The sequence below is a fragment of the Clupea harengus genome, chromosome 20 (assembly GCF_900700415.2).
Source record: "Clupea harengus chromosome 20, Ch_v2.0.2, whole genome shotgun sequence".
Lineage (NCBI taxonomy): Eukaryota > Metazoa > Chordata > Actinopteri > Clupeiformes > Clupeidae > Clupea > Clupea harengus.
The window spans coordinates 20,148,366-20,214,533 of record NC_045171.1 but is presented as its reverse complement, the minus strand read 5'-3'; the positions used below and the strand labels follow the sequence as shown (position 1 = coordinate 20,214,533).

General features: G+C 43.1%; 4 protein-coding genes and 1 pseudogene across 11 annotated transcripts in view; 3 read left to right on the top strand and 2 right to left on the bottom strand.

Moving 5' to 3' along the window:
• The window catches only part of LOC122128571 (rab11 family-interacting protein 5), a 57,547-nt gene extending 51,458 nt beyond the window's left edge, over positions 1-6,089 (top strand). The window contains exons 5-8 of one of the 2 annotated variants that reach the window (XM_042702808.1): positions 1-714; positions 2,346-2,490; positions 2,874-3,113; positions 3,823-6,089. In XM_042702808.1, the coding sequence (XP_042558742.1) occupies positions 1-714; positions 2,346-2,490; positions 2,874-3,113; positions 3,823-3,849 (1,126 nt within the window). In that variant the 3' untranslated portion in view covers positions 3,850-6,089. The remainder of the gene's footprint in view (positions 715-2,345; positions 2,491-2,873; positions 3,114-3,822) is intronic. The other variant, XM_042702809.1, reaches the window with a different exon arrangement.
• Positions 6,090-12,137: 6,048 nt separating this feature from the next.
• LOC105905838 lies at positions 12,138-20,382 on the top strand (annotated as a pseudogene).
• A 3,334-nt stretch (positions 20,383-23,716) lies between these two features.
• mxd3 (MAX dimerization protein 3) lies at positions 23,717-30,741 on the top strand. Its single transcript, XM_012833923.3, has 6 exons — positions 23,717-26,233; positions 26,932-27,034; positions 27,250-27,279; positions 27,362-27,476; positions 28,101-28,287; positions 28,867-30,741. The coding sequence occupies exons 1-6, from the start codon at positions 26,164-26,166 to the stop codon at positions 28,974-28,976; spliced, it is 615 nt and encodes a 204-aa protein (XP_012689377.1). The 5' UTR covers positions 23,717-26,163; the 3' UTR covers positions 28,977-30,741.
• A 2,669-nt stretch (positions 30,742-33,410) lies between these two features.
• On the bottom strand, positions 33,411-37,782 carry prelid1a (PRELI domain containing 1a). 3 transcript variants are annotated; one of them, XM_031558116.2, is made up of 7 exons: positions 37,711-37,782; positions 36,746-36,783; positions 36,518-36,640; positions 36,148-36,373; positions 35,678-35,791; positions 35,234-35,312; positions 33,415-33,863 (listed from the first exon to the last, which is right to left on the bottom strand). In XM_031558116.2, the coding sequence occupies exons 3-7, from the start codon at positions 36,607-36,609 to the stop codon at positions 33,742-33,744; spliced, it is 633 nt and encodes a 210-aa protein (XP_031413976.1). In that variant the 5' UTR covers positions 36,610-36,640; positions 36,746-36,783; positions 37,711-37,782; the 3' UTR covers positions 33,415-33,741. The 3 variants fall into 3 exon arrangements, with proteins under 3 accessions (XP_031413977.1, XP_031413976.1, XP_012689376.1); XM_012833922.3 differs by lacking the exon at positions 37,711-37,782 and adding an exon at positions 37,430-37,606; XM_031558117.2 differs by lacking the exons at positions 36,746-36,783; positions 37,711-37,782 and having other exon boundaries at positions 33,411-33,863; positions 36,500-36,638.
• A 928-nt stretch (positions 37,783-38,710) lies between these two features.
• On the bottom strand, positions 38,711-60,431 carry ogt.1 (O-linked N-acetylglucosamine (GlcNAc) transferase, tandem duplicate 1). 5 transcript variants are annotated; one of them, XM_031558111.1, is made up of 22 exons: positions 60,094-60,431; positions 58,695-58,875; positions 56,721-56,976; positions 56,260-56,328; positions 51,904-52,020; positions 51,506-51,585; positions 51,134-51,329; positions 50,759-50,899; positions 50,191-50,291; positions 49,723-49,876; positions 49,438-49,539; positions 48,930-49,109; positions 48,128-48,286; positions 47,790-47,879; positions 46,712-46,837; positions 46,343-46,513; positions 45,723-45,839; positions 45,203-45,367; positions 41,571-41,723; positions 40,925-41,177; positions 40,489-40,612; positions 38,711-40,279 (listed from the first exon to the last, which is right to left on the bottom strand). In XM_031558111.1, exons 1-22 carry the CDS (start codon positions 60,128-60,130, stop codon positions 40,099-40,101), a joined length of 3,153 nt encoding a protein of 1,050 aa, XP_031413971.1. In that variant the 5' UTR covers positions 60,131-60,431; the 3' UTR covers positions 38,711-40,098. The 5 variants fall into 5 exon arrangements, with proteins under 5 accessions (XP_031413971.1, XP_031413972.1, XP_031413973.1 ...); XM_031558112.1 differs by having other exon boundaries at positions 56,733-56,976; XM_031558113.1 differs by having other exon boundaries at positions 58,695-58,845.
• Positions 60,432-66,168: the final 5,737 nt, after the last annotated feature.

The window sequence follows — 66,168 nt, the reverse complement described above, 5'->3', positions numbered from 1 at the left end:
GAATTGTATTAACAGTTGTACTCCACTGGGTTTGATACATAGGGACAATGATTCATTCACAGATGCGCTATGCAACAAAGATGGCTGTGTGTCTAGTGAACTCTCTCTTCGAGCACTGCCACTGACACAGGCCTGTCAAAGACCAAGTCAATCCTCAGACCAACAAAGCACACTATTTGACCAGTCAGTGGTAGATAACACCAGGTCAGATGCAGACCCCACAGGTGAAGTGGGTGATACCCTCGGTGGAGGCAGCCAAACTGATGAAGAACCACAGCCTGGAGAATCAGAGAATAGTGAGGGTAGTCCTGCTCTCCAGTCAGACCAGGAGATGAGTTTTGCTGACTTGCATGCCAGGGTGGCCCCGAGATCCTCAAACTCCATCCGGCCCACAGGGTCCCTCCTGCATGAGTCGCCTTCTTCTTCGTCCTCTCCCACACAAGTCACTGACACTAGCGCCAAACCTGACCCCAGCTCACCCCCCGACCCCAACACCTCCCCTCAAAATGCCATACCCAAAGCAGGAGGCACACACAATCTGGTCTCCACCACCTCCTCCTCCTCCTGCTCCTGCTCCTCCTCCTCCACCTTCACATCCGCTGCCATTTCTTCCTGTTCCTCCTGCCCTGTCCAATCCATGGTTGACGCACGGCACACTGTCACACCTGGGGAGACACAGCCAGCTAGCGGTTTCCTGCCCCATCAGGAGAGCAGGTGAGACCACACAGTTTCTCAGAGTGTATTCACTCTTCATCGCTAAAAAAAAAAAAATTACAAAAAAGAGAAAACAAAAGAAAAGAACAGAGAAGAAACACACCCACTTCAATGACAGCGATACCTCTTTTTTTGTGGGGGTGTGTGATTTGTGATTTGAAATTTGTGTGGCAGTAAATGGAACCTTCTGGTTGAAGGTTGACCAAAGTGTGGCCCACTTTCCATCCAACTCTCACAGAAAATGTGTGTTTGTTCTGTTTGATCTCACATATCAGACATGTTTTGTTTGACATGTTTTGGTTCTGCCTGTATCTTGTCCATCCCTGCCTGGGTTTCTTACGGAGCATGGCCTTTACTCATTCTTTTGCAAATTTTTTGTTCTTTCGGTTATCATGTTATTTTGGTTTCACTTTATTGTTCTCTCATGTCCAGTTTGGCAGGCCTAACACATACTTTATTGTCAGGAAAGGTATGAGAGGTGTTTAAAAAAAGCAAGACTGGTTGTATATCTCTATTTATAAGAGGTACGTACACAACAAAGTGTGAACATTCTGATATATCACGATCTGACAGATCTCTACCCCAAAGTCCCTTGAAACTCACTCTTGGATGCTCATGACAAGTGGAGTAGTGTTTTAGTGTGTCTCTGTCTCTTGCCAGTTGTCAAAAAAGAAATTCCTTCAAGAGATTTGTGACTAACCCATGGTTGTCAAACCATGAAAAGGAATCATTTGCGAGTATCCTGGTGTGTCTGATTCCCAGACTTCCCAGTAATGTTTCGGTTTTCGCTGTTCCTGAACCGTTTGAGTTGACAAGAATGAAAAATCCACAACCTTTCCATTAAAGGTTTGGTCGCCCAGTGAGGGATGTCTGGACATTGGACCCATCAGTGAATTAGGCATAGACATGGGATACACACATATGTACGGGTCAGGGGAGGGTAGAACCAGTAAAAAACTCTTTGAACGCACCTCATACATTCTTAGATCAGGACAGGAGGAACTGTAGTCTAAGAGGTCATTGTTCCCTGGTGTCTGTATTTTTAGTTCAGTTTCACATTTCACAAGTATTAATCAAGTACAAAATCCACTCAGTATGGGCTTAAGTTAGTATTACAGTGCAAATCATGGACCATTTCACTTACTAACAGACATCATGAGTGTGGAAGGGCCAAATCACCATGGAATCTAAAGGGCTAAAACACAATTTCAATGGCTAAGCGATCTTAATCATAGGTCCAGAGTAGTGATACTTAATAGTAGAAACAGTCAAGTGATGCGGAAGTCCAGTCTTTCAGTGTTTGCTAAATTACTCTTCAATACGTGTGTTTGCACCGCCTGGCTTTGGTAACAGAAAACTAACCTGCTTAGGTCTCAGGAACCAGGAATCAGCTAAGTGTTGTACATTGCGTACAGTGCAAATAATCTTCATCCAGCTCAATACTTCTCCCAATATAACATTTTGGAAAAATAATGAAATGTATTTCCACTAACCATGTAAACGAATTAAATAGCAACAATGATAACTTCACTCAATAGGAAGTTAACTAACTGTTAGAGCCAGTAGCAGAGTGCATGAAGGTGTCTAATTGCTGTGCCCTATGCTGTTCCATGACCATCCATGTTCTCCAGCCCCCACCTGGTCAAGCCCCTGAACACATCAGCTCCACCCGGGGAGAGGAAGTCAGAGGGACGCTCTGTGCTGGAGAAGCTCAAGTCCACCATCCACCCGGGCCGCTCCACCCAGCCCAGTGCAGCAGAGGTCGCTGAGAGAGAGGTAGAGGGGTACCACTCCTTTATTATTCAGACTGTCAACAGAGCAAGCAACAGCTAAAGGAGATGTCTGAACTTTAAAACAGCCTTTGTTTGAAATTTGAAGATATTTGATCCCCTGAAGGCGATTCATTAATAGAAAATGTCTTTGGAGGTAGAAAAACTGTGCTTTGAAGATAGAAAGCAGTAATACTTGTCAGATAAATATTAAAGCAGGATCCATCTGAAGATTCTTGAATTTGAGAATTGAAGTTGAGATGAAAAAAAAATAAGTAATAGATAATAAAATACAGGGGATAGGGAATGCGTATGTATGCGAGTGTATGCAGCATTTTCAGCGTGGACACGTCACTGTGTCATCTGCCTGTTTGTCTCTGTCCTGTCCAGGCCCGGATGACGGAGGCACGAGCCCAGTACCAGAACATGACCAACATGGAGCTGATCTCGCTGCTGCTGCAGCAGGAGGTGGAGGTGGAGCGGCAGCGGGCGGAGGCAGAGCTGCAGGGCGCCCTGCTGGAGAAGCGCGACACGGAGCTCAAGAAGATGAAGGTGCAGGTGCGCGACCTGGAGGACTACATTGACAAGCTGCTGGTGCGCATCATGGAGCAGACGCCCACACTGCTGCAGGTACGCTCCAGATAAAAGTGAGGAAGGTGTGTGTGTGTGTGTGTGTGTGTGTGTGTGTGTGTGTGTGTGTGTGTGTGTGTGGTGTGTGTGTGTGGTGTGTGTGTGTGTGTGTGTGTGTGTGTGTGTGTGTGTGTGTGTGTGTGTGTGTAGGAGTGTTAGATATGAAACGTCTCCCCACCACAAGCACTGGGAACCTCACAAAGCCATTCAAGTCTCATCCAGATCAGTACTGCCCTCTCCAGATGACACGGCAAAGCTACACTAGATTAGTTTGCATGCTTCTGTGCAGATTTCATAGAACTACGGTGAATATACAGACCATATACAGTATACAGATATTGTAAAGATCAAAAGCCAAGTAGTGCTTTTTTCAGGGGGTGGTTGGTCAGCACACACTTGATTGGCAAGTGAAGCTGCTTTTGTAAGACTGATCCATATTTAAGTACCAAGGTGTAGAAATTGATGAATACTTTAAATAAAAAGTATGTTCTCAACCCATAGGATATGTTATTAAAATGACTATATATTTAACATGTTCAGAATTTGCCAACAATTGCAAAACTAGCACTGCCTTTATAAAAAGAATTCTGTTGATTATTGTACTTGACATTACAAGAAACCTGAAATGGTACTACAATTTTTATCTGGAAAAAAAATGCAAAAGATATTAAATGTCTAACACAAGCTCTGTATTTTTCTTGCCTTTTAGAAAACAACAGTAAAGCCAAATTCTTAGAAAACGTCAATGGCACCAGAATAAACCCCCTCTGAAAACACTAATCTGATGTACTAGCCCTCTCCATATCAAATTAGGGGTAATAAACATGCCCTGTTGTCGGGCCTGACAACATAAACAGCCTGAACAACAACAGGTGACCCTTTCTTACAAATTTAGTCTGAATCGAATTCTGCTGGAGTAGCTTCGAAATAGAACTTCCCATTGTATTCTGTGTTAAAAGACTCAGGTTGGAAATGATGGTGTTCTTGGAACTGAAAAGGAAAGACTTTGCCGGTGTGTTTCATAACTGGTTTGTATTATAGTTAGTCTTCAGCTTTGAACTCATGGAATATAGTCTTTTAGTGTACCAAAGTGTTAGTAGTCTGTGCAGCTAGGAGCATTCCTTAACAGAAGAGCATTTAATGAACATCATGAGTATCTACAGTTTTGGCAATCGATTGTCTTCCCATGACAACCCAGAAATACCCAGTGCACGCTCATTGCTTTAAAACATGTGCAAAAAAATAGGGGAATGCCTTGAAAACCATATATGCATATACTGTAAACCATATATTGCAACATACTTGGCTGTATTTGTTGTTCTCACAGCTTTTGTTGTTGCTTCAGAAATAACCCTTTCTATGCATTTCCTATAGTAACACTTGGAAATACTATGGATTCTGTAATATATGCATAATAAAAAACAGAGATAAATGCACTTATGTCCTCCACAAGCTTCACATGCAATAAGAGAAGACGCTGCTAGTGGTAATGTATGTCACCTTAATGTACAGCATCTGTATCTTTCAGTATATGCCCCAATGTAATACAGCTACATGCGTCATAGTGTTACATACATGTGTTACTCATGCCTTCATAATGGCATCAATAATGTCATTTTGGTTGGATAAAAGTCTGGACATTTTGCTGACAGATTAATTTAAGTGGTGTTTTTTCTCAGATTGGGTTGGATGCTAATGTTGCTGTAACAACCACTACTTTCTAGTTACACATTTCAGATAAAGGAATGTAATACAAAACACAAATACTGATCATTTTACTTGTCAGGGGAATCTTCTTTTCACAGTTTAAATGTCAAAAAATGTTTGAACAAGCACGAATGTTTGAGCAGTTTATGGTGTTGAAGGAAGTTGTACTAATGTTACGTTTTCACAGCACTTAAAATGTCTGTCCAACATCTATAATGTGATGGCAACTTCAGTGCCCATCAGTAGCCTGTTTGTCTTATTCAAAATAAGAGCAAACTTTACACAGCACTGTGATCTCCCTGTCAACTTGCTACTTGAGCAGATTACCCATTTTGTTACATGGCTTTGTAGATTAAGGAAGTAATTAATTTGTGTATTTTTTATTGTTACTTTATTTATTTGTTTATGCTGTGTTACAAAGGAAATTTAAAAATAAAGGCATATTGTTTGAGTTTCGGGGACTTGAATTTGTCTGTTAAATGATTTCAAATGGAGCTATTGTTTCTCATTTGTCATGATGTGTTTTAAAGTTGTCCACAAGATGGCAGTATACACCATACATGTCTCATGCTCAGGAACTATTCCGTTGGTGCAAATTGTAATCTGGAGGACACTGATTTTACCTGTTTAATTCTGTTTAGTTGTAAGGGCGTAGACAGACTGTAGACCTTGTGCTCAAAATACGATTCCCCTGGATTCGGTGAGAGAATTGTTCCAGAAATGCTGACCTCATCATTATAAAGATTATTTTGAGTAGGCCTAAATACATTTTCAGACCATTGTAATACTGTTGCAATTGCATATTGAGGCTTTTTGTGTACATCAGCTATTTCATCTACACTGAAAAATAAGTATGCTACCTGAGAGGTAGGTTTTTAAAAATTTAGAAAGACCTGGAAAGTAACATTAGCCTACAGTTACCATTATGAGACAGTAACTGAATTACAATCTGTAAATTTGGTTTAAAGGTATATTTTAAATATTGCCAGCCATGCTAAACAATATGCCATACTGAACAACTCTTTATTTGTGTTGACAGCTGAAACACATTAGCCTACATAGTTTTTTTTACAGAGTTGAAACTGGTATTAGGTAGGCTAAATGACTAGCTGACTATTCTGACCCATCTCCCGTTTTGTCATTTCTCCCGGTAATGTCCCGTATTTTACAAGGTCCAAACGTATTTTATTAATAATCAAATCAAAATGTTTGTCCAATGTTCTAAAGTTGCCCGATCATGTATGAAACGCAATCATTTCTCACACAATAAATACACTATACCAGGGGTCTTCAACCTTTTTCAGCCCAAGGACCCCTTGGCTGAGAGAGACACTGAGCAGGGACCCCCACCCCTGCCGCCCCAAATTTAGGCCTGATATTTATATATTTTATCTGGAACGAAGTGTCAGTCACACACACACACACACACACACACACACACACACAAACACACTCCCCTACACATGTTTGAACATAATTATACATAATTTGTAACACACAACTTGTTTCAATTTATTCTGTTTATTATTGACATTTTTTCTCTGTATTCAGATAGGGACAAAGAATTGAGTAGCTTGAGAAGCTTAAGTATGTATGAAATATCTCATACTTAGTGAGAGGCCTGACGTTTGACAATTCATCACTCATGTCTTTGGCAACAAGATTCTCCGTATGAAGCATTCAGTGCGTCACACATGGCTCTTGCACCGTCTGTGCACATCGCGACACATTTTGGCCAGGGTATATCATGTTCAAGGAAAAAATTGTCGATCACTTTGAAAATCTCTGAACTTTTTTGTACGTCCATGCAGCTACTTACAGAATATAAATTCCTCCTGCATCTCATTTTGGTCGACAACCACACAAACGCTAAAAGCTGAGGGTCGTTTGACACGTCTGTGGATTCATCTAATTGTAGTGCCAAATAATCTGCTTTCGGGAGTTTCGCGACTAGTTGTGCCCTCACATCAGCTGCCAATTCATCAATAGGGCGGGCAAAGGGATGCTTTTCCTTCCAAAACATTGTTTTTCACATATTACTAGCTGCTGGCAGTATTAAACTTTCCGCAATTATGTATGGCGTTTTGGTCTGAGCGACACGTAATGTAACTTGATAAGAGGGTTTTAAAGCTAGCTCGCCAACTTTGGCTGATTGTCTGCTGGCCCTCAAATATTTTAAACGGGCCTGGAAATATTAAATGTTTGTTTCTTTCAAGTGAGCATGTGTTGTCTCTTAAGTCTAAGTGTCGTTGCAGCTTTGATGGCTTCATACTTTCGTTTGATAGCACGGAAGAGCAAACCACGCACACTGGTAGTTCGTCACCATCGGTCTCTTTGTAGGTGAAGCCAAACTTCAGATAATTATTTGAATATTTACGCGTTTTCTCCAGTTTGCGCTTCTGGGTATTAAGGCATGTTGGCATCCTCTGAAGGTAGGTCATCTGAACCGCCACCAGTGCTGTATGACGTGGAGCTTTTGTTCAGAGAAATTACAAAACGATCTATCATTTTAAAATGTTATGGTTATGGCAGCCAGGTAACGTGTTTTGGCACCAGATAGCTAAATGTAGCTAAAAGTGCATATACTACACCAGTATATTGCCATAGTGATGAAATGATCGCGTGAAGATTCATGGGTAGCCTATGTATTATTTTATAAACGAATAGAAAGCAATTGTTACGATCTGTTTATGTAGCCTATTGGACGTTTTTCATTTTTGGAAGAGGGAAAAATGCAGATGATGGAATAATTTGGCGGACCCCCTGCAGTACCTCCGCGGACCCCCTGGGGGTCGCGGACCCCCGGTTGAAGACCTCTGCACTATACCATTTTCAACCCATTTGTCAATCTGGCAACCTATCCTATTGCGCAGTTGATCTTTCTGCGCATGCAATTGACGCGCGAAGTTGAAACTGCAAGGGAAAGGGAAAATGGCAGAAAGCGATGCCGGTGTACCACCGAAAAATGTGAAATATGTTTGTAAATTTAAGTCTTGTTGGACAGAGGAGTTTCCATGCGTATCACACAGTCATTTGATAATAGTCATGCTTTTTGCAAAGCTTGTCGTATTGATTTCAACATAGGGCACGGCGGTAAGACAGCTAGCTAGGCTGATGAAGGCATTACTTTGCTTTCCACATAGCAATGCCTCCTCAGAAAGGACTTTTATTATGGTTCAAACAATAGCTACAGAGAATAGAACAAGTTTGAACAACAGCACTTTGTGCTATCTCTTGTCTTGCGAAATAAATATACTAAGCCTCCTTCAAAGTACCCCATCTAAGAAAACACTTAGGGCAGCCAAGTCAGCCACCTACCTTTACAATACTACAAAACAGTAGTTTTAAATTATAATGCATATCCTGAGACCTGTGCAAGGCTTACATCTTTTCTGTGATGTTCATATGAATGATTTTGTTGTAATAAAAAAATGTCATGAATAAATAATAAGTTATTGCAATAGTTAGTTGCTATAATAAGAAATAAGTGATTGTGAATACATAATAATAATTGTATATATTAGTTTTGGTTAACAGATACAGTTATTGTGTATTTATTTATATACTGAAGACTACATAAAACATAATACAAATGTTGTCTATAAATACTTATATAAGCAACATCCCTCAAAACCAACATTTGCCCGCCTCTGCCATCCATGCCCCCTCAAAACTCCCCACCCGCCGCCACCAAAATCTCCCGGATTTTGCTACTCAAATGTTGGCAGGTATGGTATGGAGCAATCCAGTCAGCAATAGGCAATACCCAGCAATGTATCCTGTTTAAAGGCCCATTTTACAGTGATACTATTAAACTGAACATGCCTGGGACACAACACCCAGCAATGTATCCTGTTTACAAACTGAACATGCCTGGGATGAGTATCTTAATTAACTTTTATCTTTCGATGGTATAGTTATTTGAGTTTTTCAGGTATCAGCATATTTAATCAGCCAATCTACAGTATACCCCTTGAAGAGGCATATTTGTTTGAAGAGGCATCAAAGCTGCTGGATCAGGCAGGCACTATCCAAACATTAGAAAAACCTCCCACTCCTTCCCTGCTCTGCTAAGTGTCCTTATCAACCTCACCCTGTCCCTGAATGACCTTTTCTGCGCTTCTGAATGGTCAAAAGTCAAGGTTTGCTGAAAATCTTCAGAAAGTAGTCCCCATGTTATACAATGACTTTGGCTTACAGATGCCTCTGGAGATACAGACATGGGGTTGTTCACAGGGCTGTGTGAGAGCGGCATGTTACACTGGCACAGCAAACACCACAGGCCATCAGTTTGTCAAAAACAGCAGTTTGCCTCATACAAGGAGTTCAAGCAAACATCACCATTAAAATGGGTTAGACAAATGGTCCCTATTATGCTGGGATGTGGTGTCGGAAGCAAGTGGAAATTAGAGTCTGCGGTCAGCAAATTAAGGGGGTTCATGATAACACCCCAGAAAGTGTTGTGTTTTGAAATTTGGAAAACACTAATGTCAATCCCAATTGGTGAAAGGCCAAGTACAGTTTCCAGACCATAATGAACACAGCAACCCCATGGCCACGCAACACCATGCTGCATAAATGTACAATAAGTATTTAACCTTTGCTTCTAATTCAGGTGATTATGAGGCAAGTGATTCCCATATAGCCTACTGTAGGTCAACAGAACTTTGTGTGTGTGGTGTATGTGAGTATTAGCCTTGCAGCCTGTTAGGTGTGGGGCATCTGCAGTCCCACAGTCAGCAGTGCTTTTGTCAGACATTTTCTCTAACTCACTTTGGCAATAGAATACAGGCCTACAGTACACAGTACTGATGACTTCTAAGTTCACTTACAACTAGAAGTACTTTGGGTTATTCGAGGATCTTTTCAACAATTAAATTATATTGGAGCGTACTGGGGAAGTACAGCTGATAAATTGCCTGTGGATATCTTGCCATGGTAACACCTAATATACAGAAACTAGTCCAGACTATTTCCTTTCAATACACCTCACACTTTGACACAAACTAAATATTCATAATTAAGTGTGTTATCCAGGTCACACCAACACATCCTATGCTTCTTTCTCCCTCTGTCTGCTTCTTTAATGTAGGCTCTTAAGTTAGTTTCAGGGTATAAATTGTATCAACCATGGGTTTAGGTGAGGAAAATAAAAGGACACTTCTGATCGTATGATGGGTATATAATTTTGAATTAAAATATTTCTGTAAAGCTTGTGCAGGATATTGAATTGTGTGTGTTTAAATGCATTTATTTACATTGGCAATGGCCAGGCCTAACTTTTTTTGTGGAGTCAAGGTTTGTGTTAGTGTCCTTGTATGGTCCTAGAAATTCTACTGTGAGTATAATCTGTGAGTGTAAATCAATGAATACCATTAGAACGACATGTCATATTTCAAATACAACTAAATATTCTGAAATACTAGTTGGGTCACACAGAATATTTACAATATTTATAAACTTTATCAAATGTGTGCAGCCTTGCCAACTAGGCTGCTACTCAACATAATGTGATTAGGGGTGGCTACTGAGTAAGTGTCAAGAGCTAGTCGTTTACACGTCAAAGGAATTTACCATCACATGAGGAGAAGTCAAGTTGTCCTCATTCAGATACAAACTTTGGCCATCGATGTCCTAATGTCGTCGCCAGGGCGTTGCCGAAACCTCTTTGTCTGTGGCTATGCTTGAGGATGCGTGACCTGTTGTTGTGTTAAATTAGCCTATCAGTAGTCTCACACATTTGATGCGATCTCTGCAGTATTAAGATCAATGCAGAAGACTTTTGGCGAAAGAGCAAAATACAAACATAATGTGTAGGCTGGATAGGCTACATAGATGGTAAATATGAGTGAATATATATATTTAGACTGTTTAAAAGCCACAACGTATCCATTAAGTATGCGTAGGTCTAGCATACTGGCTATTGGACCTAGTAGCAGTGTAATATTATTAGGCCACAAGCTACAGACTCTCGTAACATCCCCTGAAAATGGGCATTTCTGTTTATACGGCTAAGTAATGGATAACGATATAATAAATGGGCATATTCATGACGTCTGGCATAGGCTATAAGGTGAGCAGGTGCCCCGCTTTGAGTTATAGACCTACTGCACAGAAATTTGACCCCCATGTCACGCATGCCACATATTGAGATGATTTTCATTCATTTGGTTTTTAATTGTCAGAAATAAGAGCACGTGGATGCGTTCTTTTTCCCGCTCTGCACATGCTGTTGCGGAATAGTTTTCTAGGCTACTCTATTTAATAGCGCTACTTCAAAAGCAGCAACCTGGCTTATACAAATGCAACATAGCCAAGCTTTTCTAAAACCCTGGCTTTCATCCAACGGCTGAGAAGAGAATCGACCAGAGGACAAAGTAGGCTAAAGGTGTTAGCCTACGAGCTGAAAGGCAGAATACAACTGTTTCTTATGCAGTTAGAGAGTGTATGGTCTGTTTGCATCGGGTCACATTAGTTCATGATCCTTAAGTAGGCTACAGTTTCAGGGTAAATGTTAGCCAGATGTAACTGGTCACACCCTGTAGGCCTAGCAGGTCAGTACTACCTACCATAATGTATAATCTACAGTACTGTTTTACAGAATGACATAATAAACTGCACATCTCTGCTTGTATGGGCAGTGTTTTGCCCATTTGGTTTTGAAATCTAATGATGACAGCACTTATATTGTGTGACACTGACTTGTTACAGACCCCGTACCCCTCCTTTCTATGCCCCCAATGCCCCATTAAAAATTGTTTTTACTTTTTGTAAAGATTGTGTAAGATGGTGACTTTAGGCACTCTCCTGCTCCACATTAACCATTTTCCAAAGTAACAGACGTGCCTGTCAACACTGTGGTTATATTTTAGGTGCAAGTTATGATGATCTTTGTCATAGCATTGTGGTTGAACTGCTTTATCTGTTAAGGTCCACTCATTCCTAGTGAAGGCGCTTTCCGATTGAAAGTTTAGAGGCATTTAAGATGTAAAACCAGACATAATCAAATTTGACACTAGAAATGATCTACATTAAAAGGGAAGTTGTTTTTGTTGTAAACCATAAAATGCTTATAAACCAATCATAATTAAATAATCCTACATGGACAGGGGAAATGCATTTATGTATTTGTCAGTGTCGAAGAAATATCAAAATATAATGCCTTTCAGAGTTATATTATGTAAATATTGCTGTCTGTTCACCGTTTCAGACAGAACTACCTATTGCGCCATTAATCGGTAGGTGGAGCTATCGGGCCTTGGCCCGAGCAGATTGAGGGGCGTTACTTTTTCACGTATTTAAACGCGCTTGACGTCAGAGTTACGACAACTTAACTGAAGGTGGGGTACCTTAAGCTCCAACTGTTGAGCAGCAAGAAGCTTGTGTCGGCGGCAAAGAAGAAATATTTTACCTTGAACTATGGATCAACTCTGCAAACTTTTTGTCGGTGGCCTGAACGTGGAGACTAACAAAGATGGGCTCCAAGCTCATTTTGAACAGTACGGAACTCTTACCGACTGCGTTGTGGTAATGAACGAACAACTACAGCGGTCTCGTTGTTTCGGGTTTGTAACATACTCAACCGCCGAGGAGGCAGATGCAGCAATGGCCGCTAGGCCACATGTTGTTGATGGCCGAAACGTGGAGTTGAAAAGAGCTGTGGCACGGGACGATGCAGGTAAACCCGAGGCGCTTGCCAAAGTGAAGAAAGTCTTTGTTGGTGGGCTGAAGGAAGACATCGAGGACGAAGACCTCAATGAATATTTTGGAAAATTTGGGGTTGTTGAGAAGGTCGAAATCATCACCGATAAAGACACCGGCAAGAAGCGAGGCTTCGGCTTTGTTCACTTTGACGATAACGATTCCGCCGATAAAGCGGTGGTCCTCAAGTTCCATACTATCAAGGGACACAAAGTTGAAGTAAAAAAGGCCCTCACAAGGCATGAGATGCAAGCTGCAAGCAGAGGAGGAAGGGGAGGAAGAGGAATGCCAAGAGGCATGAGAGGAAACCAAAATGGCTACGGAGGTGGCCGAGGTGGTTACAACAGCTACGGCGGAGGTTATGGCTACGGAAGCAATGATGGCGGCTATGGCGGAGGCTATGCAAGTGGAGGGTACGCTGGAGGTTACGGCGGCGGCTATGGCGGTGGCTATGGAGATCAGAGTGCAAGCTACGGTGGCGGTAATGGCTACAGTGACTTTGGCAGTGGTTATAGCCAGCAGCCCTCAGGCTACGGGCCCATGAAGGCAGCAGGCGGCTACGCCGCCCCCCGGGGCAGTGCTCCATATCCCCGAGGTGGTGGAGGTGGCTATCCCAGAGGCGCGTACGGTGCCCCGTACTAAGGGCAGTAAATGAGACTGAACTTTGTCCCCACAATACCCTCAATATCACGACATTGGACAAAATGGTTCAATCATCTGGCCTCTGCTTAACATCACGGGGCGGACACTGTGAAACCTTTCCTAAAAGACCTCAAATCTAAACAGGTAGGAAGACTACTTCCCAGAAACCTGACTTGTTCGACCAGCTTTTGTTGTAGAACATGTTCAAAATCAATTGATCATTTTTGTTAAGGTCGTGTAGGTAGAACCTAGTTTGCCTGTTTTATTTTATAATACGTTTTTGTTTCGTGCAAGGCTTGTTTTAATTGTTCACCAGCATTTATTATATTTTTTTTCTCCTTTTAGAGTTGTGTGTCATGTGCTACCTTGATTTGCTACAAGTAACTTTACCCCTGCTCAGTAATGTATCACAAAGGATAGAATTGCGCTTGTGTCTAGCAGTTTTGGGTTTTGGACGCACATGTTCGATTCATGTGCGTTACAGAGCTGAAAGCAGTGTGGCTTTTACGGTAGCCTACAGCTGTATCCGCTGAACAACACACAAGTTATTTATCTGCACTCTGGTATTTTGGCTACAACTTAGTATATCGTTTCCAGCATACATATGTACATTGTATATTATGTCTTCACATCAAAAAGAATGTTGAACAATGGTATGCAAATGTATGTTTCTTTTTTTTAATAAACAGTTTGACCGTATACTTAGTTTACTCTCTTAATACTGTTATGTATTTAACTAAAATAACTTGTATTAAATTTCAGTCTATTTAGATTTAGGTGCCTCTGTGCTATTCTACATACAGTACTACTTATCCTAGTGGGAGACGTCTGCCGGTACTGTACGGGGGCGTGTGACCATAAAGACGAGCTGATGAAGTTGCTGACCAGTAGCTCGGGATCTTATCCTTGTTGGGGACAAGGGGGTTCATAATTACTTCTGATTCCCATATTTAGGTTTTCTTTCAGTAATCCCAGTACTTCAAAATAGCTGTAGCAGTTTGTTTGTACAGGGACCCTGTTCAATACCTGGGGTCGATTATAGGACTGAAATTTCACATTAGGATATCGCCCTCCAAAATAGGTATGTAATCAACATGTCTTCACTAAGTGTTGGTCAAGTTTAACTTTTAACTAGTATATTTAGTGTATGAAATACAGCTGTCCGTTTTTATTTTCTTAGTTTGGACTGACACCACCTGGCTAACCTGTGGAACGGTCTGAACTGAAACACACTCCTTAGACCATAAATGAACCATTTGCAAGGATTCATCTCATGTTTGCCGCTATAAAATTCTTATTTTGTTTTTTTCTCTTTACTTGCAGGTAGCTGGTGATGCCTGACTCAGACCACATCAACTGTGGCTGTGGAGTTTGGCGATGCATCAAGACTGTTGGGAGATTTTAAAGCCCCATGGGTCAGTAATGTGACGGTGGCCATTCAGTGTTGTGTGATCCTATACATTCCTGCAGCTGAATTGGTTGTGCTTGGTGCTAAGAACACCATGGTTTGGCTCAAATGGTTACACATGCTGAGTAGATGTACCCTCTACAGGTACTGCAAGTTACTAGGGCTAAAAGCAAAAGTTACTTTGGATAAAACAAACAATTCATAAATGGAAACCTAGTCTTTGTGTATCACTCCTTACTTGTATGTCAGAATCACCGTCTAATCTTTATCATTTATCTTAAGGTCTGACTTGAATCCGCCTGTATGAGCATCAGTGACGCAGCAATGCAAAAGGCATTATTTGGTTGTTTCAACTATGTACACAGACAAATAAATTATTTTATATTAAACCAGATGTGTTGTTAAATATGAGCTGGGCTGTCTAACCTAGAGCAAAGCTCTTGTCTATAAGGGATGCCCTACCAATCCTCACTGACAGTCAGCATTGGTATTTAAGTGTGCATCTGTGTGCAGCTTCCCAAATCAAGCCAGACTTTCACCTAAAACATGGTTTGGTATTAAAGATTCAGTGGTTTTATGGTCAGAAAAGGGTACGTAGACCCTTAAAATGAGTTCTATTGGTGGGTTTCCTGTTAGTCTGTTCTAGGGCCTGGTATCTGGATCTTCACAATGTAAACATATATAAAACTACAAACAAAGGCACATGATACACAGACTCATTATGTATAAAGTATTATGTCCTGAAACTTTTACAAGGGCATTCAATAGAGGTTTTGATAATGATAATTGCAACAATACCTCCCTTTGCCTTAATCCGTGCCTCCAGACATGCTGAGTTATGTTGCCAAGTGCACACAGTAGTTTTTGTAAAGACCCATTTGAGTGCATTTTGAAAGTGATTTTGTCATATTGGGTAATGTATGTTGTCTGGAGTGCACAGGACCCTACTAAGGTGCATAATGTATATCAAGTACCATATAACAAGGCAGAAGGTCAAGCTGCTTAACACTTAGTATGGAGGATCGTTAATAACACATGTGTCCTATATAGTTCCCAAAGAACACTTCCTGACGGCATCTGTGGCCATAAAAGGAATAGATTTGTATATCCTTGAGGCCTAAACAATAAACTGTCACAAGTCTTTTATTGTCAGATGCACAGAATGACACAGGGTCAGACTGGGCACTGAAATTCTTAGGACAAGGCAACGCACAACAACCTACCATAGCATAACATAACAAACATAATATAACATAACATGACATACACTCTGTACAAGTACTCTGAACATAATTTACAACATTTCCAAATGCATTACACATACAACAGGAAAATAGATTTCCAATGTTAATGTTCCGACAGCTTTCTCGTGCTTAAAAAAACTGAATTGTTTGTAATGTTCATTAACAAAATAATTACATTTTAAATTGTGAAAGTGTAATTTTATTTCAATGTTATTTGTAACTGCGCGACAGACATACGTGAAAGGAAGGGGCGGGCGTGTGACTCCTTTTTAACCAATCAGTACAGGCGGCGCATGTGTTGACGTAACGACAGAGGCGCTTCGAATTGTTTAAACCGTACGTTACCGGTGGTAGTTCAGTCGATCCTTTCGGAGAGTTGTAGAAATATGTCTGCTCAACTATGTAAGTTGTTTGTCGGTGGACTGAATGTTCAGACCACAGATGCAAATTTGCGGCAGCATTTTGAGCAGTATGGAACGATCACCGACTGCGTTGTGGTTCAGAATCAGTCGTTACAGCGGTCTCGTTGTTTCGGCTTTGTAACATACTCGACCACGGAGGAGGCAGATGCAGCGATGGCCGCTCGGCCACATGTTGTAGACGGTAACAACGTGGATTTGAAAAGAGCCGTCGCTCGGGAGGACGCCGGTAGGCCAGAAGCGTTAGCAAAGGTGAAGAAAATATTCGTTGGTGGACTTAAAGATGATATTGAGGAGGAACATCTGAACGAATATTTTTCACAGTACGGCACAGTCGAGAAAGCCGAAGTCATCACCGATAAGGAGACCGGCAAGAAGCGTGGTTTCGGCTTTGTCTATTTTGAAGATAACGACTCCGCCGACAAAGTAGTTGTGCTTAAGTTTCATACGGTCAATGGACACAAGGTAGAGGTGAAGAAGGCTCTTACTAAAGAAGAGATGCAGGCAGCAGGTCGTCGCGGTGGACGGGGCAGAGGAGGCCGAGGAATGAGTCGGCCTCAAAATGGCTACGGCAGCGGCGGAAGAGGAGGCTATTACGGAGGCTATGGCAATGATGGCGGCTATGGAGGCGGATACGGTGGCGGTTACGGAACCCAAGGCGGCTATGGCGGAGGGTACGATCAGATGGGGGGCGGCTATGGCAATGGGAACGGTTATAGTGACTTTGGTGAGGACTATGCTCAACAGCCATCTGGTTATGGTCCAGTGAAAAGCGGTAATTATGCCGCTGGTAGGGGTGGGGGACCATATGCTCGTGGAGGAGGAGGTGGATACGGAAGGGGGGGTTACGGTGGTTATTGAATCATGCACCGTTGAGGGATGCACATATTTTGGGACTTCAGAACGCAAAATGTTGCAAAAGGTTGGAGGAAGTCTCCCCCAATCCAAACCACAGGCCGAAACCCCTTCCTAATGTTCTAGACTGCTATGCCGTTTACAATGGACATTAGCTATGGACTTTAAAACTTTTTTTTCAGCACGTTAATTATTCCATTTTTGATGATTGTAGTGAATGGTTTTAGTTTAAGAGGGCGAACTGGGAACGATGCCCTGTCTGTTGGCTCTGTGTTTATTACCCACGAGTCATGAAACTCAGGGGAATTGGCTAACTTTATGTAAAAAGCAGCTTGTTCTCTGTTCCGAGTATTTTATTGTTTTTATTATGTGATGTAAAATTGTGATGTCAGGCTCTGTGGGTTTAGTTTTTTATACACGTTTATTTTATCTGATCCAGTTTTATTCTCTATTAAGTCCTGTGCTGTTCTGTTGACTCAGTTTTGTGAAATGTTGCTTAACCTTGAAATTCGGTTAACTCACAACCCTGTCAAATTGTATTAAACTTTTTCATGATTTGAAAACTTGTTTGGTTTTTATATTCAGAACCGAATTGGTTAATTGTTGGTTTGGTAATTGCCAAATGGTGGTATCTAGTTATGGTTCGGAGATCAATAGTGTGTTGCATTGTTCATCACGTCTCATCTGAATTTGTATGCAAAGGGCGCCGTTTCAGGTTTAGTGCTGGTGGCTACAAGCACAAACCGAAAGTATTTTCACGAATTTCAAAGCCAGAATGTGTATGCTAAAATAACGTTATATCTAAATCGGCGCCACATGATTTAGAAATAAATGAAACGCCGAAAACTTATCACACTACCACAAACAACCTTCTAGTCTGCTTGCAAAGCAGGAACAACGCAATTCTTATTGTCTACAATGCAAAAAGGCCGGTCAGTAAATTACATCAAACACGGACACACTCAACGTTAACTGCAGCATAGGGAATTGTTTACAGCATTGTAATCTTATTCAAGGCTTGTAACAATGTGCATTTGTTTTGAATTGGTCAGACTCGTTGCTGAAAATGTGTTTGGCTGATTTATTCGCTTTAATCGTGAAATCCTTAATTTGGTATACGCGGGTATGAATGAACCTGGCTTTACAAGGAAAGCTTTGGCGGATATCCCTGTCACTGTAGCACCTCCCACTCCTCCGCCATTTTTTAATTTCCTTTGGAATATAGTCCGCCATTTTGAGTGTTGCGACTACTTGGTAGCTAGCCTTGCTTATTGTCGCAGTTCAATCCGTTTTCAGAAAACGCAATAGCTATGGAAAATCAACTCTGCAAGCTGTTCGTCGGTGGACTGAATGTTCAGACCACCAACGAGGGTCTCCGTAAGCATTTCGAGCAATACGGCGAGCTGACAGATTGTGTTGTGGTGCAGAACCAAGCGTTGAAGCGATCTCGCTGCTTCGGCTTTGTGACCTACTCAACACCAGAGGAGGCGGATGCTGCCATGGCTGCTAGGCCACACGTTCTAGATGGTAACAACGTCGAATTGAAAAGGGCCGTGGCGCGAGAAGATGCGGGCAGGCCAGAGGCTCTTGCGAAAGTCAAGAAAATTTTCGTGGGGGGTCTCAAAGATGACATTGAAGACGAACATCTTCTTGAATGCTTCTCCCAGTTTGGTGCCATCGAAAAAGCAGAGGTAATCACCGACAAAGATACAGGGAAAAAACGAGGGTTTGGCTTCGTCTACTTTGAAGATAATGATTCTGCTGACAAAGCAGTTGTGCTGAAGTTCCACACCATCAACGGCCATAAAGTGGAAGTGAAGAAAGCTCTCACCAACAAGAATCCAAGCTGCTGGCAGCCGCGGTGGTCGAGGTAGAGGCGGCGTGGAATGGGAAGATCCCAAAACGGCTACGGCGGTGGAAGAGGTGGGGGCTACGGGAATTACGGTGGTGGCTACGGAGGCAGCGATGGCGGCTACGGTGGTGGCTATGGAGGTGGATACGGTGGCGGTTACGGGGGTGGCTATGGAGACCAAATGGGAGGCTATGGCGGAGGCAACGGCTACAATGACTTTGGAAGTGGCTATGGCCAGCAGTCGTCTGGCTATGGTCCAATGAAAGGTAATTACTCGGGCAGAAGCAGCGCTCCTTACTCCCGTGGCGGTGGTGGTTACGGCAGGGGGGGTTATGGAGGCTCATATTAGGAATCCTGGTGAGTCGCACAACAGAGCAGCTCCATCCCCTAGCCAAAAAGTAAATTGCCGCTTAAATATCCCATCCGTTAAATAGCTCCCAGCCGTATTGTCGGCAGGGACATGACTGGATCACTGAACCCATTTTCTGGTACAGTCAACAAACCTCAGCTATCACAGGCTGGTTTAATCAGGTCAGGTGTTCCTTACCAGAAAGCCCAACCATACATCGTCTCATAGTGCAACATCCAATCTTTAAGAGACATGGTCATTTCTCCTCAGTCGCTAATAATCTAGGCCTGGTTTACCAACGCGTAATAGGACTACTCCTTTGGATTCTTTTTCATTTTCCTTGGTGGGGGACCTACAATGTTGCAGTTTGCTTTATTATGTCGTTTATAGTAATTCAGTTAAGATCTTTCCTGTTGCTTGTTGGTGAAGGCCTGTTATTTTTTCCTTTTTGAAGATATGTACTGTAAGTTCTTCTATTTTATTTTTAAAATATGTTATTTAAGTTGACGTGTTGATCTTCAGACCCCATGTATGAATAAATGGCCAAGTAAGTCCAATTACAGTGAAACTTGATTTAGTCCTTAGTTCTGCATCAAATCAGGTTGTTGGCATCTTGGATCTTATTTGGAGTTCGTACACCTATTGCACATTGCTATTTCAAGTATTCGATAGCATTGATGGCCACCGTTATGTTTTGGTCACAATGTGTTAAAACAAAATACCTAAACGCAGCAATTATAAGGACTAGGTCACGTTACTTTTAAATATTCTAGGTTCACTGCCGTTGTTACTGACAGAATATGTGAATATCCGTTGTAGTAATTGAGCTGTGACTCCCATTAGTGTGATTGTAAGCAGATTTAAGTAGATTTAACGTTACTCTAGACATGGAACATTTTTCTTAGTTGTTGCGGTGATCGTGTTCTTTAAGACAGAGGAAGTATCTGAAATATTTCCAGGTGTTCTATTTTACAGACTTTATTTTAAAAGGATCTCACTAATCACAAAGGAAGCTGACTTTATGCATCTGTTTCATTGTATTACTGATACAACAGATTAAACCTATTAAAAACATGTTTATTTCAGATACCAGCTAACTGTATGTATTTCCATTAATAAATATTTTTACTCTGTAGAGATCATGACAAATAAGATGAACATCATTGAGTACTTTGGCTTAAAACAGGATTTAAATGTAAGTTTGACAGATGAATGGCCCATAAGGTCAGAAAAAAAATAGTGTGCCTGAGAGCTCACTTCCTGTGATTAAAGGCGTACATTAATGCAAAGATGAATATGGGTGGACCGCCTTGTATTAAATATGAATTATGCTGTCAAAGAGCTTGTAGAACTAGTACATTTAACACTTATTTTGTTCAGTCATTCCTCTCCGAAGCGGTCACGGAGCCATCCACGACTCAACCATCTATTGAAAAGATTATGCTGTCTTCCTTTAAATACATCTTCAGTACTTTTAGTGGTCAAATAGGCTGGCCGTATACCTTAGGCTGTCCTCTACGACATGGGAATCTCCAGAGGTACTGCAGAGCTGTAGAAATCCAGCTGAAAATCCATAGGGATATTCACCTCAGGTTTGTAGCATTGCTTTATACACCAGACTTTATATATAACATTGTGTGTCTGTAACTGGCACAGATCCATTTGGAACGGGCTACCCCCCTACCTAGTGTTGGATGGGCTGTCTGCAGTTAATGGAGTAATATGTGCATGCAACTTTGCTTTTTAATGTTGCTGTTACAGACAGATGGCACATTCACATCTTAAGTTACAGGTGGACGTTTTTTTCCCTCTATGTAAGTTTGATTTGGAAGTTGGACTGCCGTCTTTGCTTGAGTGAATGTCTGTGAAGTCTTCCCCTTATAGCGATGTGGTAACTGGCCTTTCAGTTCTCTTGTTTTTAATAATTCCTATTTAGACAACTTTCAGTTTAAGGTCTAACCGGCTCGAGAGGCTTAGAGATCCAGTGTACATGATGCTTTAGATCCAGATTTTAATTGCCTTCAAAATGCAAGGGGAACTGCAATTTAATAAAGCAAGGTTTGTGGATTCAGTTATTTTCTCACTCTTAACCACCCCCACCCTGCTTTTCCCCCTCATCTACACAGTGGTTTGATTTTTCTTTGTTCAGTTATTGTTTTGCTTTTTCTTAAATCCATTCGTGGTTCTAAGAAGGAACTCTTCTCATTTAATATGCAAACATCCCAGTGAGACCTTGAAAAGCCAATGCGAATTCATAGTAGTAGCATTTGAGTATGTGTTGACACTGGTAGTGCGGAGCTTGGAAGTTGTACACATGTAGAGAGGTTCATCATACATCTGCTCTCCCCTCGACTTACAAAATCGATGTATATACCCATCTAACCCACAGGTCTAGGATATCACTACATCTCCCAATTGCATTGTGCCTGAAAAGAAGGGTTTTTTAGAAGCCTTTTGATTTTCTTTATTTTTGTTTGGAAGTTGAGTGAGGCTGACTGGAAATGTTTGAGGTTTCCAGTTGGTTGGAGAGAAGTTGGTTTGGTTGGGTGACATTTAAGCACACCATTGTCTCTCTCTTCTCTCCTCTTCAGAGTGGCCTAAACAGCCGGACTTTAACAAGTTCTTGCTTTTAAGTCCTGTGGGATGAGATAAGCCTGCAATGACCTGGAACCACCCTGGCTCTCAAAAACAGAAGTAGTAAAGCAGAACCTCTGCAGAACCTTGATGCACAGGTTAGTATATCTAAATGTCCTGCGTGTAATGAGTCGTGTAACTTGTATGTAGCACCCTTTTAAAACTGAGTCTGAACAAGACACTGTCATTTTTTGCTGTAGGCTATATAACAATATGTTACAATGCAATCTTGCTTTGGGGAAGAAAACTATTTAAAGAGAGAAAAAAAAAAAAAAACGTTTTTGTGTGCAACATCGGTTATGTAAAGCTATGTCTCCAAAGTTGTGTGCTCCAGGGTTATTATTGTACACCAAAAACTAAGACAAAAACTAGTGGTTTTGAGACATTTTCGTGTGCTGAAATAAAATAATTGCCCCGAGAAAATCTAACAAAAACTATACAAAACTAATAATATTCGAATACCAATAATACAAATCCTAAAAAGACAAAATAAGAACAAACACAACGTCATGCAAAAATTGGCAAACGTCGTATCAATTGAAGGCGGTGGGTGTCGCACTCCCAAAATGTTGTGTACGGTATGTAGCTTTAGCCGACAAGGATGGCAGTATGGTGTGTCGGGACCTATACTGGCAATTAATTGGAAGTAGTAGTAGTTATGATCAAGTGAAGAAGGCAGATATGACAGTAAGAAAATTGTGAGTCCTGTATAGGTCTATTTGAATGTAATGGTGGAAAGTGGTACAAGTCAGGTAACAACACCTGTGGTGTTGAAATCAAAGGGAAAAATCCCCCAATCTTTAAAGTCACCTTCAAAGTTGCCACCAACGGGAATCGCGATTATCCTTGGGAATGTATGTAGTGAGACAGACAGAGAGTGAGTGACAACGTAAAGTTTTTAACGACCTTAATTTCACATGTGAGCTCTTTAGGGTTTTTTAGTTAACTATACTAGCAGGATTGGACTTGAAAACCCATTTTTATATTGTTTGCCTGATGTAGAATGGTTGAAATATTTAGTTGTGTTCTTGCCTTTTATCTGTGTTAAAGTGCAGTCCGCGATTCTAATCCCAGACACTTTTTGTCAAATTCAGCATATTGCTCCTCACGGTCCTCTAGCAATCGAACCAATCACACTGTGCTTCAGGAGCATGGAAGGGTAGGGTGGAATTTTCATTGGCTGTTGAGCTCAAATATCAACACCCTTTCGTGAAACAGAATTGGGGACTGCATCTTTAACAGGCTTTCAGTCTGAAACAAATGTTGCCTATTGCTTATGTTAAGTTTATTCTTGAAATGTTGATATCTGCACTAATCCTTGACAACTTTTATCCTTAACTAAAATTACTAAACCAAAACTGAAACTATAATAAACTAAAATGCAATAAAAATGAGTCCAGTTAAATAAAAACTAAACTGAAATCAGTGAAACCACTGGTGAAACTAACTAAAACTAAACTGAAATTCAGATTTAATACAAACATATTATAAAAATAAAACTGTAATTGAAAATGGAAAACTATGATAACCTTGCTGGAACGACATGCATATCTCGCCTAACAATAAAAGAATAACTCCGTTTATTTCAAATTGAAACAGCCATGTGCAAACTGACCTTATGCAGTGCCAGTGTAGACCACACGTGTGACAACCTGAGGGCAAGAAAACCGAAGTGAAGCTGTGATATTATTTTGTTACACAGTGAATCCATCTAACTGATTCCTTTCTTCCCCTCCCCTACTCTCCAACACTCTTGTATCTCCACAGGGCTCGCCTATGAACACAGATGAGTACCTAGTGAACTGATGTGGCTTGGCACGAGGCCTCAGCCCGCTGCACCAGTCCTGACTACACCTGTGTATAGAGTGGGCTGATGTCTCTCCTCTGCCAAGTGTGGAGCTTTCTATTCACTTGTCAGAAAAGTTGCATTAAATTGTTGGAACATGATTATCAGTTTGTATGTATGATTATTATAAACCTGTGATTTAATGACATCCTGTGTGACATGGTGTGTTGCGAAAAGGGTACATTAATCACCCACTAGGTAGAATGGGTTTGATGAAGTTGGCGGCACTGCTACTGAATGATTTCCTATCCTGGGTTAATGATTGTCATGTAGTAGTCCTGCATTCAGGTACCTTTATTAATGAACCATCATTAGTCTCATACAAAAGTAACAAGAACAAAGTGTGAGGCTTTTAAGCATACATGGATATCTACATTAATTATAAAATGTTTAGATTACAGTCTGCTTTGACTAATCCCACATGAACAGTTGACCTTTGGCATGTGTTTCTTGAGTACACTGTTTAAACATTCACAGTCACTGTCTGAAAATGAATGCAAACCCTTAGATTTCATAACTAGCAGAGCCACCTTTAGCAGCCAAGACCAAATAAAACCTTGAGATTTTGGCCATTCCTCCCTAAAAATAAACAAATTTTGAGGTATTTTAGTGTTAGGATATTGTAATGTTCTCCAGTAAAATGTACTGTTCCACAACCTGAGATGGCAAAGTTTGTTAAGGTATCAGGACAGTGCCATTTACGAACACGAGAATGAGACTTATGCTGAAACACATGGATATGTTGTAACAAAACCAGATTGGAAGAGGTAAAACTATGGTACTAGTTCAAGATTGCATTAGTCTATGTTACAATACCATGATGCTTGTAAATGTTGCGTTGTGCCTGTTTCCTGGAACATGACTTTTTGATGAGAGAAATTGCCACTATTGTAGTGGATCGGAGTGAAATCCTCTTTCCCTCAACTAGGTCCCAAAATTGAGTCCATTTTATTATATAATCCCTTATAAACTAGCTGCTGAGAGCTTCTGTTTTAACACTAGCAAAAGCCGATCATTTAGCCGACATGATTACTGTTTAATTGTCAAAAGGCACTCTGTTCAGTGTGTTTCTGCTGGCAGGGCAAAGCTATTGATAGATGGATCAACAAAAGTCAATTACTTTATCCTTTATTTTAAAAGATGATATCACTTCCAACAGTAGTAGGTGACATGGTTAAACTAGATTTCAGGAACTTCCCTTTCCTTTTGATGTGTGTATTTGTGAAGGCACTGAAGTGTTGTAATGGTCTCATGTGACCAAGTTCAGGATGACTTGCCTACGTTCTGTGCACCACATCACAGAGTTTTTGAAGGATCATTTAAAACCAAACATTAAATTGAGGGGGCGTTAGAACACTGGATTTCCACACATGTAATCACTGATATACCATAATAGGAAAATAGTCTCCGCGTTAAAGGACAAACAACTGTCTTGCTGTTTTGTGATAATATTCAAATCCCTAAATGGTCCTTTTTGTCACATGCCTTGAAACTGAAGGTCCTTTAGTATTTTCTCCAAAAATATTTTCAGGTGGCTGGTTGTATCTCAGTCCTCAGCTGTATAAGCGCCAGAGGGTCATACAGTTAATACAGTATCCAGTTACTTTTAGGTAACCTATGTCGTGGTTTACAATTTAGATGGATCTTCACAGTATCCTCAGATTGAATGTGCTGCCATGATGCAAGAGAGGAAGTAGTTCCACTCGTTCTTATCAAGCCAGTTCTGTTCTGCAAACCACAACACAATGGAGTTCAGCCATCCCCACCCCCACTCCAACAGCACACACTCCCAGACCTTATCAAGCCAGTTCTGTTCTGCAAAACAACACGAATTATGCAGGGTAGACTACAGGGCACAGACATGCGACTTCATAAAATTACACTACATGCGAGCAGTGGCCCACAATCGTGCTTTACAATATTCCCATTGTGTTCTATTTTTATATCTATGGTGTGAGCCGCATAGACGAATCTCAGATCTGTGAGATTGATCAACGATTGGTAAAAGTAGTTGTGTTAAGACCTAACGAAACAATGGATTTACAGTTGAATTGTTATGAATGACATGTAAATTACGACTTCCCAAATAAGCACTTGGTTCAAACAAATATGCTTAAGAAAGTATTCATAAAGAGCGGGGGGAGGGTCAACGAATCACAGTGACACACACGGTTGTGTTTGAAGACATCTGTACAGCGCCCCCTGTTGACTGGACTGACTCAGGTCTTCCTTGCCACAGCAGACGTAGAGCAAAACAAGGGAGCGGCCGGCGTGGGGGCGTGCCGAATCTTACGCACATTACGTAGCCAGCTCAGCCAAATTCTCAACTGGACAAATACAGTAGCAGGTCAATTGCTCCTATCAAGTTTTGAAAATAGATTTTGCATATCGCCATGGAAGTGAACACATACAATATTCAAGTTCTTCTGCAAGCTGCGGAGTATTTGGAGAGAAGAGAGCGAGGTACTGTCAAAGTTATGAGCGATCTGTCATTTAAGGTTGCTTACTTGGAATTGCCGTCCATGTTCAAAACCAATGCCTAGCGATAAGTTACACTTACAACGCCAGGTTAGCTTGTGATATTTACGTGTTTCGATTTGCACCTTAAACTTGACGTGGATTGTGTCAAAGTATAACGTGTATGGAGCTTCAAATTTGGTGAAAATGAGTTGGTTGTTGCCAATTTTAGGGTTGACTAAGTGACCTACATTTGAGATCATCATTGTACACAAAGGCGCGAAGTCGCGGCAGATTTGAAAATGCAACTACACAGTTTCCTTAGACATGCTCCATCAGTGAATGAAAATTCAGACATTATCTGTGAAAGTTATAATCTTTGTACTGTTTGTGGAAATTACATGAATTTTAACAGCAGAATAGGCAGAAATAGATTAAGGTGTCTAGCGAATGGGTGACAGTCTATCTTGCGGCGGACTGATGCTGATTGCGCCAAAAACCCGCGAGCCTCTGTCAAATGGTTAGCCGCCCGGTCCCGCAAAAAAAGTAACTTTTCCATAGCTACGTAGTTTTACTACAAAATAGAAATTAGTGGTAATGTTGCGTGAAGTGTATCATTCCAGAAAGACATATTGTATCCCTGTGTTTGCCATTAACGCGTTACGGTTGAAAGTGAATGACAAGTTGGTTACTTTGTTGTACAGAGGCGGAACACGGCTATGCTTCGGTCTTGCCGTTCTACAGCAAAGGAGTCTCCGATAAACGTAGTAAGCAGAAGAACAAGAAGAACAGCGCTGGAAATAGCAGGTGAGGTTATGTAACTCTATCTGACCTATGTTGGTTACGTGGCCTTTGGGAAGAGTGCCTGTTTTGACACGTAAAATGACTGTCTGTGACTAACTGCTTACCACAAAGCAGGGATTTGCAATCTCTTAACCAAATTATTCACTTCTGCTATATCTACATCAGCGTTGTGTACGATCGTTAACTAATTTACACCAATTATACCCTTGTCTGTACAGATCAGTCCACAACGAATTGGAAAAACACAGGTAAGAAGAGCGAGACACAATGGTTTATTTCCAGTAATTTGTCATCGTGCCCCAGTCTACAACTGTGTTTCATATCTTCTAGGCGAGCTCAACTGAGACACTGCCTAGAGCAGCTCAAGCAGGAGGTTCCGCTCTCTACAGACTCGGCTAGAAACACCACTCTTAACCTACTGAGAAGAGCGCAGCTCCATATCAAGGTAAAGTCTATGCAGCCTGCAATTCTTGATCATATTTTTGTGCAATTTATTACAACAGGGCACTTTCATCTCAGCTAGTGTAGGGGTTATATATTTTGTCACTATATGTGGTGTTTTTGCAATTAGTTGGCATCCTAAAATGTACCTTTGGTATCTGTGTGTGGACAAAACAAGCTGCTTCAGGATTTCAATGCAATGGTGGACTTATGTGAATATGTTTGTGTTGTGTAAAGTATGTTGTAGTTCTGAATAATAAGGTTTGTTTGTCTAAGAGTGTAGCAGATGCATTGTTGGACAATCTCGCTTGCCTTATAGTACTAGGTTTCTTCAGCCTGCTTCCAGGGTCTCAAAGCTCTGCATACAAAAGATTTCAGTGACCTGGTATTGTAGTGCTTGTAGTTGGCTGAGTCATATGTAGGTACTCAAAAACAGGAAACGCTTACTATGACTGAGGGAAATGGGGCATGTATAAACCTACATAAGCCTTACACATGTGCAAGGCAAGGTTTATTTATTTATAGTTTATTTTACTGCGCCGTTTACAGCACATAAATGTACATAAAAAAGTAGAAGATTTTTTTTAAAGCCATCTCTGACCCCCGCATTTTGGCTGGTTTCATGCAGAAACTCCAGGATCAGGAAGAGCGAGCCGAGTCGATGAAGGGCCAACTGCGCTGGAAGCAGCAGGAGCTGCGCGTGCGTCTGCAGAAACTGCAGGCCGGAGCATCCACGGCATCGGAGAGGATCCGCAACGACAGCCTGGGCTCCGTCGGCTCCGTCGTCTCCTCTGAACGCTCGGACTCCGACAGAGGTGAGGCACGGTCACTTGCATTATCAGACAAACACAAGTGCTGGGTTTTCCCCCCCCAACAGCACACACTCCCAGACCTTAAGCTGAAAATAGAGAATTAGTCACATTAAGTCAGAAGTTGTAAGACAAAGAGCTAGTTATTTTCTCACTGGTACTCAGTTAATGCGACACCATGCCTTTGGATTGTAAGGCTTGTTTTCCACATACCACAATAGGCATAGCAGAATGCTGTCAAATAGGCTAATGGCTAGTTGTACTAGCCTTGTGAAAGTTGTTAGGAAACACTGTATGACTTAGATGAAGGATGCTAACAAATACCTTCCTGTGTGTAGTTCTTTTGGGCATGAACCTTGTGTCAAGTCTTTGTTAAATGAAAGTACTGTACCATCCAACATGACTTATTCCACAATTTACTACATTAGTGGTTGAAAAATGAGAAGTATGTTGGGAATAATACATGTTATAGTTAGACTACAGTTAAAAACATGTTTGATAAAAAAAAATAAAAAAAATATATTAACAGAGAAATGAAAAATTGAATATTAATGTTAATCCCACTCTTAAATATCCTTTCTGCAGAGGATGTGGAGATCGATGTGGAGAGTATGGTCTGGACACTGGAGGCAGATGGCTGCACACATTCAGGGGTGGATCACAGTTATTCCACCCCTGACCGTGTGTGGCTATGATTGACGTGTGTGTGTGTGTGTGTGTGTGTGTGTGTGATGTGGTGCGTGTGAGTGTGATCATCCCACTCTGGAGAGTGGAAACATTCCAAATCAGTTGAAAAAGAAGACCTACAAAGAAGTGGATATGCATCATGATGGGACTGGAATTTTTATTTTTCATTATATTTCCAGTCCATCACTGATGCAGAACATGTCGCTGTGGCCTTCTGGAGATGGATGAATTCTAGAGAACTTTAGAGGATTGAAAAGCATGTTAAGGACTTTGATTTTAGAGAAAACATGATTATCAAGTGCATTAACTTAGGGAGAGGAAGAAAAAACCGAGACGATGCAAAAGTGTTGTGAACCCGTGGTGCTATAGCCTCTCCCCACCCACTCACTCACGTCAGGAACTGAAACCCAGCCAGTGCTTCGCAACTTTTCAAGCTAACTATCTTTTTAATTTTTTTTTGTCCTGTAAACACTCTGATTTTTACCCTGTCAGCTCCCAGGCTTCATTTCAGGGTCCGTCTGCATAGACAAGCTTGCACTTGTGTCCTGGACTTCAGTCTATTTATGGTTTTGTCCATACATGTTGGTCTAGATTATTTTTTGTTTTGCCCATTGTTGCACAGACATCCACAAAGCACTATTTTTTGTCCATTTAAAGGGGTGTTTGGCAACATTTTACAGATTTGAATACAAGAGATCATGTCTGCACATTTTTTATGAAAATGAGTGGAACATTTTCATGGTAAGGACAAAATCCCTTCGCCCACTGTCAGAGGCTCCTACATGGAGCAAACCTGTGACCTGACTGGCATCTTATCGCCCTTCTTGACTTTTATGGTTTTATACAAGACCTTTAAGATATGTGTAACCTCTTAAATACATTTAGGAGATGACTTAGGCTGATAAAGGGTGTATACGTCAGCACAGGAGTGACTAGTCACTGCTTTGCCACTGCCTTTGACTCTGCCCTTCACCCTCTAAAGCTGTGGAAACGTTCTGTCCTCCAGATTGGATGGGTCCATGACACATGCTGGCCTACCATGTAGGAGAAAACTAGCGGGTGTGATGGGGCATGGAGCTCTTTTGCAGAGGCATACGACAACAATATGCAGTGAAAAGGAGTGTTACTGATCTGAGCTATTTGAATTTTGTTTTGTTTTTTTAAAAGGTGCTTGAAAACAGTTCTTTGGTTTGACCTCATAGGAGAACAATTAAGCTATAATTACAGATCTTGAAGGTGCCACCTGGAACTGTTGCGTTCTTTGTGGCAACTTTCAGTTCTATGTGGCCAAGTCAAGGAACTCGTAAGGTTATAGATGGCACTTTTTTCTGGAGAGTAGGTTAGCTTTAGGTAGATGTAGTACTTGCATGCTCCTGCAACAGCTGGTGGCCACTACAACTGAATGTGCAGTTTTACTTACAGCTTCTCCCCGATGAGCTGGTACCTCAACTAGGTGCACCTCAACAATAAACAAAAACAAATTACATATCAGTAAGAAAACATACATGGACAAACCAGTCTCCCTCTCTTGTCACTAATCTGACTTATGCAACATGCATCAGTGGTGGTGTTCACCAGATTTAACAGGTTTTTGTGAAGGACCTTTGCCTTTTTGACTGTGACCACCGGAAGCCTTATTGCCTGTTTCTGTATCACTGGAGAAAGAACGTCACCTATGTATTTCTGTCCTTTCCTACGCCCTGTATTCCAATGTAGCATTTTTATACTAGTGTATACACTTCTTTTGTATAAATAAATATTTTATGTATTTAATCTTTGTGTTTGTGTGTGATTTAATGTCATGATAACTTAGGTTCATGTTCATGGCTAAGATCTGAAGAGCTGCAAACCAGGCGTAATTACCACTATCCTGAGAGTTGGATTGGTGAGATCATTAAATCTGACTTAAAGGGCATTCAGATGGTTTACATCAGGGGTCTCAAACTCAAATTACCTGGGGGCTGATGAGCGTCCAGTCTGGTCAGTAGGGGGCCAGATTTATTTTTCTATTGGCTTGCCTATCACAATACTATAGATACCACTTTTGAGTGTGGCAAATCTACCATGTGTGATCAGTGTTACAATGTTTTGTGTTGTTGAATAGCAAGTAGCTGACCTGGGTTCAATTCCTGAGCAATGCAAGTTGCTCTTTGGATAAAGGTGTTTGATATAGTTGCATTTTTAGTCAAAATTTCCATCTATATTGATCTAAAATGAATAGTGTACTGATATGGTGCGCCGTCTGTTGCTATTCCTTGGAGTGACTATCCTGTGGTACGGCCTTGCATTGTTTTTACCCAAAGTAATTCCTCTTTCACTTCAAACTGGTTGTTAACACCACAGACAAAAATTGCGAGCTGAGCATTATCATTTATGTCAGGGCTCTCGTCCAGAGCCACAGAATATGCACTAAAAACTTTTGCCTTTGACACACAGCTAGATTTATTTTCTGATAATGACCGCTGGACTATACATTATCCCGGTTAATGTTCGTTTAGTTGTCAAAACGATAGAAGACATTCCTCCAAAATACCTCATTTTAATGATTTTGTTGCCATTTCGTGACTACAGCTAAGAAAAAAATATTCTTCACGCAAATAGAACTTTAAAGTTTCGGGTGTTACTTGCTGACTTCAATTAAGTTTTCGTTACTTTAAAGGACTGGACTACTTGTGGAATGATATGAAGATGTGAATTAGAAGCACAAAACCCGTTGCCAATGGCAGCGGTAAACGTTGGGGTCATAGACATATATCATATATGTCTATGTCTATGTCATATATCATATATGTCTATGGTTGGGGTGGTCCATTCAAATCAATAGAACTTTTTGCAACATTCTGATATGAAGTGGCGGCCGCATGAAATCGATTGGCGGACCGTATCTGGCCCGCGGGCCGGGAGTTTGAGACCCCTGGTTTACATGCATAACCTTTTAGGTTGATTACATTGGATTAAATTAAATTCGCCTTCACGAATAGAATAGAATAGAATTTTTTTAACAATGTCCATGTATAGAAATGGTAGACACTTCTCTGTTTGATAGAAAATGTTTATTATCATTGAGCATATTTCATTAAGTGGTTAGTACTGTAACACTTTTGTAGCATCTAAGCAACTTAATCATTAAACAAGCCCATTTATGCTTTGGTGGATTTGAATGGTGCAGTTTATTTTTTCAGTACATTTTCAAGCATATATAGTATACAGACATTGCTGCCCACTGCAATCATTTCTCACATTTCTGTCAGTTTTTCTCAGTTGCTTTGGTACAATTCTCAGAGCAGAATTAAAATCCTCAGAACGGTTCAAACTCCAGATCATATAGTCACTTTTGCACACCATAACAGCAATTTCTCATTCTTTTGAACATTTTGCACTCAGCACTCTTCACGCAAAAGGGTTTAGACAATCGTTGATTCAGTTCATTCAAAGGCAAAAGCTGAGAGTAAAACCTCATAGGCCACCAAGCCAGAGTGGATGTTCCAGGCCAGCATGGGGGGAATACAGTACTGTAAGTGTGTAGCACTGGAACAGAAAAACAATGTGCTAAGTCATATTTTCCTACCTTTCTCAAAATCATCTAAAGGTATCACAATCAGAAGAATGAGGGGGGGGGGCAAACTGTATGTATTCATGTGGTCATTTGGGTCAATGTAAAGTCAGGGAATGGTGTGGTGGCCTCAAAAGCATGTTGATTACTGTTCCATCAATTTCCTTCTGTACTTTATCCAATGGCAAAGTTCTCTTCTGAGTGAAGGTGAAATGTCTATGATCAGGTTACATAGTATTACTTCATAAATAATTAATGGGTGATCCATAGTGTGGTGCTGTTTGTACTAATTGTTCTGAAAAATGCACTCACTGTTTTGAAAATGTTAAAAGACGATTCAAGAAATGTACAAAAGCGACTGAGAAAAACTGTAATTACCATCTCTAATGGTACACCTGCAATGCACACCCCAGCCAGTCTTCATTCACATTTGAGGACCAGGACACAGACGTACCTGAAATGCTTCAGGCCTAACTGCATACAGTGCTGTTTAAGAGATCACCTCTTTATAAATTGGCTTACCCTGAGCTCTAGTGATGTTATGGGTAAGTGCTTCATTAATACAATGGGGCGACTCTCCCACAGTGGTAACGTTTTGGTGATCCTGTCCTCACTTCTGAACAAAGGCCCACAGTTCACCCAATCAGGCCAAGACTGCAATTAACGTGGACCCATCATATGACAAAATCACTTCAATTTGAAGCAATGGAACTATTCAGAAAACACAGAGGGGGCGGGGGCGGAGTGACAAACACAAACGGAGAAACAGAAACAGCATTTGATAACGGAACCCACAGAATGGGAAAGGAATCAGCATGAAGGCAGTGAGACTGTCTGCTGAGAGAGAGAGAGAGAGAGAGAGTGAGACTGTCTGCTGAGAGAGAGAAAGTAAGGTATGTAGATCTACATACAAAGGAAAGAAGACGGATAAATTAAGACCCACATGTATTCCCACCCACCCTCGATTAATGATAATAACCCATAATAACTACTCTTGAACAGAGCAAAACTAAATAGAGGAAGATGTAAATCTCCATCCATCCTTCATGTCTTAACCTGGGATAAGGCTGATGTGGAGATGCACTCAGGTCAGATAGGGTTGACTAGGTCAGACACAGGGAGGATGGATGCTCAAGAGCACTGCGGTGTAGCAAGTGCATGTATGGGAGAGGGGAGTATAGGTTGCATTAGTGGGGGCCCGTGGCCCTCCAAACCCCCCTTCAAACGTATTGCTTCTTCTGAGCCTGGGAGGTCAGGTCCTTGGCCTTCTCCTTGGCCGCCAGGGCCGTTTTGCGGGCCTTCTCCGTGGCCGTCTCTGCCAGCGTCTTGGAGGGCGTCTCGCCTAAGGTGACAAACACATCCAGGTCCCGTCACCAACAGCACCATACAGCAGTGTTTCTCAACTGGTGAGGTGCAACCCAAAAGTGCGTTGCAGAATCATTCTGAAAGGGTCAAAGTGTGTGTGTGTGTGTACGTGCGTGCATGCATGCATGCATGCTCCCTCAGAATTGTAATTTGTTGTATAAAACTAATAAACTTATATTTTAAAATGAAAGAAGCGGAGTCGTTGCTGTTCTCATGTCTCAATCTCAAAGGGCAGTTCTCAGAAAGAGAGAAAGATAGTTCTGTGTGCGCGCCAGATGCATGCTGTATGAGATTCCAAAGTGTTGGCTACAGTAGTGCTGTAACATGAGTGGGGAGAGCTTCAGCTTACTAGCAGTCTACATTGATGCCACTGCTGGGCTAGTTGAATCTTTGCATTACAATTCATAATTCTGTTAGAAAAGTCAAACGTTTCGCTAATTACTGTAGTTATATTGCTAGGTAGCATATTGCATATTTGCAGTTAGCATGTAGCTTTGTGTGTGGGAAAGGAATCAACATGTATGTTTGTATAACGAGTTAATTTGATGAAGAATATAACTATAAGAATATATGTTTGAATCATTAAGTTAGGAAAAGATGAAGCAATAGTCCCCAGATAACTTGACAGTTTGGTTAAAAAAAATGTGTTGTTGTATCTGTCCGATAATCAGTGTTCAAAGGATTACCTGTCTAATGTTAGCAAGTAGGTAAGACCCTGTATAGCAGTGGTTCTCAACTAGGACCCACAATATCCCATGGTCTACCATGGTCCAATGGTCTACCATGGGATATTGTTGGTCCCAGTTGAGAACCACTTCTATACAGGGTCTTACCTACTTGCTAACATTAGACAGGTAATCCTTAGTTTGAACACTGATTTAAGTATTTACGGTCACACTTCTAAATGAAAATCTCTAGCAAAATACACTGCCCACCAAAATTATCCCCATTTCATGGCTTTCCTTGAAATTATATAACTTTAGATAAAATATTGTCACTACGACAAACGCCAGTGTTTGTGGTCCCTTGACTATACTGAGTGTCATCATTGAGAGTTCATTAATAAAAAAATGTAACTGGTCTTCATCAACACAATACATTTCAAGTCTATACGTTATATTCCATATTCTTACACAGCGAAAAACACATATTTGGTGCATGCAATGATTGTGTGTTAGATACCCCAATACGACATCACTAACACAATCTCAGCCTGGAAGAAAGACATCGCCTAGGCATAACTGGAGGAGTGAGCTAAGTTTTCTTAAGAGGCAAATGAGGTAAATAAAAGGCTTTGTATATTGTATAGCTCGAGAGACGAAAAAACAAACAAAAAAAGGGCCATACCTTGCATTCTAGACAAAACATATTCAAATCCTTTCATGGTCTTGGTAACACTGGTCTTGAATCTTGCAAGACCAAATTCCTAAGAAAAGATAAGGAAAGAAAAGAAAAAGAGAAATTAGTGAAATGCTTAAAATGTTCCTTGGACCGAAAGTGATCCCAGACATCTGAAACCTTGCCCAATGGCAGTGTACATCTCTATGGCAACATATGTGGCTACATCTATGGCAACATATCAATGTAGCCTCTGACAGCTGGGGGAGTCACATTTTATGACAGCCTTCCATGTACATCTTTCAGCAAAGACTATTTGCAGCACATAGCCAACCACTGCTGTAATGCTGGAAGAGACAGAAAGGGGTTCCAGAAGGGGTGATAAACCAATGGCCAGTCCCCCATTGTGACTTTCCCTCTAGGCTTAAGGTTGTTCCTCTTTCCCCTACTGACCTGGATGGCTCTGGATAGTCCATAGAGGCTTGAGGAGATCCATGCCTCACGCTTTATCTCTGTCCAGTTGTTGTTGTCTGGATTCACAACATAAACACAACGCTCCTCCACCGACTAGAGAGAGAGAGAGAGAGAGAGAGAGGGGAGGGGTTGTGAAGGGCTGGTTGTAAACTGAGAGACAGACATGAAAGCCATTCCAGCACATGAATACTCCATATCTTTTTTAATAGGATGACTGTTGATTTTGTGACAGCTCCATCTCTCAAGTACAGAGAAGCAAAACAATCTTCACCAGACCAACCAATTCAAAAAACATTATTTAACAGCTGTACCAACTGCAAAATAGGTAAGAGGCTAACCAACAAACACAACATCTTAAACCATAAGCCAAAACATGGAATGCAGAAAGGGACCAGTCAATGTTAATCCGTGGATAATGCTATCTGCCAAACAATCGTATTTAGCCTCACCATGAGGCGCGCGTGAGTTATGTTCCAGGTGAGCGTGGTCATGGTCCGGTTCTTTGGGTCAACAATAGAGTCCTCAATTATGTACGCATGGCGGGCCATTTGCTTGGGCAAGAACTTTTCTGCCCAGCGCGGGGATCTGTTCGTTTTGGTCAACAGGCGCCTGGAGAGGAGGCAGTTGTCAGGCGTCACCTCGCGGAAAACGATGTCCTCCGTCAAAACATGATTGCTAGAGTAGCCGCAAGAAACAGATAGAGATGATTGACAGAAATATAAAAACGTATTCATATGATTCTGCGGAGTTAGTCATCCAGTTCTGCTAAGTTTTTTTTCCTCTTATTTCCTCTCTACTTACGGTGACATGGAGTATTACCTATAGGGGTTGGGGTATCGTTCCCAGAATGCCAGGCAGACTTGGTCCCATGAGTTCTTGAGAAGACCAACGCAGTGGAAATATTTCACCATTGTTCCCAAAATGAACAGTGTCAGTTGACACCTGCAACGTAACCGACATGAAGTTTGTATGAACGTTGAACACGAACGTTGTTTTGCCAAGACAGTTAGAGATATTTGGATGGCAAAATAAATGTTTCAATGTTACCTGAATGTTTATGTTCCCTCCCACCACAACAAATTAGCCTGTAAAACACACAACATTACTAATTATGTCTGTAAATGTAGCTGGTGTAATGTTATGATAGCATACCGGCTCAACACAACGTTTAAGTCAACGCTACTGTTACCATTACCAACAGACATTTGTCGAACTTGATAGTAGCGTTACAGGTTTGTGTACAAGATGCTAAAAATGACCTTTTGCTAGCTAAGGACAGCTACATAAAACTTTTCACCATAAGCATTCGGTCGGTCGATAACGAGGTTTATCCTCAATGTTATGTGCCCAATGTATTCTAGCTACATCTGTGGTATTAAATGGGTGAGAGGTCAGACATCATCCATGCATCAGTAACATGTGGTTAAATGTGTTCCAACCCAAATCCAACGAAAGAAGTCATTCACGCGAAATGAAAATGTCACAAATTCGCCCTTGAACTTAACTGTTACGGATCTGACATCATTGAAACATTGTCACGATTAAAAAGTTAATTGTTACGTACGTTGAACAACACGGTCAACCGATTGGGAAATAATTTGTACAGAGCTAACTGGCTAGCAAGCATTAGGTTTTCTGTTACTGGGGTTATCTTCGAGAATAAAACAATGCGGTCGTTGCTCGTGAAATCTGCAAAACAAACAATTAATACAAATAGATACTCATTCTTACCTTAATGACAACACCATCTACGTAAAAGTCATTTTTCTATAACTACTTTACAGGGACATTTGTCCGAACTGTCTACATGACAGACGTGATCAGAAAAGGGAAGGTCATGGTTGACGCCATTTCCGGAAGAACAGTGAAAACTGCAATGAAAAGTCTACACTGGTGAAACGGTTTATATCGGATCTAACTAGGTCATCGTTTGTATAAAAAATATAACAAGCGTAACAAAAAGTCTAAAGAAGCAACTCGTATTACTATTATTTCAGTAATATTTCACTCACAGTATAACAATTTACGTCTTCCACAATGTTACTTCATTTATGAAGTAATCCATTCAGTTTTCCTCGTCCTACTTGGCGCCAGCGCTTTACTGGGCTGGAGTGAAAACCTACGACTAGTGGTTGCGTTCCTTTAGGAGACAAGTTAACATGTAGAAGCTCATAGATTGATTTTAAAAAAATCTAGGAAGACATATCAGTGAAGTTATCGAAAACAAATACGTTTTAGTGTTTGTACAGTAATAACCTACTAATTGTGAATTTCAAGCGATAGTTTTCCTTCTTTCAAATATTTGAAATCACTCTTTCCGTTTCATAAACGGACTACAACTCAAGTCACGTGCCTTGTCACGTAAACCCTGACGCATCCGGTTAGCGCTTCTTGTGAAGCGGCACTCGCATGCTCTGAGCTGTAATCATAATCTCCACGCAATATGCGTTTTATGCTACTACAAAAATAAATCAGCAAGCCGAGCAATACAAATCGTCATTCTGATCCGCTTGTGGAGGCGTGCAAACCAGTGACGTCTTCTTTAGGTCCTTATCACCTCGTTACAAAAAAATCGAAACAATTAAAATAGAGGCTGAAAAATACACTAGGAAGACCTCAATCAATAAAGTTCTCTCTCAAAGTGGTGATAGAGACAATTCCACTTACTTTTAGATGTGGCGAGTCGATTACCTCCCCGGCCCCCACAAACAATCTTAACAGCCTTCCAAATCCAAGAGCCTCAATTGAAGTCTCTGGTCAAATCAATTGAGAATGATCACTGTATTTTACCGAAATTCTATTTAAAAAAGACACACTATTTAGCTTAAATTAAAAGTTAACCCCACATTTCACTGTTGGCATAATCGGTCATGTATCCAGACAGTGGTTTTCCTTCAAACTGAAAATAGGCCTTAACCTCAGAAAGTTTATAAAACTGAACTGACAACGGTCCTACCTGACAATTAAAACAAACCACGATCTCAGGAATCACATAAACGAATGAGACAAAGGTAACGTCAACACCTTTTATTAGCACAGAGCAATCGCACAAATCTTCTTTGAATGCACAACACTGTTAATTCAGTGACAAGAACAAGACAGACACCTTGGAACATTTTTGAACTTATGAGATGACAGAATAGGAAAACTGTGCATTTTACTGTTACGATTATAGCATTTAAACTGTCCTTACCATCCAATTAATTTAATATACAATTTGAAGATATCCATGGCGGGACGAAGCACGTTAGCAAAACAGCGGCAACACGACTCAAGATTGGCCGCTTGTTTAGTGAGACACGAGTTCATGTTTCCACGCTAGTACGCAAGAGCACAACATTTGTCCAATCATAAATAAAAATGGCCAATATGAAGTAAAAAATAAAATAAAAAAAATAAATGGAAAAACAAACAAATAAACAAACAAAGACAAAGCAGAGTATAAAATCAAGACTGTTTAGAAATACTTACCTGGGCCTTCACCTGGTGAAAATGACAGCGACTCACTGTGAGAAGGAGTAGTAGGCTACAGTGAACGCTCACGCTCGCTTTCTCAAATGTGGCTTTTCACTGCAAACTCCTCTCAGGGATTCCAGCCCACTTAGCGCCCTCTGGCGGTGGGACTGAGGAGCACAATGGGGCCTTTCGTATTTCACATTGATATACGAATCCATAGTGACAAAATATTCTGCTGAAGTTGGCATTTGGTAATTGTAATTTTCCATATTTGTCTTAAGTACATATGTCCCATGCTAACCACCCTAGACTGCAAGAACAAACTAATCCTTCCACTTCATCTTGAAAAGGGTACGATTGCAGAAAAAAATGCTGCAAACTATAGTTAAAGCTGATTTTCTTGTAATGATTATAAGCTGTTTTAGGCGCACAATTGTCCCTTTTGCTCTGAAGACCCTTCTTTCCAAAAAAAAATTTAAAAAGGGAGAAAGGAAACAAAAAAAGAACACAATTGTCCAGCAGAATTTGCCTTCGGTGGTCCTGCAGGTACTGTCATTATTCAGGTCCCACACACACCCCTGTCTCAATCACTCACACACACACACACACACACATACACATGACAGAACGCATTACCAGACTGATTGTGTCATTAGCTTGGGTAGGGGTGTAGACTAATTCTGTCTCATGGTGGCTATAGGGTTGGTGATGAGTGGGATGGGGTTGAAGGACCTGATTTCATTCAGGGATGGTGGTGTGTGTGTGTGTGTGTGTGTGTGTGTGTGTGTGTGTGTGTGTGTGTGTGTGTGTGTATATATGTCTCAGTTCCACCTGTAGGCTCCAAAGAGTTCCTAGGGAGATGGAGGGGTGGGGAGTGGTGGCGCGGGGGGGTATGAGGCCATGGTTTTGAATGGGGTGTGTCAGCGATGTGGGAGTGGGTCTCCTCAGGCGGTCTCGGAGGCCTCGATGGGCTGCGACGAGTATAGGACTTCAGGTTTGTTCCCGGCGGCTTGGTGATCCCACATCTGCAGGTAGAGCTTCTCCAGGTCCATGGTGTACAGCTTGGTGTTGAACAGCGGGCTGCAGATGCGCTGCCTCCACACGCGAGAACGCACTTTCTTCAGGCTGCAGGGGGGGGAGAGAGGGCGGGGTGTATAACAGCATGAGAACCCAACTGGGCAAGAAGGCAGTTTAAGACCATAAATAATAATTTGAACTTGGACTTTGGTTTTTAGTCAGCAACTACCCCCCCATACAAATCACACAGTCTTACCAGTCTTTAACCATAGGGATACGAAAAATCAACCATCCACACACACACGACAGGTACTCACAATTCCATGTCTGTTCCCAGCTTGACTGCCACGTCCTCGTAGTCCTGTCGACTCGGAGCGATGAGCTCTAGGCAGCCCAGACAGGTGAGCTGGGAAGCGGCCACACGTGACGCTAGGGTCTCACCTGAAACACCAAGAGGGTTTAACTCAGGAGAGTACACACTTATTCTACTCCGCTCACGCATCTTCACCACACACACACACACACACACACACCTTTAACCCTTACCAACACACATACACACCTCTCACCCTTACCCTAACCAACACACATATACACACACACACACACACCTCTAACCCTTACCAACACACACACACACACACACACACACACACACACACCTCTTCAACCACACACACACGGGTAAATACACAATACATCCTAATTCTTTGCCATTGCTCTGATTAAGCTGATCGTGATGACGTCACTGACCAGGCATGGTGACCATGGGTGTGCCGGCCCACAGCACGTCCATGCCAGTGGTGTGTCCATTACAGAGGGGCGTGTCCAGGCAGACGTCGGCCAGCTGGCCCCGCCTGACGTGCTCCTCCTTGGGCGCCACGGGGGAGAAGATGATGCGCGCCGCTGGCAGGCCCATGTTCTGGGCGTACTGCTGAATGTTGGGCTCGCCCACCGCAGGGAAGCGCAGCAGCCACAGGACGCTGTTGGGCACGCGCTTCAGGATCTGCAGGACGACAGGGAGGGACCAGGCATGAGGAGGACCAGAGAACAACAAGAGTTGGGGAGCAAAAGCAGGGAGGGGGACATCATGGATGTGGATATAAAGCATGAGTGTGGTGCTCAGAAGAGTGGGAAACCACAGTCAATTAGCGCAAATCTTGTCATTAACTCGTACAAGCCTCAGTCTTGCATTATCCGAAGGATAAGATGTCTAGACCGCTTAAGGTCCAAAGCAACTTGCATAAACATCCTGCAGGGGAATCAACCCGGGATGACTGATAGGAGTCGATCGCTGGTTGTACCACCATCGCTCCGGATTAGTCTAGTCTAGTCTAACACCTGGTCTAGTCTAACACCTGGTCTAGTCTAACACCTGGTCTAGCCACGTGAGACTTACGTTGGCCCACATTTGCAGGGTGGGTGGGTCAATCTTGTACAGCTGGTTGAAGTTGCAGTAGACGATGGCGTCTTCCGGAAGGCCGTACTGCGAGCGGGTCGTCACGCAGATGGTGCGCGGCACCTCCTCCCCAGTGGCTGCCTTGTTGTTAATCTGAACAGAAGAAAAACCCAAGAGAGAGACAAATTAGCAGAAAGACTTTAGCAGGAGAGAGAGAGGAACTTGAACTTGAACTTGCTTTACAGGGAAACAAAAACAATTTTTTTAAAAAGGAAGCGAAACTAGAGGAATCCTACAATGAGAGCACAATCATGCGCTTCTTGCCACCAGCCATGTCTGTTTAAATAGTGCCACCCCTCTGTAGCCTTCTGTGTCCTGGTGAGCCTGCTGTGCCAGTCTTTCACCAAACACAACTTCATGGCACCAGTAGTGAGATTGTGAGGTTATTTGCCTAGGCTGCTTTTATCCACATCCAGCCATCCTCTCCGCAAGCCAGAGCAACAGGGCTGAGTGAAGGGGGAGAGGTGTCCTTCACACCCAGTAGAGGCGGAGGCCCAATCATTACGGGGAGGGTGGGTAGGGCCAATGATTTTCCGTTTAAAAAAAAAATGCATTTTCCGTTTCACATTTGGTGAATTCCGTTTTTTTTCCCTTTTCAGCTCATTTTGTTCACCCTGAGGTAGATTGATGGCTTAAAATGAGTGAATAATATGTGCCCTTCTTAGATTGTTGTTTGCCAGCCATCAACAGAACAGAAGACTAAACAGTTTTTGTTTTAAATGCGATTGGGAAGACGAGCGCGTGAATGTGACCGAATGTGGCTTTAGCGGAGATCTGTGGGTCAACCGTTGAAAAGGGGGGCGTGGCCGGAGCAGAGTTCAGCGCAGACGTGACATTTTCTCAGTGGTTTTGTTCTTAAATGAATGTTTGTTCATCGTTGCAATCGTTGTTGTGTTTATTTGAAAGAAATATAGCCTTGCAGCCCAAAATACAGGGGAATTTAGGCGATTTGTATGAACAAAATGATGTTTCCGTTTCAAAGGTGCAATTCGGTTTCAAAGTGTTCATTCCGCGAATTCCGTCCGTTTTCCGTTATCGCGGAAAATCATTGGCCCTAGGTGGGGGTGTCCAGGGGGAACCAGGTCATGACCAACATTCAAACAGTGGAAAATGTTGGGCATTGGCATTGTTTGAAGTACAGTTTGATTGAGCTTTTTTCCCTCCCTAGTGGAAACTGAACATTTGTTGTGTTATAAGTAGGGTTGGGTACCGAGAACCGGTACCAATATGGAACCGGTTCCAATACAACCGGTACCTACCCGGACCGAAATGCAACGCAGATTTCGGTGCCTGAGCCAATTGAACACGGTCGCTAGGCAGATTCTGTGGGGCACATGTACAACTGCCCCAGCTCCCAATGTAAACTTTGTCCTGTGTCGCTCACGCTCATTGGTGTTTTCATAGCAACAGTCTTATGACAGTGAAGAGCAGGCAGCATTTCACAGAGCAAGCACAAACCAAACTAGCCATCAACTTTTTAACAGAGAAAATACCGTAAGGTAAACGGTCAAAAGTGTGGCTGTATTTCGCACAAAAAGATTCAAACATCGCGACGTGCAGCAAATGCAACAAAATAATTGCGTGAAAAGAGGGGAGAGAAGGCAAGAGTCAACGGCAGATCAGCAACCGAAGACTGAAAAATATACGGAGATGACAGCTAAACTACCAACGGTAGTCTCTTAAAGGGGCAGTACACATTTTCTCGTACTCAGTGTGTTCAAGTAACAAGATTAACTATAAACAAGATAGAAAAGATAGGTATAAACTAGTGCTGTCAGTTTAACGCGTTATTAACGGCGTTAACGCAAACCCATTTTAACGCCGTTAATTGTTTTATCGCGAGATTAACGCGAATTCTTTTTAATTTTTTTTTTTTTTTTTTTAGATTAACGTTCTTTTTGGCCTTGCAAACTGTGTAGTATGCTAACGTTACGGTTTGAGTGAATGGTGAGCGCGATACGGCGAAATGGATGATAAAAAGCTTCTGAATGGAAAGTTTACTTTTAAAAGTTGTGTTGTGCAAAAGAAGCAAGCTTCACTGTTGTCCGAAAATGTCAACAGGCAGCTGGCTGAAGTAGTAGGCTTACCTTTTATTGGTAACCTAACTGTTACGGTTCATTGTTTCTGAAATAAGAGGCCTGACTGCTATGTTCCCAGCAAACTTGAAAAAAAGAAAATATTAAGCATCATTTAACTGCACTTTAGGATAAGTCCTTGTTTACCTGAAATGTGCACTTTATAATTTTATTTTGTACCGCCCTGTTTGGCAATGTTGGTTTTCAATAAAATAAAACATTTGCATAAAGCAAGCCAATCCACTTTTCCATGTTGATAAGGGCATTAAAATAAAAATAAAATGATGGAAAAAATAAATAAACGAAGGGACATTTAGAATAGATAAAAAATTGCGATTAATCGCGATTCATTTTGAGTTAACTATGACATACCGGTAAATGCGATTAATCGCGATTAAATATTTTAATCGTTTGACAGCACTAGTATAAACACATCATAAAATGGTGAAATTTCATGGAATAAATGCAAACAAAATAATACATTTTTGACTCCAAAGGCAAATATGCTCCTATTTTTGAAGCTGTTTCTTGTATTTATTTATATTTATTTAAGTATACTATAAACTGTTGTTTACAGTTAATATATTTGTTCATAGTTTGAAGTTAAAAAGTTTGAAGCTGTAGTTGGAAGCCAAGTGTTTTGTATGTATTTATAATATACTTTAAACAATGAATATATTGTTCAATATGAAGAAGAAGAAAAGCCTTTCTTTAATGTCGTCAATCGTCGCTTTGTGCTTAAAAAAAAAAAAAGTATCGGTTCAGGCACCGTTTAGGCACCGGTATCGTTTTAAAAGTATCGGTTTAGCACCAGTATCGGAAAAAACCCAAACGATACCCATCCCTAATTGTCTGTACTTTCAGATACATATCTGTGTGTACAGGCCTCATCGACACCATCGGAGAGGGTTTCTCCTGTGCAGGTCATGCGATCATTAGATTAGGTCATGCAGGTCATTAAATTAGGTGTCGCATTTTGCCGGAGAAGGCAAATATGCTGATATTTCTACAAAAGAATTGTTGAAGTATTGAAGCTGTAGTGTGTGTACAGAGTGTGTGTGTGTTTTGTATTTATTTAAGTATAGTCTAAACTTTTGTTAACAGTTCATATATTATTTAAGTTTTAAGTTAAAAAGTGTTTTGTATTTATTTATATATATAATCTACTTTAAACAGTTCATATATTTGGCAATAAAAAAAGCCTTTCTTAAATGTCGTCAATCGTAATTTTTTTTAATTTTTTTTTAAATTTTTTATAAAAGTATTGGTTCCGGCACCGTTTAGGCACCGGTATCGTTTTAAAAGTATCGGTTATGTACCGGTATCAGATAAAAACCAAACGATACCCATCCCTAGTTATAAGACACTGAGGACAGAGAGGTAGATGGGTGGGTGGGTGTGTGTGTGTGTGTGTGTGTGTGTGTGTGTGTGTGTGTGTGTGTGTGTGTGTGTGTGTGTGTGTGTGTGTGTGTGTGTGTGTGTGGTGGATGGGGTTACCTGTGTGGTGGCCAGGCCGTTGCTGACGGTGAAGCCGTTGATGGTGACCTGAATCTGGCCCTGGTTGATCATGTTGATGATGGCCTCGGCTGCTGTGTTCATGGGGATGACTGGCATGGAGAGGGCGATGTTACTCTCAACCACCTCCTGTCCATCACACTCCATCTGCAGGTCAAAGGGCAATTATTAGGACACGTATGGAAATTGCATAGGAGGAAAAATATATGGCTAGCAGTCTAGGTTTCTTTTTTTCTATGCGATTCTGAAACAAAAAGCTACCACTGGTCAAAATGTGAAAAGCTTGTTAGTAGTTTGAACTATAAACCACCTTGTCTACACTTTTCAGTTTGGTTTTGGTTTTAAACATTAAATATTTGGCATTTTCCAGTAATGTATACAATGATGTATTGATTATTTGTAATGTATAGCTTCGTTTGCATATTAATACTGGAGGAGGATGAGATGTGAACTATGATACAAGAGAGCTGAATTGTGGATTATAAGGGGGCTCGTCACAAACCTTGACGACTTTGACATCGGGCAGGCTGTCCAAGAAGGCCTTCAGGTCGATGCCGTTCAGTACAATGCGGTTGTCAAAGATGTGGCCGTTGGACTTGAAGTCAATGACAGCCTTTTTCTGATGGAGCAAAATAAAAGCAATGTTTAAATCCGTTTTGAATCAAACCCATAGCAAACACCATGACTGCTCCAGCTTTAACGTTTTTGTACTTAGAAACAGAATCATGGCAGAGTGTGCGTGCATGCATAGTGTTGTATATATGCATCCATGTAGAAATGCCTTGAGGCAAAAGAACATGTGCATTAGTTAGGGATGTGATTATATACGTTTTCCTGCTTTTTTAGTCCTTTGCCAAAGCTCAATGTTGGGAATTAATTTATGTATACCCAAGCCAGGCAACAACATTGACCCACATCCCCCACATACACCCCCACCCCCACCCCCACCCCCACCCCCACCTTCCATGTTATGTAAGGATCTGCATGATTCGCGTGGGTCAAATTGTAAGGTTGGGCAATGCAGGATTCCGGATTAATCCGGAAAAATCCCATCTCTAATTAGTGTAAGCGTCGTGCCTGTGCATTAGTGCAGTGCCTTTGTGTGTGCACAAGAGTACCGACCTTGAGGTGTGGGAACATGTTGGCGTGGTCTCCGATGAAGAAGGTGTTGGGCATGTAGGCCAGCTTCTCCGAGTACTGCTCATCTACCTCCAGTGGAGACGTAAACTTGTCTGAGACGATGTAGTCCATGAAGGGGGCCCCGCTGGTGCCTGGGTAGCCCAACCACATGGTCTACAGGAGGGAGGGGAGAGGGGAGAGGTTAAAGCCATGGAGGTCGTACAAACAGAGGGTCTGAGGGTCCGTCACTGCTAAATCCCTTCACTAGGAGTTGAGTGGCAAGATGGTGATTGTGTGATCCAACAAGAGCTCTCTTAATATGGACACTGAAAGTGGGACTCATTTATGAACCACAGACACACAGACACACACCTGGATGGGAGCTGGTCGCATGGCAAAGAGTTCGTTCCGGGCTCCTTTGGTGTAGCCATTCATGTTGACCAGGATGTGGATTCCATCCTGATGGATGCGATCAGCTGCTTTACCATTGCATGGGATCTTAAGGAAGAGACGAGAGAGAGAGATAAATGACATGGACTTTCACCCCAAGACAAAGAGTAAAGCCCTATTTGCCAGGGATTTGTTTTCCATGGGGATGTCTCAGTGATTTGAGTCCCTTCTGAATGCAGCAAAGTTTCCAGCACCTTTTCCCTTCTGTAAAATGAACCATAGAAATAACCTGAAGTTACATTAATCCCGTGAGAATAGACGTGTGTAAATATTCCGTCATATCCTGTGGAAAATATCCAGTTTTTAAAAAAAAAATTCTCAAGTATGGAGGCACTCAAGAAGGCATTTCGTTTAGTCGTGAAGGGTACAGATACCTCGGTTCGGTCAAATCTGTGGCAAACCTCAGGTGTACGACACACAACAGTTAAATTGAGACGACCACCCAAAAGGACTCCTCAGAGGCTCAATGCTTCTTGCAGCTTTAGGTCATTTATTGTATAGCGTAGCCTACAGCCTACATGCTAGTAATGAACCTGCTCATTTTTAAACAAAATGTAATTATTACTAGAAGTGGGTTATAAAAACGTTTGTTTGTTGGCTGTGATGGCAGTGCGCAAATCGAGCAGCCTCATACCATGGCTGTCATTTATACTGAGATTTCTTGTCCCATGCCAATCGGCCAGAAATATATTACAGACGTCCTGTGGTATAATCACATAATCACCCTAATTCCCCATGTAAAACTAATCCCGTCAGAACAGGGCAGGACAGCCTGTGAGCGTAACAAATGAGAATGTGGGTGTGGATCACTCCACATGTACATGACAATGTTCAGGCTATGTCTCACATGTGCACTGCATGTCAACAACAAGGCATCAATGTGTGTGTGTGTGTGTGTGTGTGTGTGTGTGTGTGTGTGTGTGTGTGTGTGTGTGTGTGTGTGTGAGAGTGAGTGAGTGAGTGAGTGAGTGAGTGAGTGAGTGAGTGAGAGTTTGTTTACCTGGGACAGGTCTGTGAAGTGATGAGACTCAGCCATCACTTTGACTCTAAAGTTGGTGCTGTCATCAGGGCTCAGGGCATAGCAGAAGACCTGCAAAGGCAACGACACCATGTAACTTCACCATGTAACTTCCCACTATTAACCGCGGTTAGTAGGCATTGATTTTTGCTTTTTTTGTCTCCTTCAACATCTACATTATGTATTAGATGGTTTTCATTAAAATCCCATTTCAGTCATGGAGAAAGTGAGTAAGAAGTGGAGTCCAGAATTTGGTCATCTGTGCACTACCAAAAACACCCGTTTCACAGACCAATACAGCTAACGGAACAGTTTCTCACCTCAAACTTCTCAGAGTTGTGCATGCCAGGGATGGACTGCATGAGGTGGGAGGTGGGGTGGTTGCCGAAGTCTGAGCTGACGTAGCCGATCCTCAGGCGGCCGCCGCTGGCCTTCAGGTCCTTGGGGTGCTCATAGCACGGCTTGTGCAGAGCGTTAATCTACAAAGACACAGCCAGGCAGAGAAGGAGCAGGTGAAGAGGTGAATCTCTTGAGTGAAGCCTCATGCTCTACATTGATCCAGCATTGCATAAAATAAAAGCCTGTTTCCTGATTGAGCATTCTCCGACTGAGTCTCTACCAGGCTTTTGGTACTAAACGGGAGACGATTTAACATTTTTATTTTTTTTTACGAATCCCCAAGTCACACTTCTAAACAGGGCTATGCAGTAGAGAAGGTATCCACACTATTTGTATGTTCTCAGTGGACACAGTTCAACCGTGACTCTTCTCAGCAGGTGCCAGGAGAGCTCCAGTAACAAGCGCGTCTCCAACAACAGAACCGGAGCTGCTGGTCCGGACATAATTAGCACGAGGAGCCACACCTGACTCACAGCATGCCACCTGCCACATGGAAAGACGAGCCCTGATCTCTAAAGATCGCCAATACACTGGAGTGTCCCGTTTCATCTTCCCAATATAGGACGCATCTTCCCTCCCCCTCCCCCCTAGCGACTTGCTCCTAACCCACTAAAGAGGGCTGAATGTTCTTCATAGCTCAATGGATGATTAGTGAGGCTGTGCGTGTGTGTGTGTGTGTGTGTGTGTGTGTGTGTGTGTGAGAGAGAGAGAGAGAGAGCATACCTTGTCGAGGCAGAGGTTGCCGTGGCGTTCGGCGATGGCCTTGCGGAAGCCGTGGGAGAGGGGGTATAGCATGCTGTGGTGGGGATGCACAGAGGGCAGGCGGTTCTTGTCCAGCTGATCCGCCACGATGCTCACCAGCTTCTTCATGCGCTCGTCGTAATCGGTCCAGTCGCACACAATCTGCAGACAGACACACACACAGGTGACGTTCACAAGTAGCAGGGCTACAGCCAAGTGATATGGGTACAGATATTATAGCATTAATGGTCAAGGTCAAATTCTGATCTTTTCAGGGAGAAATTGCCCAATGCTCTCCCAATTTCTTTAAGTAAAGTGGAGACAACAAAAAGCACAGGAATAAGACAGAAATAAGAATGTAAGTGCTGTATGATGATCTGAATTTTCAAACTGCAGAACACCCGTCTTTCATTTAGGGAAATATCTCTTGGTTTTCAGCTGGCATGTAATACCACACGCTCAGAGCCAATGAGCAGCAAGCAGGGCTCACCTGTAGGCAGTGCGCGAGGTTGCAGTAGGCGTCAGGGAAATCAGGCTTCAGCTTCAGCGCCGTGCGGTACGACGCAATGGCTTCTGGGATGTTACCAGAGTCCTGCACACACACGAGAGGAGAAATAAAAATGAATAAACAAATAAGAACCTCCAACCTGACAAAAACTCAATATAAAGCAGCTACATTTAGAGAACATCTCCGTTGAGCCCTGAATGTAAAGCAGCACATTATTATGCAGTGGGGGTGTGGTGGAGATGAAGGCAGCTGAGCCTGACGGTGCACCTTGTGGATGGAGGCCAGGTTGCTGTGTGCGTCAGCGAAGGCGGGGTTGATCTGAATGGCGCGCGTGTAGCACTGCAGCGCTCCCTGCACATCCTGCATCTCCTTCAGAGTGTTGCCCATGTTGGAGTAGGCGTCCGCAAACGTAGGGCTGATCCTGGAGCAGGACAAACCATGAAATGATATTGAACACCAGAACCTCAAAACTGATTCAAAAGGGGCTCTGTAGCCTGAAGTTGAGGGTCATCAGAAATGATCAGGCTATATTAACAGGATTCAAAAGAGGCGGTGACTGTCCACCACAAATGAATAGAAGAGTGGTGGTCTCCTATGGTGACTGAATACAGACATTTTCTCCCCAGGAAAAGGTAGAGTATTCCAAAAACCCAAGGGTCTACTTCTTACAGTATCTGTAACACAGACATGGACTTATGCTGATGTGAAATGTGCAGGCAGCTGTGAAGACGTTACCTGATGGCCTCTTTGTAGTGCATCAGAGCCTCCTGCAGCTTACCCTGCTGCTGGAGGACACTGGCCAGGTTGGAGTGGGCCGCAGCAAACTCAGGGAACACCTGAAGGCACACACACACACACACACGGTACAGCTTGTTGTCACCATCACCATGATTCCACCTATTTATACCTCTTTTTTTATTACCAACCTTGAACCTGAACCCATTACATGCAAGTCCTGAACCTACCTCGTCACACCGGCCACAAAGCTTCCCCTATGATAATCAGAACGCCTTCCCTTGTGTTAACCCTACAGCTGAATCAGAGAGCACTTCTACAATGAACTTTATGCCAGAATAACTCAAACCCATAATCTTATTCCAACACCAATCATTTCTAAACCCACAGCTTTTCCTCAAGGGACTTTATGAAGAACTAGGCCATCTCCTAAACATAACAAAACCTCAAAGTAGCACTGCTTAGGATGCCTTATGATAAACACACCTAACAGACCAGCCTGCAAAGTGAGGACCCATCTTACAGGTAAGTGACCCGTTTCCCCTCAAGCCTCAACCCTTCTCCTCACCTCCAGGGCCTTCCTGTAGAGCTGCACCGCCTCCTCGATGTTGCCCTGCTCACGCTTGATGTTGGCCAGATTATTGAGGGAGTCGGCATGGGTGGGGCACAACCGGAGGGCTGTGTTGTAGCACTCCTCTGCTTCAGACACCTATAGCACACACACACACACACAGTTTATTAGGACCAACATGAAGCATGCAAGTTTCACTTTTTATTGTTAAGACCTCTGCTGTTCTAGTGTCCTGAAAACAGTTAAGGTGGTTGATTTAGGGATTTAAAAGGTAGACGTATGTATCTGGAGTGAACGTGTGCGTGGGTGATGCAATTCAGCGCGTATTTGTACTACACCCATTGACGGGACAAACACAATGCAGCTGCTTACATTGCCCTTCTCCTTCAGAGCGTTGGCCAGGTTACAGTAGGCATCTGGGAAGTGTGGCTGCAGCTCAATGGCCCGGCGGTATGTGTCAATGGCCAGGTCGATCAGACCCTGCTCGTAGTACACACAAGCCAGGTTGCCATGGACGACCGCGTGGTTGGGGCTCAGGCTCAGGGCGCGCAGGTAGCCCGCCACGGCTCTGGAGAGAGTGGGGGGGGGAGGAGGAGGAGGAGGAGGAGGAGTGGGTTGAGGAGGGTTCAATTTGTTCAGTCATGCACATTAAATAATTGGAAATAGAAGGATGCTGTTCAGTCAATGCCAAATAGTTAGCTTGTATATTTTGAACAGGACTTGTTCCAAGACGCAAAATCTTACCGGTCAAAGATGCGAGCCTCTTTCAGGACATTTCCCAAATTAATATAGGCATCCAAGAAGTTTGGATCAAGAGTTACAGCCTGGGACAAAGGAAACAAAATTCCACTTAGTCAATAAATGACCATATCCATTTCAACAGTAAACAAAGGTGAAGAATTACAAAAAAATAAACTCCGGTTATTCCAGATGCTTAATGACACCCCAAAGCAGAGGTGCTCATGAGATCTGTGAGCCAGCCTGCACACCAGCCTGCCTAAGGTCATCAGAATAAAAAAAAAAAAAATCCATTTTAAGAACCCATCTAGATTCCCCATATGTTGACATCTCATCCGGGTTCTGGAGGATGTGGCTGCAGGTATGAAGATTACTCTGGCACTCAGCGTCACGTGAGAGCTCACCTTCTCAAAGTGATGTATAGCCAGCCAGATCTCTCCCTGGGCGTTGAACACACAGCCCAGGTTACTCCAGGCCACGGCAAAGTTGGGCTGCGTCTCGATAGCCTTCAGATAGCAAGCCTTTAGTAGGAGAACAACCAGAGGGAGAGCAGGAGGAGGAGAGGAGAAAAAACGGACAGAAAAGGCAGAAAGGAAGAGGACAAAGCCAAGAAGAGCAAGGCAAGAGGAAGATGGGGGGAGGAGGGGGGTAGTTGTAAAAATAAAATGAAAAAAAAAAAGATAAGAGTGAATAAAATAAAAAGAGACAAAGAAAAAGAAAAAGGGGAGGGAAGCAGAGAAAAAGAGCATTAGTGTTCGTCCTGGCTGAAGGCAAAAAGTGAGCCTGCAGTGTGGGCCCGCTTGCGCGAGTGTCTGCTGCGCCAAAGCTGCACGCTTTTGTCCCTACGCTGCGCGGTTCCGACCAACACACACGCCCCACCCCCACATTCTGAAGTTCGGGCCCCCTTGCTCACTGCAAAAAAATAAAACACACACACACACACACGCGTGTGTGTGTGAGTGAGACACAGGGGGCAGCCCACCGGTTTAAAAACTCCAAAAAAACAGCCAAGGTTATTTTTTAAACTAAATACTATTTGTACACATTTCAGTATGCGTAGCAGAGCCAAAACAGGCACAACGTTAGTTCATCTACGAATCTGGCTGCTCATGAGCGCCCTCTGGGCTCGACTACACAACCTTGAATGCGGGGGTTGAGTGTGGGCGGAGGTCCCTGTAAAGCGTGCGCTGTGAGCCCACCCCCTCCCGCATATGGGAGGGGTGAAAGGGCGTTTCTATGACGCTGGCGCGGCCGCAGGCGCTGACCTACTGCGTTGGTCACATGGCGGTGTCCTACTCGCGGGCGCCCACTCCGGCTCGCTAGGCCCACTGCACACCCCCACGGGGGGTCAGCCAGATGTCCCCTCGACCCCGAAACCAGACTGGCACCCTCGACGACACCCCCACTCGCCTCAGGCGCACAAACACACCGTGAGGAGCTAAACACAATGAGTGTGTGTGTGTGTGTGGCTATGTGCATTTGAAGCTTCATTAAATACTTCATACTGAATCACTATGGTACGAGTGGATGCCAATCGGAGCTAGAGGGAGATGGGCCTTTCTGGATGCCAGGCTAGGAGGAGGAGGTTTCATCTGGCCAGGGGGGCATGCTGCGGGCAGGCCGGGTGTGGTGGAGGGGGGTTGGGAGGGGTGGGGTGGGGGGGGGGTTGGGGAGTTGGGGTCTTCGCTGGGACTTGACGGGGCGAGTTCAGCGAGCGCGCGCCTCTGTTTGGCTCCAGAGGGTCGCCAGCGCGGCCCATGCGCACTGCAGACCCACGGCGCGTGCTGCTGCGCCTCTGCTTCAGCACTCAACGCGGCGGCGGCGGCAGCAGCAGCTCCGACCAGCCCAGAAGAAAAAATACAAATCATAATCATACAGGAAATCAAACAAACAACCAAAGCAGATCAACAGGAGGAAATCACCATCAAGTAAGAGTTAGAGGGTTTCTTACTTTTCCTTTTTTTTTGTGCTTAGCTTGCTTGGATTCTTAACTGCATCCAATCCATTTTTTTCCTTTTGTTGGGGGGTTTATTGTTTTTTTTTGCTCTTCTAACAGATTCAGCAAGAGGGTCGATATGACTATCTGCAAAGTTACGTATTCGTCCATTTACATGTTTCTCTTCGTTATTAGTAAATGCTTTCTTCCAAAGGAAGCCATTAGACAGCAGAACTCAGGCATTTTAGCGTGAAGGAAGAGTTTTAATATTTTCTCGTTTCTCGTTTTTTTTTGTCTTTAGTGCTGTTTTCTGTTTTTATTTTTTTTTGCTGGCAGTTACAAACCCGTTACCATATTTCGGGACTGTGTCATGGGCAGCCGCTGCAGAGGGGAGAGGTGAGGCCTGTTGGTGGCCTACTGACGCTCCGGACCACACCTGAGCTGGAGGAAGGCCACCCACCTGAAACCTTCTAAATAACAATATCAGTCGTGGAAGAAAAAAACCAAAAGAGACAAAATAAGAAGAAAAGACCGTTAGTAAAAGTTGGCAATTCATTAACAGTTTTCTGTTTTTCAAATGGATGTACAAAAAAAAAAGAAATCCACACACCAAACGAAAAAAAAAAAATGCAACTTGAAATGAAAATAAGCTATCTTAAGCTTTGTCCACATCTTACACTCATGCAAATACATTTAAATGTCTGCGATAAGGGGGAGAAAAAGTTTGCAAAGGAAGGACAAGAGCAGGAGAGAAGAAAGGCTTTGGACTATGATCACTTCGGATCCAATTTGCTAAGATATTTTTATTCCAATTGAAAGAAAAGGAGGGAGGCCATCTGGCTTGATCTTCCCCCCCACGAAACTGATGACATTGCTTTGGGTGGATCACCAAATCATTGCATACTTAAGAGACAAAAGGGGGGGGGGGATATTAAATCCATTCATTCTTTACTTTCTTATCTGCCGATTAATTTTAACTCATTGTTCTTTCTTTGTTTTTCTTACAAAGGCAATACCAAAAAAAAACTAATTGTACATACATTGTGATTCTTTATCCTTTCCTGCATTTCCTGAATCCTGGCCAATGGGAGAGGAGAGAAGCCTTGAGGGGGTGTGGAAGGGGTTTATGTTCTTTGTTTTCTAGAAGCCTCCACAGCTCTGAAATAAAGAGGTCAATGCTCGTGGCGCGCAGGTGGGTTCTCTCTCTCTAGCCCAGCGACTTTCGCTTGCAGTGGAGTGCAGATTGGGAGCTGCCTGCCTGGCGCAGCCCTGGGGGAGGAACCAACTTGTTTTAGGTGTTTGGGGGGGCAGGTGAAGATGGGGAGGCTGGAATCAAACCCACTCAAATGCCAGTTACTTGACCAGCCATTGTCTGTAGGCAGACAGACAAGGCAACCGACTATGGCACATGCAATGGGGAATTAAATACAGGCTGGTATTTCAGCCGGCTATGCAGTGCTAAACGAGTTGGTTGGAGGACTAAATTGACTGAGTGGGTAGGTTGCTGTTCTGTGGTTCTCCCCTTGTGAGTGTGCGTGTGTGTGCACGGCTGAGGGGTCAGGCAGGCAGCTCGTTTGCGCGCGCACTCCACTAGACCTGAGCGGGCGCGCGAGGGAGGGGCAACACAACCAGTGGGTAGGGCCGGAGGGCGGACGCTGGCCGCTCCCTTTCTGCCTTGCCCCACGCCCCCCTCCCCCTCTGGAACCAATAAGGTGGCTTCTAACCAAGAGAGGGGGCACGCCCCTCGCAGGAACCCCGTCCTCCACGTCACTGCAGGTGGACCCCAACACAGGAGGTGGCTAATGGTGGTTACATCAAGTGAAGAGAAAAACAATTCCTCCTGTCAAAGCTATAAGAACTGCAAATGTGTTGTTGGTCATCAGAGTGTGACCTTTACATAAATTTTGGTGTAAGGTGTGTAACTTCCTGATTGGAGTTGATTGCGCAGGTGAGAGGCAGACGGGTGGGCAGGTTAGAAGCCATCTTATTTACGGTGCATAGCAAATATCACTATCTCCGCCAGTCCATTGGTTCTGTAAAGACCGAGCCAGCTTTATCCCTCCACAGGATACTGCATCACTGGCAGCCAGTTGAATTTGGTCAGAGGAGAGGTCTGCATAGAAGCCTAATTGGCAGGAGTACAGCCTTTCTTCCTGTGAGGACAGGACCTGATTGAGGCCAGGCTGGGGTAAAGCACAAGGCTTTGAGGGTGGGGATGGAGGGTACTGGGATGAAGGTGAAAGCATGAAGATGGCACTAGTCTTATATCTACAAAAACGTTAGAAGACTATTATAAAAAAAATATATAAAAAATGAGCATAAACTGCTCTCTGTCCAAGGATGGGTGTTTAACTGAACTGTATATTACATAATATAAAAAAATCTTGACTTGAAGGGAAAAAATACCTAATATGCAAGTCTCCAAGCTCTTGTGAGACTGACAGGAGAGCCTGGCTCTGAACGCTGCTGCTGCTGCAGACTACAGGGGCTTCATCTGGGCCAGCAGTGGACCAGGGGGAGGAGGAGGAGGGGTAAAGGGGGTTACTACCACAGCCTCAGCTCCATAGAGGAGGGGTGAGGGGGACGCCCCGTCTATATACTGTATATATTTATAAAAAATAAAAAAATTCCCAATGGGGTCCACAGGAGTCAAAAAGGGAGGGGGATGGATGGGGACAGTTGGCAGAAAAAGACATTAAAAAAGGGAGGGAAAAATCCTGTCTACAAAAAATGAACTAAATGAAATAATAGAAAACAAAAATAAAAAGGAACTAAAATGAGAAAGCTTGATGCGACCAAGCAGGATGGACCCGATGAAACATACCTTAGCCTCCTCCAAACGACCAAGAGCCTTCAACAGGTTACCAAGGTCACTGCGCACACAATACAGATCCTACAGACACACAGAAAAACAAAAGGGCCGTTCATCATTACATTTGCAGTTAGTAAAAGTGACAACCATGTGACTGGTTTTAACATCTGTACAGGCAGACATATTGTGGTGACCACTCTCTATTCCAGGTCGATGTGTGTGAATGCACACCTACTCACTTGCATTATGGATATATGCGCAGAACCATCATTTCATGGTTGGGCCAAGATGTGTGTGTATGTGTGTGTGTGTGTGTGTGTGTGTGTGTGTGTGAGTGATTGTGAGCATAAGAACAACTTCACTCATGCTATACCGCTATGTTGATACATTGGCATGTGAGAACAGTGGTGTGTGTGTGTGTGTGTGTGTGTGTGTGTGTGTGTGTGTGCGGGGATGGGAAAGATTGCACTCACTCCAGCACTCACAGGGTTATACTGCAGAGCCGAGACGTAGGCCTGCACAGCACCCTCCATGTCTCCGGCGGCGACCAGCGCGGCGGCCAGGTTGATGTAGCCATCGATGAAGTCGGGCTTGAGTCGCAGCGCGTGGCGGTAGTGCTCGATGGCCTCCTGGAGCTGCCCGCGCTCCTTGTACACGTTCCCCAGGTTGGAGTAGGCCTCCGCCAGCATCGGATTCTGCTTTATGGCCAGGGTGCTGAAGTGGGCCGACCTGGAAAGGAGAGGTGAGGTGGAGAGATAGGCAGAGAGAGGTAGGAGGAAGGGAGAGATATAAGCAACACATAATCCATAAACAAAGGCCAAAAGGCACGACTAAAAGAAAAAGGTATGGACAGAAAAATGTTGGGACTTGTATGTGGTATGGATCACTCAACCATGGCCTAAATTGTCCCCTTATCACTACTAAAACATTTCACAAATTCTAATCAACATGACGATTTCACCTGACATGACTCCCACAGCTTGTCTGTGAGTGCCCTTTGGGCAGATGGGGCAGTGAGGGCAGTGTAATGGGCAGATGGGGCACTGAGGGCAGTGTAATGGGCAGATGGGGCAGTGAGGGCAGTGTAATGGGCAGATGGGGCAGTGTAATGGGCAGAGCCAGTCTATGCAGAGTTGTGATAACGCCCAACCAAGCAGAAGGCAGAAGTATCTCACCACACAGTGGACTCACAGGCATGTGACACTAAATAAATAAACACCACTGATACGTACTGAGCACATGTAACCAATGCTACATGCTACAGGCTTAGCAGTGTGTGTCACTCAGTCTTAAAGCCTGCGTGCTTCATCAGTTATAAGGATTAAACAACCAAGGGTTAAATTAAAATTCCTCCTTGGTTCTTTCAATCAACCTTCTGAATGTTGTGATAAGGAGAACCGACACCCAGAGGTAGCAGTACTGGATGAAAGCAGCAGGTTCAGTCTATAGGGCAGGGCAAACACAGGGCAACGTTCAGATTCTCCACCTCTACAAACTCAACTCAAAGAGATATGGACAATACACACACACACACACACACACACACACACACACACACACACACACACAGTGCCAATATTGAAGACAGCTCATTAAGTTGAACTGCTGTAGGACAGCCTCAAATGCAACTTACTCTATGATTATTGTGCACGACAGTATAGAACCGGTGTATCAGAAAACACCTTAGTTCTTTGTTCAGTCACACGCTTTGCCTACGCCTCAACGGTTATTTTGTGAGACCAGGAAATGATTTCCATTTCATTGCATCAAGATCTGAATTTGAATTTAGAATTTGATCCTGCCAAACCGGACACACCACCTCACCATCCAAGAATAGAACCGATGACCGTCACCACCCTGTGCACAACCATGCCAACCCAGAGGGAAAGGAAGAGATCACAAGTAAAGCCTGGCAGAACCCCGGCTCACACGAGTGACTCAGGCTTAGAACAAACACACGCAGTCAGAAGTCACAGTCAGATCAGATTAAGCAGCTGACAAGTGTGTATGTATGCAAACACACACCAGTGTAAAAGGAATCACACAAAGGGATGGAAAAGCATGAGTAAGGGACAGCATGTAGGTGCCTGAAACAGAGATCTACACAACCAATAATATCCCACAAAACTGAGACAGAACAACCTGCCCTAGGGCACCCCCTGCTTTCCTGAGTCGATCCCTTAAGGCCGAAATATACTTCTACGACTCTGTTACTCCGTGGTCACGCAGTTGCCTCGACGGACTCGTTTACATTTATGGTTCTCCGACGGTTGTAGGTGCTGTAAAGCATTGATACTGATGTATTGACGGAGTCGGATAGTTACAAAATTTGGGAGGTGCACGTCAGGCCATGGAGAGGTGCTCGAAAAGAGTTTGCAACGTCGGAGAGGGCTCTCCATGTCTCCGTGTGTCCGTAAACGGACGACCATACAGCGCTTCAGACTCACCTGTCCAGCCGTCGGCACTGGAAGTGGATGGACGAGAGCAGCAGCAGCACGCCAGTGTTGTCAGGCTCCTGCCGCCACAGCTGCATGCAGTGGCGCTCGGCGGCCTCGAAGTCGCCCGACTGGTACTCGCGATGGGCCAGCTCCGCCAACCCTTGGAAGGAAAGCATACGTTTGTCGGGTTCTGGAGCACCAACACAACCCGAGGAGGGGGAGCCCAGCAGGGGGGGTGGGGGTGGGGTGGGGGGGGGGGGGGGAGAACAATACCGTTAGAAGAAATGGAAATAAAAGTTGAGAAAATAAAACAAAAACATGATATGTAAATAAATCAAATCAATAAATCACAACAGAAACACAGAAACACACATGTGCTAAAGAAAATGGAGGATGGTGTTGGGGGTGTGTTGATGAATTGGATGGTGTAGGCCTATGTGTGAATGGCGCGAAGCAGGCAAATGTGGTGTGTGCGTCTCCGCCAACAGGCGTTTAAACGGGAGATCATTTTCAAAAGCAGTCGAATACTGCACGGGTCTATGGAGGTCACCATTCGAGAGTGGAAAATCAGACTGTTCTCACATTTTGTTGCTACTTCAGTGTGGTTAAAAAAAAATGAAATACGGAAACGTGCATAAACGATCAATGCTTGCTTGCACGCGCACACACACTCAAATAGCAACGTTATGCCTGCATGACGTTACGTAAACTTACACACAACGATCACTATCCTTTTCAATGGGCAGAAATGACCCGTGACATTGCAAAGGGGGATCAAGTGAAGCAGCATTAATAGCATGCAGGCATATATTAAGGCAGCGGCAAAATTAGAATGAACTTTCAGTGGGTAATGGTGGGAAGTGAATACGAGAGAAAGGTCTGGAAGGGAACGGGAAGGCTGTCAGCGTTTTCAAGAACATATTTCACTGCACACGCCAGAAAACAAGGCGAGACGACACTGGGGAATAATTGGACAGACACAATCATTCGTTAATACATGACAGAAGGGCGTATATAGGGATCAGCATACACATCAAAAATCTTGGCTACAACAGTCGATTTAGCAAATTAGCTAGCGGATAGATTCAACATGATAGCTAACTGATGTCAGTTAGCAAACGTAGCTGCCAACTGTCTGATACAATTAGTAAGGCTAACGTTAGAAAGACATCAGGGCTAGCGAGTTGAAAGCAAGTCAATAGCTAGTTATAAATCTATCTCGTGTCGCTGACACAAGTATGAGAACGTACTGCCAATGAAGTAACACTATGGTCACGCGCCATCAAGCCTAGAAGAGACTAAAACACATAAACCATCAGCACATCAACCACACCGTGTGTTAACAAGCTAGCTAGCGAGGTAGCTCAGCTAACGTTAACGCTAACAATACAGCTACCGAAATGTTTACCTGTGCTGTCGGCCACGTTTCCCACGGAGCTAGCCATCTCCCCTTCGGTCTTGGACTCTCGAACGGTGGTCGTCAGCGTTGCTTGTGTAGTTTACTTAATATAAACTAATGGAAATGTGATAAAAGGTCAGAGACCGCGGTTGAGCCCAAAATAAATTTGGAGCTAAACAAAACGCGCTAGCTACCACTGGATCTGGCTACGAGCAACAACACTGTACGACTAGCTCAGGCAGCAACTCTGATTAGATAATCCCGTATTGAAAACGGCTAGTTTAAACATTAAATTCTGGCAAATTGCTTAAAATAGTTTCAACACCTAAATCTATCCCCCCAAGATCTGGAAGTCTGTCATTTAAAGTCAGTACTTGATGCACCGATACTTGCAGTTATCGCTCTTTCGTAATTCTAGAGCTAACAAAGCGCCTGCCCTCGCCTGAAATGGCGGATCTGTACGACCCTACTCTTGAAAGAAAAGTAGTGCCCACGATCATATTCAAATACAGAACATGTTATACCGTGTTGAATTATTTCTGCTATGTCTTTACAATTTTACAATAGTGATTTTTTATAAAGACGAGTGACCCATTCAACAAATTGGCATCTTCCAGTACAGAACACAGCATTTAATAGCGGACCTGAAAAAACGAGGTCGTTCCACGGTCTCTTTTGATACACGGCCTTGGCATATTACTGCGCGAAGCATTGCGGCATTCTCTGAAAACCTGAGATAAAGGCAGTCTTGACCTCTTGGGTCAAACCGTATAAACGGTTAACGCTAACTTTTAGCACAGCATTAGCAGTATATGTTAGTAAAAATAAAAGGCAATACCAATTAAACACCCATCATCTTCCCAGAAGATAGTCTGGATGATTAAAAATGCTGCTGCATTTTAATAGTTTTACTTTGCATTTTTATTTGATATCAATGAAAGAGAAATTTCAGCACAGGTCATTATCAAAGAAAACAAGAAATCCATAGGCTGCACTAAATCGTATGCATAGTGAATCCCTTGCACATTTTCCGCATTTTAGAATTTTCACCAGCAGAGAGCAGTCTTGTATTGCATGAGAGATAAACGAAGCTGGAAATAAAATTCAGTTGTTACACAGAATTTTTTGAAAAAAATTGACCTTATATCGATGGTATACATCTGAAGGTAACCTTACGTAAGCCCTAGTTTAATCTTACATGTTGGTATACACAGCAAAATGTCCAATTCGGTTGGCTAGTATTGTCTGTTGTCCTTTAGAATTGGCTTTAATCACTTGTGTTTGGTCTAGTGAAACTTCAAAGTCATTACACATCATTTTGTAAAATACTGGCTGACCTAAATAGGATTTTACAAATAAATAGGTCTAATCTCTCTGTCTGTCTGTTTCTTTCCCTCTCTTTATCTTGGAAGAGTTCAGTTCATTTCAACTGAAAGGCAAGGAGAGCAATCAATTCACCCTTCGCCTCCCCTCCCAGCCTCTCGGGCAGATTGACATGTCAAAGGAGCCCTTGAAGGCCTGGATGTGATGGGAGTCTCACTAACTCTTCATTTCTCCCTTTTGCCGGTGAGAAAAGGAGGCCAGAGTGCAACTGTTTGTTTCTCCGGGCTGCTCCGCTCTACGGGTAAAAGGGTTGACATCATTGGCAGTGATGGTCGCTGTGTTTTGTGTGCACAGAGCATGTTGGTTCAGTGTGTTTGAGTGGACTGACATGTTTGTGTATGTGTGTTTGTGTGTGTGTGTGTGTGTGTGTTTGTGTGTGTGTGTGTGTGTGTGTGTGTGTGTGTGTGTGTGTGTGCAGTGTGTGTTGGCTCAGTGTGTGTGCCTGCCCCACTTCCCTCATTGCATGGCTTTGGCTGTCGTCTTGGGAAAAGCTAGCAGGGGGAGTGATGTCATGGGGGTGTCTGTGTCGATCGCATCTGACATCCTTTATCTTTGTGCAAGCTCCTGTTTTGGAAGGCCAGGAGGGACACCTCTCCACAGGGACCCCGGTGGCATATTTCCACTTGTAGCTCGCCGTTCTCACAGACACTGGCTATTTTGGGCAACACGTGCGTGCAAAAGGGTCAGCCCAATAAATCCCACTTGCTTCTGAACAGGGATCGCCTGGGTTGCGGCAATTACAAGGAGCTCCATTCAGGTTTTTTTTTTGCTGCTGGTGGTTTGTCAACATGACCAGCTTGTTGTTATCCAGCCAGTCATTGTACTAACGGGGGACGACCTGTCTCGAGAGGTAGTCTCTCGTCCAATAAATATGTTTGTGAGTTCAATAATGTGTCTGGGATACTTGTCTGAATTTCCCTCAAACTCTATCCAACCCCTTCCTATTCACTTAGTCCAATTAACCATATCCCTACTCTTCTATCTTTCTAGGGTTAGCTGTCTCTGTCTCTCTATTCAGGCTATATATGCACATTCTGAAAGAGTCCAACAGGTGATGTCATGTATTGAAACACACTGACATTTGCACGGCTACTGGACCGTAAACAATGTCGACCTTCTATACATTGTAGCACAGCACAATCATTTACACCATTCACAAGCTCAATGAGGTTCCTTGAGTGGTCTTGTACCACTGTCTGCTTTAATCATGGACCTTCTTTGTTCTGTTCACGTAAGATCATCCTTTGTTCTATTTACATACGAAGGTCCATTTTGTTTGTTCACAGGCTTGTTAACCAATTATTGTAATCTTACAGTATCATATCTATCACATGAGTTCATAAAAAATATAAAGAAGTCTTAGCTTCCCAAACTCTCTGTGTGGTAAAATTGCACTAATCAAGTGATCTGTGATCCACAAGCAGTTAAAACCCTCAGTTTCCAAGGTCTGTTTACAATCCGAATGCGGGGGGCTGAAACTGTAGTCAGTGAGTGTCAGTGCGTGGGCGGTGTTCTAGACTTTCCTCCACACTACTTTTTGTAAAGGATGACTCTCATTTTTCCAGTTCTTATTCCCAGCCAAAATCTTAACAACTTCCTGAGGAAAATAATTATACGTATGAACGTCAACATGCAGACAGCAAGACTATCTCAATGATGGTTTAAGTCTGTATAAGCGTTTATTTCATCCAAAGACATCTTGCAGTTTCAGTCATCGTCGTCTTGCAATTGTCATTAATATGTATACTGGCATGTATAGTTATTCTCAGTTATACGTCTACTATACCTTTTATACTTCATTGACTCTGAACAATAACGTGGACAATAATTTTACAGTGTTGAGTGTTCCCAAGTCAGACCATGACACACTGTGTGTGTAACCTGTGAGACAGAATGATCACAGAATGTCAAATTAAGATTGTCATCAGTGTCATGTCAGAATTGTGATCTGCCCCAGTTATCCTCACGTTATCCTTCCTTTATGTGAACTTGCAGTACATAGTATAACCTCTAGGGGCATCGTGTAATAGCGTCCCAGTTTTATCTCTTCTCTTTTCTGGGTCTTTCTGATGTTATCATGGAATGCTGCAGGGCCTCCCTCAGACAGGGCACTGTGGTCACACAGAGAGATCCAGCTGCAAGCTCTTAAATATCAGGTGCCGGCTCTTTGATTCCTGGCTGCCGTCCCCCCTCTGTGTTTTCCGTCAGGTGTGGGAGGGAGTAATACACACACATTTTATAGCCGCACATTTTGTGGTCTGATTTGTTTTGCCCGGGCAACACAAGTATGTTTTTTTCTTTTTTTTTAAATGCCCCTCTGTAAATCTTTAGAGGCATTCGTTTTGATGTGCTCAGACGTTTAAAAACATCTGTCCCTGCAGGAATGTCACTCATGCTGAGAGGGTTGTAATATCTCCCCCATAATCATGATAACTTGGGGATTTACTCAGCTTTATAACAATCTGGGCCGGGAGCAGAGTGTGCTGCAGCCTTACTAGGCAACATACCACAGCCATGTGGCCTACTGCCCTTCAAACAGCACAACACATCCTTATTGAAGTAATTATGTAACCTCAAGGGATACATAATAAGCAATACATTTTCTTAATAATGTAAACACATACTGTTTTATCATATGTATTTGTATGGTCTGGATACTGACAAAATGCATGTGTGAGCAGACTGATGGCAGAGATTCAAAGCCTACTATGTAGCGTGCGAACATTTGGACACAAGGGGAGAGCTGGCCAAAATAACCCACATTGATGAAAACCACTGTGTGTGAGTCATGCTTGATCAGCAACATATCCCTCAGAGAGAGACTGTTCGGAGTAGGAGGAAGTGCAGGATATTTTCCCCCAAATCAATTGCTCACCAGACTTCTGGTAAGACGAGGCAATTCTGACCAGTGCCTTCATATGAGTAAGCCTTTTAAAAAGAAATGAAGCCATCGTTTAATAAACAATAAACCATTTGACCAGTTGGACGGGTGAGGGGGTCATGTTATTGTTTTAGGATGTGCTAAAAGGCTCCATACATCAGTGACCTCAACACTGCCCCCCACCCCCACCCTTGAATCCAATATCTTTGAGAGTATCCTTTTTGTCTGATATGGGCCGGCAGCCCACTCTGTTCAGACTTGCAGGGAAAGCTCCAGTTAGTGACGAGGTGTCAAGACCTGTCCACAGCCCTCCCGTAAATCTCCTCATTCAAGTCCTGCCAGAGCCCTGGTTCCCAGTGCTGACCCTACCCTCCGGCTCTTTCTCTCCGAGGGGTGTAGCACTGTTTGGGTAGGTGATTCAGACAACCCCTCCTAACACTGGCTGTCACTCTTTCCCCCTCTGTGGTCTGCCCCGGGTGATGGACACACTCTCAGCCACCCATCAACTGCACTCATCACCCTCTCCCCCCAACACTTCTTTTGCTTTTATTTCCAAGAGGAACCTCTGTCACCTCCAAACCCTCCCCCACTCCACTCCACTCACCAGGGAATCTGACCTTAGGGGATCAGTCATCTCCTTATATCATGTCGTTGCAGTTGAGGAAAAAAATGGCTGTCATGCAGTAGTTTTCCTCTACCGTGGCGGTTGTGCCTTTTGTCTGACTCTGTCGTAACTCTTGGCAGGCCAGTCAGCAGGCAAACAAAAGCAGATACCTGTGGTGTTGTTCTTCTTGCCCCACACATGATCTTGCACTAACTGAGACGACGCCGTCACTCCACATCACGGTCTGAGCCCGTACTCCTAGAGTTTTCTCCAAAGGTAGATGTGTGTTTTTCTTCCCCTACATGGAAAAGCCCACTGATCCTGGCTTTGTCAGATCTAATTCATATCCACCTGTAGTACCACAAGGCATCCAGGAGTGATACACTGAGCCAGACTCTCTGAGGGGGGTCGGGGGGGGGGTCGGGGGGGTAAACAGGGGGGATTAAAACCGGATAACTCACTAGCCTCCCAGTGGATCCCTGATCACCCCTGAGGCCCCGTCTGCAGAGCGGCTGGAGAGCCGTCGGCGTCTGGAGAAGGAAGATGCAGACCACTCTCGGTGGACATTTTTTCCGTTTTCCGTCAACCGGCGCTCCATAACCTGATGTCCCTCAGCCTATTTTATAATGTGGCGTGGTTGCAGCTGCAAACCACGCTTTGGCTTCATGTTTGAAAGCTTGGAAGGGATCTGATCACAAGGGTGACTCCTGCTCGTAACTCTTAACCCACTTATTTATTTAATTACACTTACGATGAACAAGTTTTTGACGTGTCAATGTTACATAACTTGCAACAAAGAAGTCATGGGCTCCCTTGCTTTAAGGAAGAAGCACAGCGTCAGGGCTGCCCTCCCAAATTAATCTGATAATTGTGTTCGTAGGTGAGAATAATTCATCCTTTAAATCCCTGTCTAATCCCTGGAGGTGCCAAGAGACATTCTCTCTGAATGGCCGCTAATTCCTCGTCTGCTCCACAAAGAGAGGGAGAGAGACAGAGAGAGAGGGGGAAAGAGAGAGAAAGAGAGAGCGAGAGAGAGAGAGAGAGAGAGAGAGAGAGAGAGAAAAAGCAGATTATGTTATGCAATTTAAAAAATGAATGCTTTCTCAGAACAGCCGTGGCTATGCTTTCATAGGGTCAGGGATGTTCCGGAGTCACCTGGCTCCTTAATTGTGCTTGTTCCTTGTGTTGTCTCCCTGTGTCTGTCACACACATATAC

What these genes read in the sequence shown, in the direction of transcription:
- mxd3 (XM_012833923.3), top strand. Translation starts at nt 26,164, where the DNA reads ATGGAAGTGAACACATACAATATTCAAGTTCTTCTGCAAGCTGCGGAG. An exon ending in AACAGCGCTGGAAATAGCAG is followed by an intron (nt 27,035 to 27,249) that starts GTGAGGTTATGT and finishes TTGTCTGTACAG; the next exon opens with ATCAGTCCACAACGAATTGG. An exon ending in AACGAATTGGAAAAACACAG is followed by an intron (nt 27,280 to 27,361) that starts GTAAGAAGAGCG and finishes CATATCTTCTAG; the next exon opens with GCGAGCTCAACTGAGACACT.
- prelid1a (XM_031558116.2), bottom strand. Translation starts at nt 36,609, where the DNA reads ATGGTGAAATATTTCCACTGCGTTGGTCTTCTCAAGAACTCATGGGAC. An exon ending in TAACTCACGCGCGCCTCATG is followed by an intron (nt 35,792 to 36,147) that starts GTGAGGCTAAAT and finishes CTCTCTCTCTAG; the next exon opens with TCGGTGGAGGAGCGTTGTGT. An exon ending in GACTATCCAGAGCCATCCAG is followed by an intron (nt 35,313 to 35,677) that starts GTCAGTAGGGGA and finishes ATCTTTTCTTAG; the next exon opens with GAATTTGGTCTTGCAAGATT.
- ogt.1 (XM_031558111.1), bottom strand. Translation starts at nt 60,130, where the DNA reads ATGGCTAGCTCCGTGGGAAACGTGGCCGACAGCACAG. An exon ending in GTCGTTTGGAGGAGGCTAAG is followed by an intron (nt 52,021 to 56,259) that starts GTATGTTTCATC and finishes CTCCTACTAAAG; the next exon opens with GCTTGCTATCTGAAGGCTAT. An exon ending in ACCTCGCGCACTGCCTACAG is followed by an intron (nt 49,110 to 49,437) that starts GTGAGCCCTGCT and finishes GTCTGTCTGCAG; the next exon opens with ATTGTGTGCGACTGGACCGA.